Consider the following 72,089-nt stretch of genomic DNA (forward strand, 5'->3'; position numbering starts at 1 on the left):
ATTATTAATTTTTACTCTAGAGGAACTTTTCTTTTTCTCTTTTTATGGGGTGAGAGTGTTAGAACTGTTATCTTGATCATGAAAATTGAAAAGGACAAATAGTAGTTTTCTGTTTTCATATGTTTTAATCATTTGATGTGTGTTAAGATAAATCATATGCATAGTATGAATTGGTTTTTTGGTAAATAGGTATAGACGTATGCACAGCGAAAATACCTTAGCATTTTATTAAAAAATCATTTTTGTTTTGATCATCTCGTCTGGCCTTATGGAGTGATGCCTACTGACTCAAAAAGACGTGAAGAATGGAATCACATTTTGGTTTTTATAACTCAAATATCCCAGCAATTTTACAGTAATATCAATTTCCCTGGATTTCAATAAGATTTATATTTTTTTTTGTTAACATAAAAACAAATATTAATATATTTTCAATCCTATCTAACAAAAGGTCAGATACGTCCCAAAAAGAATGCCTGACAATTTATTTATAGAGATTACAATTTATAATATTTTCTGTAAAAAAATAAATAAAATCAAATAAACAATAAAAGTTATCTCTCTTTTATATAAAAAAGAAATATTTATAATTATATATATGATATGAACTGTATGTAAAATAGTTATATATGCTAATACTTTTGATACTTATGTGATGTCCTTGGTGATTCCTCATGACTATTCAAGAACGAAATAAAGCATTTTTATTTAAATATTCTTTTGTTATATCTCTTCTTTTAATATTCGATTTATTTTCTTATTTTTCTTATAATATTCGATTTATTTTCTTATGGTGGTTTTTAGTTCCACTTGATTTGCTTAAAACGTGCTGTAGACATTGGTCCAAAACGAGATTGAAGGAGGTGGGGTACCTATAAAGGTACTCTAAAGTCCAAATTAAAATGTCAATTAGCAAAATGATTATTGTGAACAGTGTGCACATCTAGTACCAATCTTAGTGGTTTATTTATTGGGGTAACTCACAAAAAGGTAGTCATGCGTGGCCATAAGGTAATCTCCTTTTAATTTACTTGTCTGGTGTGAACAAGTATATATCAGGGATAATGGATATCAGATGGTGATTGACCATTTCAATACTCCCCGTTAGGCCTTGCTAGTGCTATTAGTTCTCTGCTGCTTAATCCGGTATAGTTAATTTGATATTAATATGTTTGGTTGGGATGCAATTTGTTTATGGAATAAGGATGGAAAAGAGTTTGAATAAAGCGGAACTTAATATCATGTTTTATTTTGAACTGTATGTATTCATAATAATATTTTTATTGGATATAATATTTTTTAATTGGCAAAGCAAGCATATAATAGATAATTAAGATGGTACAAGATATATCTTAACACAGACGAAATTGGAACATATTACACAACACTTTCATACAAAAGTATAGAATCCATAGACCAATTAAAAAATATAAAGAAAAAACAATAGTTAGCCACAACGCAGATCTAAATTTTAGAAGGTCCGAAACGTATTTAGTATTTTCAAGTATCACCTTTTAAAATAATATTGTTTCTATACAACCAACCATGGAGCACATAGATTAATTGATACAGAGTTATTCTAGTTTAACTAGAGATATCAAATTTAAGTTAAGTATGAAATTATATTAAATATTTAAAAAAGTAAATTTATTCCGTAATAGAAAAAATATATATATAATCAAGTGAAAATATATATGATCTAGAAAAAAAAAACAAAAAACAACCATATAGATCAAATGGAGGCAAATCACACAACTCGTGAACCCTTTTTTGTTTTTACTTTTTTCCCTTTAAGACCATAACAATGATGCACAAAATAGTGTTTGCTATCATTGGACATTGTCGCTAGAAACCACAACCACTTTCCATATGAAAGGAAATTAGGAACATGAAAAACAGATGACTTATATTTGCATCATCAAGTCGACAAAACCGGCATGAAACATCTATGCCATCGAGCCCAATATTTCTCTTCTTCCTCAAGTTATTTTTTGTTTGAATCCTGTGCAATAATACCTCTATGCAAAAGCTAATACATTAAACGAAATGTAGATGTTCTAGAAGCACTTGAAAAAGGATGTATTTATAGGATCCCCTTGTTCACTTAACGAGGCATATGGAGCTTTTTCTCTATAAAAAACACATGTATTATCTCCATTCCATATCTAGCAATTAGTAAACTCACTCTTTAGGTTGTATGGTATTCAACTCCTAAACAAGAAGTTTTCCAGCAATTGTTTGTCCCATTCAAACCTATTTCTCGGGTATTTTACATATATGGGTCAATTTTTTAAAAATATTACAGCGATAAATTTTAAAAATATTACAGATATGAGTAAGTATTTTAAAATACAACTTCAAATAATGAAAGTCGTGTTTTAAAACACGACTTTTGAAAGAATTATTTTAAAAAAACACAGGTATTATATATATATATATATATATATATATATATATATATATATATATATATATATTATAGAAATTCTATTATAACATCCATGCCTATGATAGAGTTCCCTGTTTACCTTTTTAAGCATCAAACTGGCAACCTAAAAAAATCCTTTCTCAATTGTCTCAAATCACTCTCCTTTAAATTTATCTTTGTTTATATGTTTGAATTTCTTAACGGCTTATTTCTTTCAATTTATTCTTTTTCATCTTTATTTATAAATTAAATTTTAATAATTTTTAAAAGAAATTGTCAAATAGTTAAAAATAACATTTTATCACTAAATAATTTATTTCTTTTAAATTTAACATACAATCTACATGGTGGATGATATTTATTTTTAACTTTTTTAATTATAATATAATTTATATATTAAAAAAATTATTATAAATTTTAATTATATAAAAAACATTTATTCTATATATTATACCACCTAATATACTAGTTTAATTATTAACAAAATTTAAGTGATCAAACAGTGGAAGCACATGATGCAAAGACACCAATGCAAAATTGCAATTAAACATATAGTTACTAAAAGGAATCAGCCTGGGAGAAAGTAGCTGGAAGGAGATGATATTTATGTTGAACTATGTATGATTGAAATAAAGAAACAAAAAGCAGGTGGCAGACAGGAAATTTGCTTGTGTTGCTAAATTGAGGCTTGAGGAAATTTGGATCTGAACTTAAAATTCTGGCTTTGTATTGTTAACTCATCTCATAATGTGGCTTTGTGTTTCATTTTTATTTGTTACAAAACTGTACTCCTAGTATGGTTGTAAATGATTTTTATGTTTTTAGGTTGTACTGTCAAACGTTGCGTAGTCTGTTGAGGATAGAAGTAGGCAGGTAGTTGCTGGACTGAAGTTACACTCATCCATTCATCAGCAGTGTCACCACAAGCAAAGGTTTAGTTAGTAGCCTATTTAGAGGTATGTATGTGATTCTGAAACTTATGTCCTCATTTATTACGTTGTTGCTTGATATGTAGCCTAGAGATTCCTAAATATTAGCAGTTAGTTACTAGTTAGAGAGTATGGAAAGACGGGTATAGCTTAAAATTAAATAAGTATCTATAGCGTAAATTTGTTAATTTGTTAATCACCACAATCTTCATTTTCTTTTCTTTTTGTTAATTTCTTAAAATTAAATAAATATCTATAGCGTAAATTTTTTTAAAATTAATAAATAAGTATTATGATAAGAAAAAAATAATGGAACAAAACAATACAATTGTTAAATTAAAAATAATTATTATCTTTTGATGAAGTCATCAAATTAGAATAAACTGTTTTTGTATTTGGGACTCAGTGATAACATGTTAATATGTTAAGACTTTTTTCACAAAATATTATGACAGAACTAATTAGAAGCATTTCCTTAATTTTAGAACTTTTTTCAATCGAAACTGGAGTTTCATCTTGGTAACCAAAGAAAAAACTCCAATTGTAATTGAAGAACAATACTAAAAGCACCTAAAGAACTATACTAAGTTTTGTCAAAAATATTGTTCAAATTATAGACATTATTTCCTTTCCCATTGTTCAATAGACTACTCTAGACTACATATGAGAGCTATAAGATTAGTTTAGTGGTTGAAGAGAGAAAGAGAGAGGGAGAGGTCACTCACACTCCCTTTTTGGCAGTGTTTTAATACAACAATAGTATCTGTTATGTTTTTCAATTTTGAACATTTTGTTAATTTCCTTCATTTAACAATGAATACTTTATTTGTATGCCATTTTCACATTTATGTCGTTATTTATTATATTGTTGGTTCACATGAAACTATTGTGTAGTACTACATTCTACTTCATTGAGCGAGCCATAGTTCCCCGTTTGAGGTTCAATACAACGATTAATACGGATAGTTTGGATTAATTGTTGTATTGAATCTTGAATTGTCCGTTTGGACAGTTTGGGAAGACAAACTTTTTTTACTTCATTTTCACTTAAAATTTAACTACGTTGTGTTATTTTTAACTAGATTTCGGACACTGCATCTTGCTTTGTTCTCCAGGTGCATACATGATTGGGGTGAATCGTTGTCACCGCTTCCATGTCGTGTACTTGGAGACCAAAGCGAAATGCTGCCGAAATTTAGTTAAAAATAACACAACATAGTTAACTTTTAAGTGAAAATGAAGTAAAAAAATGTTTTCCTGAATGGGGTAGGGTCACACCTTTGGTTTAATAAAAGAGAGGTTCACATGCATATCGAATAATGTATGTCGCCTGACAGTACAACAAAGATGGATCGGCATTGGATGAAAACAGCACGCATTACTGAAGAGTACGAAAATGGGGTTGAAGGTTTCTTAAAATTTGCTAAAGATAATGCATCCGACAATGGTGGACTATACTTTTGTCCTTGTGTTAAATGTTTGAATGGGCGACGACAATGTTTGGATGACATTAGAACACACCTTATCTGTGATGGTATCTGTCCTACTTATACAAAATGGATATGGCATGGTGAGTTACCAGAAATGTCATCAACCCCTCCAACTGCTCCAACTGATGAACAAGTCGGTGATCAAATAGAAGACATGCTACGTGATCTTGGACAAGAGGGTTTTAGGCAAGCAAATGCACCGTATTATGACACCTTACATAATGATTCAAAGATTCCATTGTTTATTGGATGCACTAAGTACACACGGTTATCAGGGGTGTTAGCTCTGGTCAATTTGAAAGCAAGATTTGGGTGGAGTGACAAAAGTTTCAATGAATTACTGTTGTTATTGAAGAATATGCTTCCAGGAGATAACACGTTACCAAAGACTCATTACGAGGCAAAGAAGATATTATGTCCTGTTGGAATGGAATACCAAAAAATACATGCTTGCCGTAATGATTGCATTTTGTATAGACATGAGTTTGCTGAATTGCGCAACTGCCCTACATGTGGGGTGTCACGCTACAAAGTGGGTTCTGGCGCTTCCAGTGAAGCTGGATCCACATACATTGATCGGCCAGCAAAAGTGTGTTGGTATCTTCCAGTAATACCAAGGTTTAAGCGATTGTTTGCTAATGCAGAAGATGCAAAAAACCTAACATGGCATGTTGATGGTAGGACCAAAGATGGATTGCTCCGTCATCCTGCTGATTCTCCTCAGTGGAAGAAAGTTGATCAGTTGTATCCAGTGTTTGCCGAAGATCCCAGAAACCTAAGGGTTGGTCTCGCATCGGATGGAATGAATCCATTTCGAAGCTTAAGTTGCAATCATAGTTCGTGGCCTGTTTTGTTGATCATTTACAACCTGCCTCCTTGGTTGTGCATCAAGCGGAAGTACATAATGATGTCTATGATGATAGCCGGTCCAAGACAACCAGGAAATGACATTGATGTGTATCTTGCTCCCTTGATTGAAGACCTAACAAAATTGTGGGTAGAAGGGGTTGATGTGTATGATGGGAATGCTCATGAGTCCTTCAGGTTGCGAGCTATGATTTTCTGCACCATTAATGACTTTCCAGCATATGGGAATTTGAGTGGATATAGTGTGAAAGGCCACCTTGCTTGTCCCATTTGTGAGAAAGACACAACTTACCTCCAATTAAAGCATGGCAAAAAAACTGTATATACAAGACACCGTAGATTTTTACAACCTTTTCACCCATACAGGCGACTGAAGAAAGCGTTTGATGGGACATCTGAGAATGACAGTGCATCAATTCCTTTGTCAGGTGTTGAAGTTTTTGATCGTGTGAAGAACATTTGCAATATATATGGGAAGACACAAAAGAAAGATGGCGCTCCCAAAAACATTTGGAAGAAAAGGTCCATCTTCTTTGATCTTCCATACTGGTGCAACTTAGATGTGAGACATTGTTTAGATGTGATGCATGTTGAAAAAAATGTCTGTGACAGTTTGGTTGGCACACTGCTTAACATTAAAGGGAAGACAAAAGATGGTTTGAAATGTCGTCAAGATTTAGTGGAAATGGGAGTACGACACCAGTTGCATCCTGTGTCAAAAGGTCTTCGAACGTATTTGCCGCCCGCATGTCATACGATGTCAACATATGAGAAAAAAAGTTTTTGTCATTGTCTGAAAAATGTCAAAGTCCCACAAGGATACTCTTCAAATATCAAGAGCCTTGTATCAGTGGATGAAATGAAATTGGTGGGGTTGAAGTCCCATGATTGTCACGTTTTGATGCAACAATTATTGCCTGTTGCCATTCGTGGAATATTGCCTGACAAAGTTAGGGTTGCAATAACTCGATTGTGTTTTTTCTTTAATGCAATCTGTAGCAAAGTGATTGACCCTAAACAGTTGGATGATTTGGAAAATGAGGCTGCCATTATCATTTGTCAATTGGAGATGTACTTTCCCCCAACTTTTTTTGACATAATGATTCACTTACTTGTTCATCTTGTTCGAGAAATACGTTTGTGTGGGCCTGTATATTTGCGGTGGATGTATCCGGTTGAGCGGTACATGAAGGTGTTGAAAAGTTACACGAAGAATCAATATAGGCCAGAAGCAAGCATTGTTGAAAGGTACGTGGCAGAAGAAGCTATTGAGTTTTGCTCTACTTACATCGAAGATGCATCACCTGTTGGTATTCCTGAAAGTCGTCATGAAGCTACACGACAAGGTAGGGGAACGCGAGGATTCAATGTTGTAACCATGGATCGCCAGAAACTATCACAAGCGCATTTGTATGTACTTAACAACACAGCTGAGGTAATACCATACATAGATGCTCACAAAGAATATGTGGCAGCTTCTCACCCAAACATGAATATGATGAGGGTGTTGCAGGAACACAATAGAAGTTTCATTAATTGGTTTAGAAATACAATATTTGCTAGCGACAGTGCTTCTAAGACATTATCATTACTAGCTGTTGGGCCGAATCTTAATGTCCTCACTTGGAAGGGTTATGACATCAACAATTATTCCTTCTACACAAAGTCACAAGATGATAAAAGTACCGTGCAAAATAGTGGGGTCATGATTGATGCTCATTCAGACCACTTTAGTCGTGCATCGGATAACAATCCTATTCGAGCTTCCATGGCTTATTATGGAGTCATAACCGATATCTGGGAGCTAGACTATGGTGAATTTAGAGTGCCTGTTTTCAAGTGCCAATGGGTTAATGGAAATAATAAAAAAGTCTTATCATTTTGCTATTATAATTCAGAACCAGATCATTTTTGTGCTTCTTACCACTCAATTATGTTCTCTTTCTTCATGATAAGTCTAACTTTGGATGGATGCCAATGTCTTACCATAATGCTTTAACTTCAAACACTACCCCATGGTGTAAGTTTCAAATTATTTCCTTCACTGATGTGTGCCATTCTCCTAAATGTGTAGGCTGCTATAAGTTATGCGATTGGAGTCCTTTTCAGGTTTGTTATTGCATTGTATTATATTGATACTGTCATATTGAATTATTTGTTAAATGAGCTTAAGGGCCAGTAGTAAGACAGTTAGAGCCTAAATTGATATTGTTCATCATTGTTTTTTTTGGGTATACGTCACTATTATTACTGAGAAGTGGTTAAATGTCAAGTAGATCAAGCATGCAATATATAATTTTGGTTTAGATATTTATTTGGTGTTATAGATATGATCTAGAAGATAAAATACAGCACAGCCATTAACTGTTGTAGCTTAATATGACATTGACACTGATCGATTTCTGTATGTATCCAATGTCATTTGAAAACTGTATTTGCTAGCTTCCATTACCTCTTGTTTAGGTTAAACTAAACCCAGAATCTAAATTGAAAATGCTCACTGTAATTGGCTTGTATCTGGGAATATGGGTGGGGTGGGGTGTGGAATAAACTTCTCCATAAGCACTTCTTGGGAAAAAACGAGGTCAATGAATACAACTTTTTTGGCTTTAGTAATTTCGAGCAACAAATAGCATTGATGTGACCTTGATTTGACTATTTCAGTGTTAGAACTTTTTTGAAAACTACAAATGTTTATTATGTTCTGCAAATTCTATATTATCTTTCTATTAGAAAAGTCTTTGTTATTTAGAGATCTTGCATGCTAATCTTTATTATTAAATATTAATTTCTATTTACTAAGTTTTGAGCCTAGATATATGTTTATTTAGAGATCTGAAGCTATATACTATTGCCTGCATTTACTTATGTTTATTATTGGCATAACCTGTTGGTCTAAATTTTAGTTTCTAGTGATGCATTACTGTTTTATGCAGGTCTTTTCTGACTTGGAGCGTTCAATGTGTAGAATGGTCCATCGACAGGTTTGATTCTGATAAATTGCTTTTAATGTTTTCTACTGTTGGTTTGAGAGATTATATTTACATTTTATTTTAGTAACTTGAGTATCGTATTCCGATTATGGCAGAACTTGATCAAGTTCAAGTGTATGATGAATTCCTTTTTGTTTAGCATTGGGATCATGGAACAAGTTTCCTTGATTTCATTTAAAATATTTTGAAGATTTAAATCAGTTCATTTGATTCTGTAATATTAAGATTTGTAACTTAATTACAATTTTGATTGTACATACCTTTCTCTGTTCCCATGGAGCTTATTTTTTAATAAATAGACCTTTTGGATTTGTATTTAGTTTTTGTCTTACTACGGATGCTTCTTTTCTTAACTTGGGGGATTCGTTTTTTAATTTTTTTGTAGGTTGCCACAATTGCTTGGTTGGAAGCTGATTCTGTAAATTTTGTATTCAGATTTTTTAAATTCTTGCAAAACTATATACTATCATTTAATTATGTAAATTCTTTTATTATGTGATTAAACAATTTTATAATTCTTTAAAATGATGTAAATTCTTTCATTAATTATGTAAATTCTTTTATTATGTAAATTCTTTTGCTTCAAATCAATGTATAGAATAATTGAAACACTACCTAAAAAACTAGACCTGCACCCAAAAAATTAAAAAAAAATATATATATTCTAAGACGGTTGTCGGAAACCGTCTTAGTATGTTTCACTTTCTAAGACGTTTGTATGAATAACCGCCTTAGAAACTTTTACAAACAAAAACATACTAAGACTGTTTCACCTGAACCGTCTTAGTATGTTTGACATTCTAAGACGGTTTTCGTAACAATCGTCTTAGAAAGTCTCACAAACAAATGACATACTAAGACGGTTTTCGTAACAATCGTCTTAGAAAGTCTCACTTTCTAAGGCGGTTTTTACGAAAACCGTCTTAAAAACCTTCAAAAAAAGGACATACTAAGATGGTTGCAGGAGAAAACCGTCTTAGTATGGCTAACTTTCTAAGACGGTTTTTGAAATAACCGTCTTAGTAAGTCTCACTTTCTAAGACGGTTGTAGACAAACCGTCCTAGTAAGTCTTACTTTTTAAGACGGTTTTTGTAATAACCGTCGTAGAAAGATTGGTTTATTATAACGGTTAGTAGATGATAACCGCCTTGAATTAACAATAAATTTTAAGACGGTTATTCTTAAAACCGTCTTAACAACCCCAATCTTTAAAGACGGTTTGAAAACCGTCGTTGTAGAGGTGGGCACATTTTACGACGCTGCGTGCTATGACGGTTCAAAACCGTCGTAAAATGACTTGCAGAACCGACTTAAAAAGCTTTATTTGTAGTAGTGATGGTGATTTCATGTGTCATTCAAACTCAAGTCATGCTTTTAGAAGGTTTTACAAGTAGCATGAAAGAGCTCATTGAGTTGGCCAGCATCAGAAGGAAGGGTGTTTGCAACTTTTGAAAAGTAAAAAATAAATAAATAAAAAAATACAAAAGGAAGTCTCCAGAACAATTGAAAGGTTTTTAAAATTCAACTAAATTAAAAGTTTTTTCTTTTTTTGGAAAATTGAAGTTTTTTCTTAACACAATAAATTGGAAGTTTTGAATTTCACTAAATGAAAAGAATAAGTAAAAAGAAGTAGAAATGGATCATTTCTTATGTTACGAAAAAATGGTTATATAATATTTATTAATTATAATTGTATTTGGTGAATTTTGAAATCATTAAAAGTAAAAGAAAATAATTATTACTTTTTAAAATATATTTATATTACTTTATTTTGCATTTAAAATAGGTTTAGAATGCCAAAGTTGTAATATTTCTTTAAAATGTAGATATTTTTAAAATTTAATAAATCCATCCACATTAGATAATGATATATTAAATACGAATAATAGGTTATTAATTATTTTTAGACTAAATTGTATTAATTTTTTTAATCTATTTAATGCAAAAATTCAACATATTTTAATTAATTTTTTCAAATATTTAATGTGATCAAAGGTTATTTTTGTAAATCATTTATACTCGAAGTCAAAATATCTCATTTAAATTTTAAAGATTATGCAAAAATATTAAAATAACAAAAAAAATGTAAGCAAATCATCCAAAGTTTTAAATAACATTTTGTCAATCTTAATCTAATTCAAATTCAAATCTAAATATGAATTACTCATTTATGTATCGAATCGAACTGATCAAAATCGTTTATGTGTGGGTTGGGTCATGGGTTCAAATTTATAGATTCGTTGATCCATTGAATCGATCCATGAATCCATAATTAAAATATAAATTATACATACATACATATATATATATATATATATATATATATATATATATATATATATATATATATATATATATTAAAAACTAAAAAAATAATTTGACAATCAAGAAAGGTGTGGTAATGCATTATTTCCTTTAGTGTTTTTAAAAAAATATTAACAATTTAATAATTTGGGGGATAAATCCACTTGGTCACATCAAGAAGCTAATAACGCGTTGTGATAAATATTTTTTTTATATAATTAAAATTTATGATAAATAACTTATATTGTGATATAAGATTAATTTTAATAATTGATAAATTTTTTTTTTAAAATATTGAAATTAAACTTTAAAAATGGAAAGGATAGAAAGAATAAGAAAAATCCATAAAAATGTTAGTTGAAGATTTTTTTAAATGAAAATACTTTCGTTAAAAAATAACTCATAAAATTAGTCTAATTATTATCCTATTTTTTTCTTTATATATAACAAGAACTAATTTTAAAAGATTGTCAACTAAATGGAATAGAGAAGAATCAAGTAAATTGACATTACTCATGATTGTCGACTAAATGGAATAGAGAAGAATCAAGTAAATTGACATTACTCAGGATTGTTGACTAATCCTGCCTTTATTGTAACTGATTATTAACCATGAAGCCCTCTCTCGTGTGATTTTTTTAAATGTTTTTGTGATATATGCTTTAATTGTGAAACCGTGCTCCATTTAGAGACTCGGGATTAACCCGTAGGATTGGTGAAAAGTGTATGCATAGTAAAGTTAATTTTTTACAAACTTATATACTCTTAGAAAGATAGGAAACATTTTACACGATCCCCACAAAAGTATATACTCTGCTCAGTTATATCATTTGCTAATAATTTTCAGAAAGTAGGTACTAGGTAGTTGAGTCTTTTGTCTTTTGATTACTCTATTGAAAATTTACTACAATTTTGTAAACTATTACATGTTTAATTTTTTGAAATAACAAAGTACATAATCAATATTTCAAGTGTAGGTCAAGAGTTATTAATTTAAGCTGCTTCTCCTAATACCACCATAGGTCCATGTTGTTGTAATTTTAATATTTATTTCATAAGAATTTTTGTTTTTAAAGATATAATTAAATGGACAAGGAAAGATATGACATTTAAATTCAAGAATTTGAAATTCAAATCTCATACAATTAAGCAATCAATTACATTTCCTATTAATGCCAATAAAAGTGGGAATCAAGACGGGGACAATGGCAATAATAGGCTCATAATTGGTGATAAAAAACAAAAAAGGTTAGCTAATGGTATTTGAACGTGATTTTAAAAGGTGATGGGATTGTTTTGTTCTCCTCTCTTTGCTTCTATTAAACTTTCTCCCTTTTTACTCCTAGGTCAATTAGTTTTCTTTATGAGTTTTGTAAACTTAGCTCAGCTAAGACGTTCCTGTTATATCCTGGGAGGTTTGCGTGAGACACCACGGATAAACCTTTTAGGTCAATGACTATCACGCCTCAGGAAGTTCAACCGCGTTCTTGATTTTCGACTTCAGCAACAACAATCTAAAAGGTTTATATCATGGTTGAAGCAGCAAAACCTGTCAACAATGTCGACACTTCCAACCCCATGTCATCGATTGCAACCTTTACCAAGCCACTACCTGACATCTCAAAAATTGAGGTCTTTATTGGCCAAAACTTTTGTCGCTGGCAGGAATGCGTTCATACCATTTGGACATGCATGGAGTTGTCTTCGCTCTTTCCACTCCTAAACCTGATGTCGTTGATGATGCCAGTCAACTTCAACAATGGGTTCAAGCCAATAAGGTATGTCGTGACACTTTGTTAAGTGCCTTGTCTAATGATCTTTTTTATGTCTACTACTCCTACAAGGAATCGAAAGAGATATGGGACTCTCTCAAACTTAAATACACTGACGAGGATGTGGTCAAACAGAGATTCATCGTCGCCAACTACTATCGTTGGACCACGAACAAAGAAAAAGACAACAAGTACAAATCAATGAATACCACAAGCTGCTGGAAGATCTAAAGACTGAAAACATCTCTCTGCCTGATGAGTTCATTTCTGAACTCTTGATTGAGAAGTTGTTGGAGTCCTAGACAAATTATAAACAACAGTTAAAGCACAGGCACAAATGCATGTCACTGCCACACCTTATCACCCACATTATCATTGAAGAAAAAATAGGAAGGAAAGTGTTACAGTAAGGACCAAAGCAATGTCTGCCAAGGCAAACACAGTACAAGATAAACCATTTCAGAAGAGGTATGCCAATAAAACTGATCACAATAACAAGAATAAGTACAAATATAATAACCCATGTGTTGCTCCTTCTAATCCCATCCCATGTGCTTTTACTTTTAATCCTTTTTTCAAGAAAAAGAGAGCTTGCTTTGTTTGTGGGAAGCCAGGACATTTTGCTCCTCAATGTAGGTATAGAGTTATCAGAAATGGCAATCCTCCTAAATGATGCAATCCTACCCCCCAAGGGCATTGGATAGAAGACTCCAAGAAAATTGGGCCAAAGATGCAAGAGAAGGCCCTAGGGTTCTCATGAGTCTTAGGGTAGATTTTGGGCCCATGGGCTAAGTATGAGCTTACTTATCTTTGTACATATTAGATTAGGGTTTCATTATTTTTTGGGCCTTGTATTTAGGGCTCTATACTGTAGGGATGATACCCTAGTAATATATGATTTTTTAACCCTTGTATTTTATGGCACCTAGACTAGTTTTTGTATTAGGGGTGGTTTTGTAATTTCACATGCATTAAGTGCACTATTTGATGTGTGTGTGTGTTGGGAGAGAAATTTAATTGAATTGGGAGAAGTCAAATCCAATTAAATTTTGGACCTTCTTAAGGGGGAGGTGAGCATTTCCTTGCTACACCCCATTGTCATATCATATAGTTACACTTTGTGCATGTCCTTCATGTTTTACATGCATCATGATACCTAAGCACACTCAGTGCAGAATCTTAGACTTGATCTTGGATTAGTGGGCTGAACCATAGCTAAAATTCACTAATCATAATTAGTGAAATTTTGGCTCCACAAATTCAAAATTCAAATTCAAGTGAAATTTGAATAGAAATTCAAATTTCTCTCTAATTTGTTGTGTCACTTAGGCTACAAATAGAGGCCTTGTGTGTGCATTTTTTAAAATTTGATCATTTGATAATTACACTTCAAAGTTCAGACCTCATTTGAGGCATAAAATTCCGTGTTCTTTCCCTCCTTCTCCCTCCACTCATCTTCTCCTACCTTCAAGCTCTTATCAATGACTTCCTATGGTGGTGAGCTTGTTCTTGACTCATCTTCTTCTTGAAGTAGTTTCTCCAATCACCTTTCATCAATGGAGTCCTTTGCTTCTTGAAGATCAGTGACAGCGGAATGGAGAAGAAGAAAGATGATTGGAGACGCCACTTCAAGGAGAAGATGAGTCAAGAACAGGCTCACTATTATAGGAAGCCGTGGATAAGAGCTTGAATGTAGAAGATGAGTGGAGGGAGAAGGAGAGAAAGAACACGAAATTTTATGTTTCAAATGAGATCTGAACTTTGAAGTGTAATTCTCAAATGATCAAAGTTTAAAAAATGCATACATAAGACCTCTATTTATGGCCTAAGTGACACATAAAATTGGAAGGAAATTTGAATTTCTATTCAAATTTCACTTGAATTTGAATTTTGAATTTGTGGAGCCAAAATTTCACTAATTATGATTAGTGAATTTTAGCTATGGTTCAGCCCACTAATCCAAGATCAAGTCTAATATTCTTCATTAAATGTGCTTAGGTGTTATGAGACATGGCACGAATCAAACACTCTAATTTCAAGGAATTCTCACATTTGACTTCTCCAAAGCAATTTTCTCAACAAAAAAAAACTAATTATAACTTATGCTAAATTTTTTTATTAGTTAATATTAACTTATAATAAGAGAATTTAATTTATTCTATCTTCTTATTTTTTTTTATTTTTACAAATGCTTATTTCATAAGTTTATTAAAATCAAACAATGACTAAGGAGATATAGCTCAATTGATTAAACAAAGTGCATGAAACTATGAATGTGATAAATCCTTCGTACCATGTTCAATTCCTCCTAATCAAAAACCGAACCATAGCCTTACACCCATAAGTGGTGAGACTGTTTCTAAGATTTGAACTTGTGACCATTAATTTGACAAACCTTATCATTGCACTAAGACTCACCCCCAAAATATTCAGAATTAATATAGCTAATATAATTAGAACTGGCATTCTGGCTAGATAGACAACTCTGTTTTAACCCATCAATAATTCAATATAGACTCGCCAGGAAAGAACTTAAAAACTACAAATTAAGGATTTTTCTGTTCCTCAGAGTCCTTAGACTTCCACACCAGCCAGGCAGAACTCTCCATTAAGGATTAGTTTTAGGCATCAAGGCCATAGTTAAACTTGAACCGAAAAAATAGAGCAACAAATAGATGAAATGTTTGTTTAGATGAGATAATTTTAGATAAATAGTAGTATATGGTTTTTTCTTTTGCAAATTTTTGGGAAAGCTTTTGAAAAAAAAAAAGGGAATTATAATTAAAAAAACGACTATTTCCCAAAAGAATAAATAATATAAGCAAGATAGTGTAAATATCATTTAATCACATAATCACATATCAATGTGTGATAAGTGTTGACTTATATAATAATAATAATATACTAATATATTAACTCATCAAGAATAATTTCTTATTGATTAAGCTCTTCCCAAAATTAAGGAGTAGCCAAACAATAAATCATATGTTCATGGTGGCAAACTGCACTGGAAAACATAATAATAAACAAACTTTTCTTTTGCTATTTCATCTTTTCTAGAAAATTATCGCTACAAAGCACACTAATTCTCATAACTGGATTTTCCCCTAACACTTATCAACATATATTAGTTTAGACTAATACAATATTGCAGTTCCGAAATGCTAGCAATGCCTACCTTACCTAGCTTCAGCTTTTTTGGTAGGTCACCTTTCAATAACTGCCTAGCCCTAGTACACACAGATAATCATTATACAAAAAAACAACCCTTCCAGGGCTTCCACTGGACTCAAATATTTTCTGATACTGATTCCAAGCAAAGCTACTAAAACTTATGAACATCAAACCTTTGCTGCAATATGTACCCTATAGTTAGTTAATTGTAGATTGATATGGAGCATACTCTCCTACTAGAGCAAATGCAAAGCAGTAGCAACAGCAATGACCAGTGCAGTGATGCAATCCTGGACATGTCCCCATCAAATCAAGAACACGATAACATGTCAGAAAAAGGCAGAATTATGTCTTCGAAGTTGATATTTCCGTTCAGGCAATGGATCAGGCAGTAATCGTTCTTCAAATTCCTATCAATGGGGGGAAGACCAAAATATGAAATCAGGAATTTGAATTGTAACACAAATATCAAACTTCGCATATAATCTCATGGTTCAAGTCAAATTATCTTGCAACAATTGACAGGGAATGGTAGATTTCTATTACACTTGATATCAACATTTGTAGCACAAATATCAAGTTCCTATTTAAGGGGGAAAGTCCAAACTATGAAACCAAGAATTTAAATATAATTCTAGCACATATATCAAACTTCAACATATAATCTCATGGTTCAAGTGAAATTATCTTGCAACAATTGACAGAGAATGGTAGATTTCTATTACACTTGAAATAACTGCCATTAAAGTTTTTCAATTTGAAATAATAAACTAATGCAGCAATCATCATCCTGGTTAGCATAAAATCAACGACAGAAGTACATAGTAAAACGAGTTTGATTGCAGCTGCTACATTTCTTTGAAAAACAAAGGGTCATTGTGACAGCCTATAAGCTATAAGTTAATGGAAATTCACACGAGTGCCAACCAAATGTAAATATGGTGTGACTTAATATAAAACCATTGGCCATGGTACAACGAAGATTGTGTGTGTGAAAAGTAGCGTGAAATATTGAAATTTGAGTAACTTTTTTCTACGAAATAATGAAATATTAAGTAGCAAATTAAACAAAGGAGGAAAACAGCATGTTGTCCATAACTAACAATACTGAAATGTCGATTTGATTTGAAAACTGGATCCAATAATTTCCACTTACAGAAAAGCATCAGCAGCTTGGCTTCTCAACTCCTATAATTTCAAATTACGCCATGCAGTAGCACTACCTACCAATGCTTTTTTCTAACTATAGGATTAGTCAGTAGACTAGCAGAGGATAATACTGTAGCAAGTTAGAATTATATATGTAGCTTTTACATTATTTTATGTTGAAAAGTTGTATTGCTTTTTGTGCTTTTGTTTCTCTACTGTACTCATCTGTCCATAGGGACAGCTTGCACTAAACTCTTCATATATGTATACCTAAAGATGGGTGTTCAGTTTCACACCAATGTTGTTAATGGCAGATGGCGGTTCATGGCGGAAAGCCAAAAATCTGTCATAAAAATATGGCAGATGGCGTAGCGGAAAATGACGGACAAAAAAAAAAAAAATATATATATATATATATATATTAACAAAACAATAGATAAAAATATATATATATATATATATATATATATATGAGGGCGAGCCCTGGTGCAGCGGTAAAGTTGTGCCTTGGTGACCTGTTGGTCATGGGTTCGAATCCGGAAACAGCCTCTTTGCATATGCAAGGGTAAGGCTGCGTACAACATCCCTCCCCCATACCTTCGCATAGCGAAGAGCCTCTGGGCAATGGGGTACGAAGTTTTTATATATATATTAACAAAACAATAGATAAAAAATAAATATAAATAAAAAATTAAAAAAACAATGGATTGAATTCAAATAAACTAAAAAAGTTTCATGAGTTCACATAATAACCAAGTACCAACACCAAATAAACTCCAAAAACGGGTGTCAAAATTCACACTCAAGTATTATCCATAAAATATCTTGTCTCAAGTTGGTATCAGAGCAGGTTGACCCCTCTCTGTCTGTACTCTGCTGCTGTTCGTCCTCTCCAGCCACCGTTGTCTCTAGCCACAGTCACCGCTTCCGTCTGCCACCACCTGCCGCTGTCATACTTTCGCTGGCCACTGGATCTGGTTCACCTCACAAAACACAACCAAGCCCACAAGGTTTCAAAATCCAAAACCTCATCACGTGCCACATTTTCTTGAGTCCCTGTCGGTCGCATGCTACCCATCCGCCGGTCTCTAGCCTCCAAAAATTCACCGCAACACCACGGCTATGGTCGTCAGCTCATTCCAGTTCTGTTTCAGTCCTCAGATCGTCATTTTGTTGTTGTTTGGATAGTGGGCTTGGTTTCCCGTGCTTGTACAACAGCTGTTTGGTTAGCTGAGTTTCTGGAGCTCAGTTTTCTGTCCTCTTCTCTTCTATGCATCACTTCAGGTTATTCTAAAAGGATGTATCACGTGTATGTGGGTAACTTGGATTCACGAGTTACCGAGAGAGATCTCAAAGACAAATTCAGTGTTTTTGAAGTTATTCGGAGTGTTTGGGTTGCTTGCAGTCCACCGGGTTATGTCTTCATTGACTTTGATGACCGCGGAGATGCACATAATGCTATCCGTGAATTGGATGGAAAGAATGGTTGGAGGGTTGAGCTTTCTCACAACTCTAGAGGAGGAGCTGGTGATTCTGATTTGAATTTGTCTCTGTTTTCTTCAAATATGACTGTCACAAGCACTAGTCTGTCTAAATTTAAAAAAATCTATGCCAAGTTTTTCTGATGAAGAATATTTGAGGTTGAAGTCCAGCAGCCAAGCTCAATTATGTACAATACTGAGTGCTTCAACAGCTTGTACTTCTCAATCATTGGACAGTCAAGGTCCATGGATAATCAATTCAACTGCTTCAGATCATATTTCTAGTAATGCCTCTTAATTTTCCTCTTTGTCTTCTCCAAAGTCTCCTCATCTTATAACCTTAGCCAATGGTACTAAGGTAGCTTCTAAAGGTGTTGGTCAAATCTCACTGTCTCCTTCCCTAAACTTGGAATCTGTTCTTTTTGTTCCTAATTGTCCCTTCATTGATCTCTTTAAGTCAGTTAACCAAGTCCTTGAATTGTTCTGTAACGTTCTATGATGATTCATTTGTCATACAGGAACATGATACCGATCGAACAATTGGAGTAGGACATGAATCAAGAGGACTCTACTCTCTAGAAACCAATTCTTCTGTGTCCTGTTTAGCAGCCCCATCTTCAAGACTCATTCATCCCAATTTGTCAAAATTAAAGAAAATGGTTCCTAATCTCGGTAAATTACAAAGATTAGAATGTAAATCATGTCAATTAAGCAAACATGTCAGGTCTTCTTTTCCAAAGCAAACTGAACCACAATGTACTGCGCTCTTTTTCCACCATTCATTCAGACATTTGGGGTCCAAGTCGTGTCACCTCTTTTGGTTTTAGATATTTTGTCACCTTTATCGATGACATTCTAGATGTACTTGGGTGTATTTGATGAAGGATAGATCTGAACATTTGTCTATTTTTACATCCTTCTTCAATGAAATCAAGAACCAAATTGGTAAAATTATTAAAGTTCTTCAAAGTGATAATGCCAAAGATTATTTCTCTTCTGCCCTCTCTTCCTTTTTATCCTCACAGGGCATCTTGCATCAATCTAGTTGTCCCCATACACTACAGCAAAATGGAATAGCAGAAAGGAAAAACAGACATTTTGGTTGAGACTGCTTGCACCTTACAATGCAAATCTTCTTGTTCACTATCGAGGTTATGCAGTTCTCACTGCTAGCTATCTCATAAATAAAATGCCCTCTTCAACACTTGATAATAAGATTCCTCTTTCCATTATCTCTCCAAATGAGAACCCTTATATCATGTGTCTCCTTGAGTTTTTGGTTGTACTTGTTTTGTACATGATGTCTCTCCGGGGTTGGATAAACTTTCTGCAAGGGCAATTAAATGTGTCTTTCTTAACTATGATGACACTTTCTGTCCTGTGGCCAAAATCACTACTATCCAGCTCTCCTTTGCCATGGCTGCCATTCATCATTGGCATCTCCACCAGTTAGATATTAAAAATGTCTTCCTTCATGGTGAACTAGACAAGGAGATTTACATGAAGCAATCTCCTGGGTTTGTTGCTCAAGGGAAATCTGGTTTAGTTTGCAAACTTCATCAGTCTCTTTACGGACTCAAACAGTCTCCTTGAGCTTGGTTTGGAAAATTCAATCATGTTCAGAGTTTTTGGGTTGAAACGAAGTGAAGCAAATCATTCAGTTTTTTATTCTCTTACCTCTCCTGGGAATGATGTTGATAAAATCTCTCAACTGATAGAGTACTTATCCAGACTCTAGTAACTTACAGACTAAAGACCTTGGGTATCTTAAATAATTTCTTGGTATTGAGGTAGCTTAATCAAATGAAGGAATTGCTGTCTCACAAAGAAAGTATGATCTTAATATTTTGGAGGAAACCAGCATGTCTAATTGTAGACCCATTGATAGTCTAGGATGCACCAAAATGGGGACAGGGACATATATGGGTATGAGGAGAGGAAACGGCAAATCTAGAAATCTCAAGATACAGGCACGGCTAGGAAACGGCAATTATTTTTAATATTTCTTATTATTTAAAAAAAAACTAAAAAATTAAAAAAACATGAGAAATAAGTAGCAACACTAGCATATTATAAACTTAAAGATAATCCAATGGTCTACCAAAATAAAGCATTAAGGTGTAAAGTGCGAAATTAACATTAAAAAGTACTACATTCTCAGTGATCAACTCATTCTCCGATCACACTTCTTAATTAATTAATTAATAGAGCTTGAATAATATGCTAAGGAAATAATCAATTTAAAACAGACTATACTGTAAAGAAAAATTATCATTATTCATTTAGGGTAAGGAACCCAAGTTACCCATTACCCAACACACATAAAAAACAGGGGAAGGAACCCAATGCAAATGGAACCAGGGGTTTGAACTTCGAACCCAACGCACATAGAAACAAAAGGAAAAAGAAAAAAAGAAACCTGGTGCGTCTATGCATGTTGCGACGAATTGGTGCAGTGGTACGACCATGCGAGTTGTGCAATGGCATGGTTCGCCTGGTGGTTCGCCTTGTGGTTCGTCGGTGGTTCGCCTCGTGGTAGCCCAACGAGGAGAGAGAGTGAAAGAGAGAAGAGAGGGAGTGAAAGAGAGGAAGCCCTAATTTTTGAAAGAGAGTGAACTGTGAAGAGAGCCTGTTGATTCTTCTTTAGTCTTTTTGTCTCTTTTTATGTTTTTCCTTTTTAAAAAAAAAAAAGATTTGGACTGTGGGGACGTGTGTGTACCGCCATCCCCAATACGTCCCCACAAAATGAAGCCGCCGTCCCCGTCTTTGTCAATCGTACCCAATAAGTCAACGATGTCCCCTAGCCGTACCCGTCCCGTCCCCATCCCTGTGCAGTATCGGAAATGGGGAACGCCACCTAACAGACGTTCCCGTGCTTCATAGTTGACAATCCTATGGACCCAAATCAAAAGTTCATGGCAGACAAAGGTGAATCATACATAGATCCAGAAAGATATAAAAGACTAGTTGGAAAGCTCATTTATCTCACAATTACAAGACCTCATATCTCCTTTGCAATTAGTGTGGTTAGTCAATTCATGTAGGCTCCTCATGTTGATCACTAGAAGGCTGTAATTTGCATTCTCGGGTACATTAAAAAGGCTCCAAGACAAGGATTATTATGAGGACAAAGGAAATACCCAAATTTCTAGGTATTGTGATGCTGATTTGGCTGAATACCCCATAGACAGAAAGTCCACTACTGGATATTGAGTATTCATTGGAGGCAATATTATCTCTTGGAAGAGCAAGAAACAAAACACTGTTGCTTGTTCTAGTGCAGAAGCAGAATATAGGGCCATGGCCACAACCACTTGTGAGTTAGTTTGGTCCAGTTGAAGTTTTATGAAGTTAAACAAATGAAGTTGTATTGTGCCTGCGAGATTATATATGATATTGTATTTATAATAAGTTTTTTGTAATTTCTATTAAACAGTAATTGATTGATTTTGTAACCAATTACTTATTCCTTTTCATTCTATAAATAAAATGAAGTGTGGTCTATTCTGACACATAACATTCAGTCAAACACTGTAATGTGGTATCATAGAGCTAGATTAAATTTTTCCTTTTACTTTTTTTTTCTTTCACAGCATACGCGTGACTAGTAACACGAATTGATGCAGGTCTCCATTCACCACCACCGAGACCCCCTTACCCCGATGCGACCACACCCCCAGAGTTGCCTCCCTCCGGTGACCAGAACGCCGCCTAACCCACCATCGTCCGCTGCTTCTTCACTGGCACGTAGACCTCACGTGCCAGCACAAATCCAGCGCATGAGCCACCTTCCGACGTACCCACTCGCTGGTGACCCAAGGCCAAGGTTGTGCAGATCGTCTCCTACTCCAAACACCTTTCCACCATTGTCGCCTGCACCTAAATTTCCCATTGCACTATGTGAAGGTATTCAGTCCACTCGTAATGCTAATCCTAATGTATACCTTTACTCTTAACTGTGATCGTTTATCTCCTTCCTCTTTCTCTTTCATCTCTTCTTTGGATTCTATGTCTATTCCTAAGTCTACAAGTGAAGCCATGGCTGATCACAATTGGCAACAAACAATGTTGGCAGAAATGGCTGCTTTGGATGCCAACAACACATGGGAGCTTGTCCCTATACCCCCCAACTCATGGACCTAATGTTAAACTTCTCTCAGGTCAGGGGGAGCCTCTGCAAGACCCGAGAAGATATTGATGACTTGTAGGCAGACTTAAATTATCTCACTGTCACCAAACCAAACATCACATTCGTTGTCAGTGTGGTGAGCCAATTCTTGAATGCACCTTGTGATAGTCATTGGAATGTCATCACTTGTATTCTTCGATACATCAAGAATGCACCAGGTCGTGGAATGTTGTATGAAGACAAAGGCATACCAAGATCATTTCTTATTTTGACACTAATTGGACAGGGTGACCATCAGACGGGAGATCCACTTCAGGGTATTGTGTTCTTACTGGAGGGAATATGATTTCATGGAGAAGCAAGAAGCGAGACACAATTGCTAGATCTAGTGTTGAAGCTGAATACCGTGAAATGGCAATAGCTGCTTGCCGCATTACATGGCTTAGACAACTTCTCCAACAACTCAAATTTGGAGACACTCAAGCCACTACATTAATTTGCGACAATCAAGTTGCTCTCCACATAGCATCAAATCCAATTTTTCATGAACAAACCAAACACAGAGATAGACTGTCACTTTGTAAGGGAAAAGGTACTATCAAGAGAAATTACCATTGATTTTGTTAATTCTAAGGATCAACTAGAAGACATGTTCACTAAACCTCTCAAAGGTTCTTGGGTTGATCACATTTGTAATAAGCTCAGATCATATGACATATATGCTCCAGCTCAAGGGGGAGTGTGAGATTATATCAGATATTGTATTTATTAGGAATTATTGTAATTTTTATTAATCAGTAATTGATTGATTTTGTAATCAATTACTGATTCCTTTTCATTCTGTGATAAGATGAAGTGTGGTCTATTCTGACACACGACATTCAGTCAAACATTGTAATAGTGGCAACCCGGCAGCTCTTCACATTGCTTCCAATGCAGTGTTTCATGAAAGACACAAACATATAGAGATTGATTGCCACTTTGTTAGGGAGAAACAGATATCCAAGGAGTCAGTACTGAATTTGTCAGCTCAAATGATCAACTTGCAGATATTTTGACCAAATCTTTGAGAGGACATCAGATCCAGTTTATATGTCCCAAGCTTGGAGCATACAATCTATACGCTCCAGCTTAAGGGGGAATGTTAGAATTATATATGTAGCTTTTATATTATTTTATGTTGAAAAAGCTGTATTGGTTTTTGTGCTATAGTTTCTCTACGGTACTCATCTGTCCATAGGGACAGCTTGTACTAAACTCTTCATATATGTATACCAAAAGCTGGGTGTTCAGTTTTGACACTCAAGTATTATCCATAAAATATATTGTCTCAAGTCTATCAAAAACCAAAATCGGTAAAGAGGCCATTTAGGATTGGTCAATTAAATGGTAGACCCATTTTCAAGTGTTAGCCTTTCTATTGGTTAAGTTGTATACTTAATTAGACCAAGTGAACTAAACTTGAGGTACAAAAATTAAACAAGAAACCCGGCTATTCAAACTGACATTTGCTCACACTGCAGTATATATGAGAGCCTATGCAACAAACATACAGCATACATAATTGAAAAAGATTTTCATAGAGCACATGTGTTGGTATAAAATACAGATGTAGTATTCAACAATTACGCCTTAACTCATTAGGTGGGATTAGATACATAGATCAGTTGAGGCCATTGGGCTCTATTGAAACGAAAATTTTCATTAAAATCATTTATATCAAAGTATTTAGTAATGGTTTCCCAATCATTAATAGAACATGTAGCCTCAAGTCTCAGATAAATATTACCATACACTACAGGTAAAGAGTAAAGACAAACATGCTCAGATTCTAGAGTAATTAGTCCCACTCGGAATGCTAAAACTAGATTTAAGCTTAAGGTGCTAACATAAAACAAAGCACAAGAGTTTTTATTAACATATATTAAACAATTGATCAAGTGATTCATAATTATACCAAAAGCATTTTGGAAACAAGCAGAAAGCCAGTATGTACATAAGTACAGGATAACATTGTCCATTTATTAACCTAGTACACAATGATTCATATTTTTGCAATTAAATATATTTAAGAATTAAGAGACTTATTAAGGTAAGTACGGCTTACTAATAGTCATATATTGCTGTGAAGAATTTCATGTTTCTGTCTTTCTCTGTGGTAAGAAGTTAACAACTCACTTAGCTTGGTATTAAAGTACCATTTGACCCTCAACCTCATGTGATTCCAAATTTCAATTTATTGAAACGAACGAGACATTATTACTGAGAAATAACTGACAGAAGATCATTTGTCCATATCTCATATGTCATTCTACTCAATTAATATTAAAATATTGGAATTTTGACAAATATGGGGAAATCTGCAACCTCCCATTTCCCCAAAGATGATAAAATCCAGTACACGTGTTAGGATATAAGGAGAAGGGAAAGTTAGTAAACATAGTTAGACTATTGATAAGTTAGTTAGTTAGTTACTCATTCTGATTCTTGGCTCCTAACAACATGACAATTCAATTAGTCTCTTAGTTGCAAAAACACATTCAATCCCCAGAACACATCCTAAACTTTTCAATCAAGAAAGAGAAATCAATGACATACAAACCACAAATAAAGCACAATAAATTTTCTAATAAAAGGTAGGTCATACAAATACCAATAAGACAAACATAAGGAATGTTGAACATAGTGGTGAAAACAAAACATGAATCAGGTCTAATACCTTCTCTTTCTTGAGCTTTACATTTTCTTCTTCTAGACGGGAAACCTTGCCAACCAGTTCATTATGGTAAGCCTGCACCATGAAACATAGATACATGAAAAATGCAGCTAAAAAACAACATTCCCAACAGGTAAAAGAAACAACCAAAGAATGCAATCAATTCAGCTAACCAAAATAGTTCCATGTAGTACATGAAGGATAAACCTGTTTTCGGGCTCGGGACCGAGCAGCAGATTCCCTATTCTTGATTTTCCTCCTCAACCTCCTTTCCAAAGTTTTCTCGTACGCATCAGAAGCATCCCTTTTCCGGCCCAGTCTCGTGTCTGATAAACTCCCGATTGAGGGGGAGGATGATAACAGGCCTGTTTTCTGTTGGAAACCTTGCGTGGCAAGGGAATCCATTGCATCCAACCCCACAGCTGGACTGATAGAAGCTTCAGCAAAAAGCCCTGCTTGCACCAAGAAATCCTCCAAGGTGGTCTCACCAAGAGTCATTTCTCCCTCCTGACTCCTCACATCCTCTCCATACTTTTTCTTCTGACCTTGCTGAATTTCCCTCCACACATCATCCACCGTCTTCCCACTCAATGCACGAGCCAGCGTCAAGCTGGCCTGCCGTTGCAGCGAGGAAGACGATGACGACATGTTCTCACTCTCCACGCCTACCACCACCGAAGACTTGCTTGCTTCAGCAGTCCACACATTTTGAAGAAGCTCATCAAGGTTCATGCTCCCCAATGGCTTTCCCATGTCTCCTAATTGACAATTGACCTCATCAAGAGTGAGACTATACCATGAACCTTGCCTAGACAATGATGAAGGCTGTAAATGAGACTGTTGCCCGTTACCTAGAGATCCCACTGTCTGAATCCCCATTCTTCAAACCAAAACCTGTAAATAAGTTGTAACCACAAAGCAGCAATCAAATTAAATAAAAAAAAAGTAAAATAAAATTATTGACCATTGCACTTGGAGAATCCCTATAACTCAATCACACCCCAAAATCAAAAAACCATCACCCCAAATTCTTCCCCTAAATAAATTTCCAAACTTTTTAAAATTTTCATTACTCCACCCTTTCTGGGGTCCTCAGAAATACGCTATCACAACAAGAGATTGGGGTTTTCAACACAAAGCACCCATCAAAATTCAAACTTTATATGATTCGCAAATGATGATCAACCCAACTTCATCAAAACCATAACACAAGATCACAGTGCAAAAGGGCAGCACCAAAAAGAGAATTTTACCTGAAAATAAGAAGAGAGAGACCCTATGAATTCGGGGTTGGCAAGTGCAGAGAGAAACACATAATTTGGTGGGGTGAATCACAGTGAAAATAGGAACAATTTGAGAAGAAAACGGAAACGAAGAAAAGGGGTAGTTGGTGTAAACTTGAGTTGTGTTGTGATGTGGGAATGATTCGGAATTTTGTGGAAAATGATGGCAAGTGGCACACGTTGATAGGTTCATATAGGACTTCTTATTGGGGAACCATCCTCGTCTTTTTGTTTTGCCACTTCAACTCTATGTTAGAACTTAGAAAGATAGAATCATTTTGTTTGTATCAAGTAAAATATATTTGAATAAATAATAAAAAAATATTAAATTTGAATATTTTTTCCTTCATATAATTTAATATTTTTTTCCAAAAAATAATTGTTTTAATTATTAAAAAATATATTTATTTTATTTTTTCCTTAAAACACTTGAAATAACACTATTTTTATCATTCAAAATATTTTTCTTTCTGTTTTGTTTAAAGTGTTATTTAAAGTTAAAATGGATTTTCAAATTAATTTCTATCTTTTTTTGTCATCTTGACCGATTTTGGATTACATTAATTAATTTTTGGACCGGTGATTTTTTAAAATGACCCAATAGGTGATCATAATTAATTTATTAAATTTTGGTTAAAATATAATTTTTATTTCCTATTTTTTAAAATTCATAATTTTAATTCTCATGTTTTTTAATTAAGATATATTATTTCTCAGTTTAAAAAAATATGTGATTCTAGTCATCTTGATCAATTTAAGACTTGATTATGTATTATATTATTTTTTTAAATAAATTAAGTTTGTCAGCACTTAAATAATTAAAAAAATTGTCATATAGATAATAAATAGACATATATCCGTTAATGTTTACAAAGTACATACATCAATGTTTAAAATGGATCACAGAGATTAAAGTTGCGGGTTTTTAAAAGTGGGATACAGAATATCTCAATTAAAAAATAAAAGACTAAAATCATGAATTTGTTAAAAGTGAAGAGGAAATGTTTTAAAAAATGTCTCAATTACAAAAAAAAATCACAAATTAAAAAAAATAAAGGGAAAAATTACATTTTAACCTTAGATTTTCTTATTAATTTAACAATTCAATCTATTTCTTATTTTTTTAATAGAATTATTTTCTACTAGAAATAATAATGTTCATGTAAAATTATTATGAATAGTAATTCAATAAAATTACTTTAATTGCATATGCATATTTAATACTCAACTTTGAGATATTTTTTTTATTAAACTTTGACATCATTGATTTAACTAAAATATTCATGTATCAATTGATTTACATGATTTCCTAGGAGTTTGTTTGGATGATGACTTTTAACTGGATAATTCATTTTAATCATGAAATTGAAATATTTTAAGGTAAAATTACACGTTTTGATAAATCATTTAAAGAGAAATTGAATTCATTCATTTTAATAAGGAATTTTATTCAACAGAGAACGAAAGAATTGAAATTCTTTGAAAAAATGAGAGAATTTCAATTTCTTAGCAACTCCTCTATACAGGCTGGTCTCCTTCATCACTCTCCACCTACACCTTACTTGCTTTCACTCATTCCTCTCCACCCACATGCTCTCCCTTGCGACCCTAATCGACTCCGACGACTTTGAATCAAACACGACGTCGATATCCGGAATCAAATCCGTCAAGGCATCATGCAAATCCAGAATCTTGAACAACTTCTCTGGCGACCTACGGCTTATGCTAATCGCCTCGGCGATGTTGAAGAGCTGAATCACGGGACCTTTCACCATCTCCGTGAAGCAAGCATCGTCGATGGAAGTTCTGACAACGTCGAAGATTTGCTCACAAAGCTTCTTCTCGCTCGCGAACAGAGTTCTAACGCAGACCTTGGCGGCTTTTATCCAGCGTCTAATTTTGTTCCCAAGCTGCTCCCACTCAAGGCGTTGAACGTCTCTAATGCTGAGCTTTTTGATGTGGAGATTGCGGAAGCTCGCATCCACGGAGGATTTTCGAACGATGCCGTAGACTTGGATGCACTCGCGGAGGTAGCCGAAGGAGAGCATGCACTCGGTGATGTAGCGGAGGTCGTAGACGGCGTTAGAGGGGATCAGATCGATCTTGCGAATGCTGCTGGTGGAACGGTAACTGCTGCTGTTAATGGAGTTTACGGAGGTAATATAAGAATTAAAAAATATAAGGAATTTAAATTGGTTTATCTAAACAAGAAATTTGAAATTCAAGGAATTTAAATTGGTTCATCCAAACAAAGAATTTTAATTGATGCATTTTAATTTCCCTGAATTTTAAACTCCCTTGGAATTTTAAAATACTCCATCCAAACAGACACTTAATAAAAAGTGATTTACATGATTTTTTCACCTTTACCATCACAAACACATTTATACCATTTTTTCCTTAATTACTGAAAACAAATACTAATTTTCTTTTTAATTTGAGTTTGTAGTTTGACTCGAAAGTGTTTTATAAAATTTATCATTTTCAGACTTCAATATAAGTACTAGTTAATCAAGGTACGATGATAAAAAAATATAAAAAATAGTTAATCAAGGTACGAAAAAGTACTTCACTTTCTTTATTACAAAAAGTACCTTGGTTTAAAAGTGTTTAAGATAAAGGAGACTAATATAATAAATCTTATCCAAGAATTTGAGAGATGTATTTAATTAAGATTTTAAAAGATTTTTTTAAAAAAAGTTTTAAGATATTTAATCAAGATTTTTATATAATATAAATAAGTTTTGTGGTATTTAATTAAGATTATTAGGATTTTGTAAGGAATTCAATAAAATCTATTGGTATTTAATTAATATTTTTTATAGCATAAAAAAGTCTTCTAGTATTTAAAAGTATACAAATTTCTATAGATTCTTTCTTAGATAGATTTTAATGGACTTCATGGAGCTTTTTAACAGAAAATACACATCAAACAATCCTACCTAAACTCTTAAGATTTTATGAGACTTTTTTTTTCTTTTCTCCACTCAATTGACATGTTTTTATTTCCTCATCGTATATAATAGGCCATAACTACTCCAAGACAATCACGCTTAACTGTGGAGTTCTTAAGTGATAGGTTACCAAAAAATAGATGTATCTTGTTGATGTAGATAGTATCAATTAATTCCTTTAAGTCATATTCAATTGTACAATCTCTTATATCTGCATGACCTCTAGATCCCTCTCGTTTCAATGTGCTTCATAGGGTGCTACAAACTTCACCCTCAAGGTTTTGTAACTGTAATGACCCGCCTCGTCGCTACGATATTACCATCCTAAATCGCGATAAATTCAATTTTTAAATAAAAATTCCCTTAATTTTTGCTTATGAAGATAAAGATAATTTTTGTCTTGACATAGATTCACCAAACCATACACATTTACTTAAGAGAATATATGTATATATATATATATAGGAATAGTAACTCAGTACACTTCATACACATAAGGGAAATTAAAATCTGAAATTTTCATCTTTAGTTCAACAAAAGGAATAATGAACCAACTATGGAGGAGTTGATTAACAAAACACAACTCTCTCCCAAAATAATCCCAACGTCATCACGTCGGCTTGGCGGTTTCTCAACAGAATCTCATTCCTGCACCCTACTGTTGTCACTCTGCTCCCACGAACAAGGTTCGCGATCATCATAGGTATCAGTCACACGATACAAAATTGTAAGGGTGAGTTCATTATAAAAAGAACCAATGCTAAATCCAAATAATCACAATTAGCAAGAAAACATAGGCATACACCATGAGCTTACACAACATTCATTATTCAACACCCACATTTAACAATTATTCATCATCCATCCATGGATCCAATCTAGACTACTCAGAATGATGCATGCACTTGACCTCAACTCTCAGATGCAATACGGTACGTACCATATCCAATACCAAGGAAATAGCCTAAGCGTGTCCACATGACACCTCACTTAGGAAACCATGCAGTATTTGTCGAGGCCACCCAGTCGTGCACTGTAACTCCCCCCCACCCTCGGTGATCAGCCTGGGCCACAAGGGAGTTCCCTACCAGGTGACACACCCCCTAGTACAAAGTACATACTGCCATAATTTATATTATTTCCCGTGTCATATGAGGCATGAACCATGGGTTTCGTCAAGTACCTGACCATGGATGAATTAAAGTGCCTAAGCATCCCCTAAAAAATTCTTAAATCCTTTAACCACTATATTTTCCCCCACAAGGGACATCCGGCAAGGTCAGTGCACCCTCCCATGAACATACACAACATACGACGTATGAACGTGGGCGTCGTCAAGTATATGACCATGGATGAATTAAAGCAGCTAAGCATCCCCTCAGAAATGCTTAAGTTCTTTAACCACTCTAGTTTCCCACACAAGGGACATCCAACAAGGTCACTGCACCCCCCCACGAACATACATAACATCCAACGTATGAAACATGGGCGTCGTCAAGTACATGACCATGAATGAATTAAAGCGCCTAAGCATCCCCTCAGAGATGCTTAAATTCTTTAACCACTCTAGTTTCCCATACAAGGGACATCCGACAAGGTCACTACACCCCCCATGAACATACACAACATGCACACCTCAATGCAATTCCAACATCATCAACATTCCATTTCAATATCATTCTCAACATAAACATCATCTCATCTCAATGACGTCATCAACAACAACATCAACCTCATTTTATATTCACATAATCATCAATAATAACATCAATTCATGTTAACATGATCTTCATTGACAACTTCATCTCAAATCAATATCATCATAAATATCAACATCACCACATATCAATTAAAGTCATCAATAGAAACATCAATAGTAAGTCGCATTCCGCATATACATATTTCTTTCATGCCTGAGATTCACACTCATCAGGTCTTCAAACAACACAAGTCAAATAAAGACAATAATTTCATTCATCAACAATAAATATATCACATCCCATTCGTCAAAGACATAGTTTTTCGTGAAAACCAGCATGCACATCAATAACAATTATATCACATCCCATTAGTTAAAAATGTTGTTTTCTATAAAGGAAAATCAGCATGCAATAGGAACAGACATATATTCTCGTAGCTAGGTTCCCTGACCCTAACTATGGTTTCAAAACGGTAAATTTTATAATAAACTCCCCTCACCTATTGTGAGCTCCCCATTGGTTCTTCTTTGCGTCACTTAGAGGCCTCTCTTTCGTTCACGCTTGTTGGTCCAACACAAAGTCTCTATTACACCAAAACAAAGGAAATTACTATGGATTTCAGAAATAAGGTTAACAACAATATTCTAAGTCAAATGCTCATGTCAATACATGAAAAGGCTAAGTGATGGAAGCTTACTTGTGGCGCTTCTATGGAGGCTGGATCTTTGAGCTTCAATGAGGTCCTTTAATGGTGATTTTCCACCATGGAGATGCAGCGGAAGACAAAGGAGAAGATGTGAGAGGAGGCGCCATCCACTAGGGAATAAGCCATGGAAGAAAGAGCTTCACCACCAAGATGAGCCTTGGATAAGAAGCTTGGAGAGGATGCTTCAATGGAGGAAAAGAAAGAGGGAGAGAAAGAGAGAGGGGGGAGCACGAAAATGAAGGAAGAAAAAGGAAGAGAAGTTGAACTTTGAGTTGTGTCTCACAAGACTCTCATTCATCAAAGTTACAACAAGTGTTACACATGTTTCTATTTATAGACTAGGTAGCTTCCTTGAGAAGCTTTCTTGAGAAAACTTCCTTGAGAAGCTTCTTTGAGAAAACTTCCTTGAGAAGCTTCTTTGAGAAATGTAAAGACCCGCCTCGTCGCTACGGTATCCACACTCTAATATTCGATAATTTCAATTTTTATAAAAAGAACTCCCTTAATTTTTTTGATTATGAAAATAGAAGTGATTTTGTCACAACATAAATTCATCCAACAACACACTATTACTTAAGTGAATATGCATAATTACATAGAAACAATAATTCAGTACATGTCATACACATAACGAAAATTAAATATGTTCATATATATATATATATATAATTAAAATTCCAGTTTTACATCTTTAACTCAACAAAATAAAACTTAAAAGCCAACTACGGAGGAGTTGATTACAAAACACAACTCTCTCCCAAAATAACGCCAACGTCATCACGTCGGCTCGGCGGCTCCTCACCAGAATCTTACTCCCTACATCCTGCCACTGTCATTCTGCTCCCACGAACAAGGTTCGTGATCATCACAGGTATCAACCACACGATACAAAATTGCAAGGGTGAGTTTATTATAAAAGAACCAATACCAATTCCAAATAACCACAATTAGCAAGGAACATACGCAAACATGATAAGCATACACAACAATCATTATTCAACACTCATATCCAACAAATATTCATCATTCACATCCAACAATTACTCATCATCCATCCATGGACCCAATCAAGACTGCACAGAATGATGCATGCACCTAACTCAACACTCAGATGCAATGTGGTACGTACCAACAACAACCAAATATCAGGAAATAGCCTAAGCGTGTCCACATGACACTCTCACTTAGGGAATTGTGCTGAGTTTGTCGAGACCACCCGGTTGTGCATGTAACAGCCCCCCTCCCATAGGTGATCAGCCTGGGAGCCCAAAGGTGTTCCCTACCAGGTGACAGCCCCCTAGTACAAAGTACACTTGGCCACAGTTACTCTATTTCCTGTGTCGTATGAGCTGTGATCACGGCCAAAAGTAAGTGCCAAAGACCATGGACCAATTAAAGCACCTAAGCATCCCCTCAGGAATGCTTAGATTCTCTAACCACGCTAGTTACCCACGTCTGGGCCATCCGACAAGGTCAGTGCACTCTACCCCCCCATGACATACACTTCATACGACGTATGATCGTGGCCAAAAGCTAGTGCCAAAGACCCTGGAAGGTCAGTGCACAGTGCCCCCCACGATCATACACAACATCCAACGTATGAACGTGGCCAAAAGCTAGTGCCAAAGACCCTGAAAGGTCAGTGCACAGTGCCCCCCACGAACATACACAACATGCACATGCCAATGCATTTCCAACATCAATCAACAAATCGTATTTCCATGTCATTCACAACATAAATATCATCTCATCTCAATGACGTTATCAACAACAACAACAACCTCATTTCATATTCACATATTCATCAATAATAACAATTCATGTTGACATGGTCTTTATTAACAACATCATCTCAAATCAATATCATCATAATTATCATTATCATCACATATCAATCAAAATCCTCAATAGCAACATCAACAACAATTCAAACAAACACAACAATATCATTTCCACACGCACGGTCTTCAAACAACACATTTCAAACAACCAAAACAATATCATTCATCACAATACATATATATATCGCATCCCATTAGTTAAAACATAATTTTCTTTGAAGAAAAATCAGCATGCAACAGGGACAGGCAGATATCCTCATAGCTAGGTTCCCTGACCCTAACTATGGTGTTAAAACGGTAAATTTTATAATAAACTCCTCTCACCTATCGTGTGCTACCCCGCGGATTCCTCGTCATGTCACTTGAAGATTCCTTTTTGTCCTTGCTCGTCAATTCCACACAAGCCTCTACCGTGCCAAAACGAAGGAGACTTAGTATGGATTTCAAAAAAACAAAGCTAGTAACAGTGCTCTGGGTCAAACACCCACATCACTACATGAAAGAGCTGAGAGCATTTCGGGTTTTACAAAGGAATATCATTTGGAAATTCCGACCACGCCAATGTGACCGGGGTTCAGTGTAGGTTACGAAAATAATATTCATTTCATGAAAGGATAACGTTTACAAAGTCTCTTTCTCTAAGGTTTTTCAAAGGAAGCATAAGACATGCAATGGCGGTTCCAAAGTCAGAAAAGATGCAAAGACAAGATGAAACTAACAAGAAACAAGCATAGAACCATGGTTACCTCGAAAGAAAATGAAAGGTCAGATTAGGGTTTTTTTTCTCTACCGGAACCGCAAGCCAAGTTGAAAGATTCCGCTTCGGTTGAAGGGTTCCTCTCGGTGTGGGTTTTCAATGGAGAACAATGATAGTTTGTGGTGGCTAATGGTGGATGTGGGTGATGGAGACAGTTCTTGGAACTTTAGAAATGACTTTGGAAGAAAGAAAGAAGAAGAAATGATGTTTTTCCTAAGCTACACGAAAGCAAAGGCTGAAATGCTTAAATAAGAGATGCTCTCGGGAACGGAAGCTTCTAGCACACTCCAGACATCTTCTCACAGATCCCAACGGTCAGATCATGGACAAGTGTCTTGTGAAGTTGCAAACCAAATTTCGAGAAGATCCAATGGTTAAAGAAGTCTGGGTAGCATTTTTACCGAGGCAGCTCCATGTAGTTTTCTCTAGAAGCTTCATTAAGAGGCTTCCTCTAGAAGCTTCATTAAGAGGCTTCTAGCACACTCGAGACATCTTCTCAAAGATCCCAACGGTAAGATCATGGACAAGTGTCTTGTGAAGTTTAAGACCAAATTTCGAGAAGATTCAACGGTTAATGAAGGCTGGGCATCGTTTTTACCGAGGCAGCTGCATGTAGCTTTCTCTAGAAGCTTCATTAAGAGGCTTCCTCTAGAAGCTTCCTCGTGGCTTCTTTGAGAAGCTTTCTCAACAGGCTTCTTTGAGAAGCTAGATCCTTATCTATCCACACCCCTCTATTAACTAAATTAACTTCCTTAAAAATAATTACGGATGAATATAACGCAACAAATAATCAAACATCAAACATAATTACTAATAATATATAGATATATATATCAGGGTGTTACAACTCTCCCACCCTTTTAGAAATTTCGTCCTCGAAATTTACCTTACTCAAACAAGGATGGGTGAGCTTCTCGCATCTGACTTTCTAATTCCCACGTGGCATCTTCTCCTGATGCACCTCCCCAGATCACCTTGACCAACGGAATCTCTTTCCCTCTTAGGTGTTTTGTTCGCCTATCCTCGATCCTCAAAGGCAATGTTTCATATGTCAAATTCTCCTTCACTTGTACATCATCCAATTCAATCACATGGGATGGATCAAGGATATACTTATGGAGTTGAGACACATGAAAGACATTGTGAGGATTAGAAAGAGACGGGGGTAGTGCAATTTGGTATGCCATAGGGCAGACTTTCTTAAGAATTTGGAAAGGACTAATAAAGCGAGGTGTGAGTTTTCGGGATTTCAATGCTCGACCAACCCCAGTCCACGGAGTGACTCTCAAGAATACATGATCACCAACCTCAAATTCCAGATCTTTCCTCCTTTTATCATGATAACTTTTCTGCCTACTCTGAGCAGTTCTCATCCTTTCCTGAATTAACTTAACTTTCTCAGTGGTTTGCTGTACCACTTCTGGTCCTAAGGTGAGGCCTTCTCCGGGCTCTAACCAACATAGGGGTGTCCTACACCTTTTACCATACAAAGCTTCATAGGGAGTCATGCCAATGGTAGAGTGAAAACTGTTATTATAAGTGAACTCTATCAATGGAAGAAAACTTTCTCAGCTTCCCTTCTGCTCTAAGACACATGCTCTTAAAAGGTCCTCCAATGACTGAATGGTCCGTTTAGTTTGGCCATCAGTCTGAGGATGGTAGGCTGAACTCAGTCTAAGCTTGGTTCCCAATGCTCTGTTCAAGCTCTCCCAAAATCTAGAGGTAAATCTAGGATCTCTATCAGATACTATGCTAGATGGCACACCATGTAACCTGACAACCTCACTTATATACAAGGTGGTCAACTTCTCCAAGGAAAATCTGATATTAATGGAAATGAAGTGAGCAAACTTAGTCAATCTGTCAACAATAACCCAGATAGAATCTAAAACTCTAGGGGTTCTAGGTAGTCCTACCACAAAATCCATGGAAATACTGTCCCACTTCCACTGGGGTATCTCTAAGGGTTGTAACTTCCCTGAAGGTCTCTGATATTCTATCTTAGCCTTCTGACAGACTAGGCATGCATACACAAACTCACTAACCTCTCTCTTCATGTTGGGTGATGTGCCATCATTTTCTCCTATTTCTTAACCCTTTTTGCCCAATTTTAAATACTGATTAGTCTTAATTGTCAAATTTATTAGGCAGTTTTATTATTTGGGCCCATTCAGCTAATTTGATGTTTTTAATCTAATTTCAGGAATTAATGAAGCATTGGGCTTGAATCTAGAATTGGGCTTGGACTTGAAGAGGGCAGACTAATTTATTCTATAAAATTAGATCTTATCTTATCTAGATATTATTTAGATTTGATCTCATCTAGATATTATTTCATCTAGATCTTATCTTATCTTATCTTATCTAGATTTGATTTGATTTTACTTATGGGCTTGGATTTAAAACATATTTGTAAGCTTTGGGGCTGAAAAAAAACTATATAACAGCACCAAGGTTCTAGTTTAGGGGGCCCCCTCTCTCCCTCACGGGAGACCCCCTCTCTCCCTCGCGGGAGACTCTCTCTCTCTTCTATTTTTCGTTTTTAGTTTTAGTCTCTCTTCTCTTTCTCTTTTATTTTCGTTTTTTTTCAATTCCAGTTCAGACTTTTAGTTTTATCAATAAAATTTCATTCTCTACTTGATTAATGGAAGGCTAAGTCCGCAGCGTTGTTTTCCCTTGAGGATCAAGCACAGTTCTCTTTGAGGTTCTATTATTACTGTTAAATTCTGTTTAGTTTTTCCTCTTCACTAATTACTTTGAATTTGTTGCTTTTAATTCATGCATGCTTAGTGCTTGATTAATTGTCTCTGCGCTTAATTTACGTTCATGCTTAATGATCGTTTATGAGTAATTGGTGTATGTGATGCTTAATCACATAATGAATGCCTTATGTTGAATTTCGCTTAGTAATTTAATTTAGGGTTGGATTAAGTGGTTAAACTGATAAAGGATAAACTCTCGTAACCTAGGATAAGAGACTTGCTTGTGAATCAAGGGGAAGCAACGTGTTTTAATTCTGATATTTTCTAATTCACATATATTCGCTGTTTAATTTACAAAAGCAAACAACCCCCCCCCCCCCATCGTTACTGTTACTGTTACTGCAAGTATATTATGAACATTTGGCTTGTCACTGCTCGTTGGGAAACGACCTAGGATCACTTCCTAGTTACTACATTTTAATGTTTATTTGATTCGGGTACGGCCCCGATCAAATTTGGCGCCGTTGCTGGGGAGCAGTGTCCAAAGGTTCATAATAGCTAGCTATTGTTGTGTGTTTAATCCTTTCGTGTTTTATGTTTAATTGTTAGTATTGTGTTAGTATGTGTGTTAGTGTTGATTAGTTCACTGGTATTGATAACAGACAAATCCAGAATCCATATATCTAGGCTAATTAGACTTGTCAGGTTTTAGCGATTTTAATATATAGATTTTAGTCCTTATTTTCATTGTCGGTCTTCCTTAGAAGTAGTTATTCCTTATTTTTTTACTGTTGGGTTTTAGGAGTAAGTATTTAGATTTAGTAGATTTAGATCTTATTTATTTGAATTTCTTAGAAGTAGTTATCTTTATCGCAATTTAAATATTTTATCATATCTTATCTTTAAATTTTTTTTTATCTTATCTTATCTATTATCTTTATCTTCTATTTTGATCTTTCAATCTTTTATCTTCGAATTTTATCTTTAAATATCTTATCTTTTCTTTGATCTTCGAATTTTATCTTTAAATATCTTATCTTTTCTTTACCTTATCTTCTATCTTCTATTTTAAATTCTTATCTCTTGCTTTTAAATTGGGTTTGCATTAATCTAAATACAAACAAAGTCCCTGTTTCAGTCTTGGGTGTTTTGCTGTGAAGATTGTGCAGCCAAGCAGGAAAGATTGGAGTACCAGGCTTGATGATGCTCTCTGGGCACATCGGACTGCCTACAAAGCACCCATAGGAATGTCTCCTTATCGGGTTGTCTTTGGAAAGGCATGTCATCTTCCAGTGGAAATTGAGCACAAAGCATACTGGGCAGTGAAGACTTGCAACTTCTCTATGGATCAAGCTGGCGAGGAAAGGAAGTTGCAACTGAGTGAGTTAGATGAAATCCGCCTAGACGCCTACGAGAATGCCAAGTTCTACAAAGAAAAGACCAAGAAGTTCCATGATAGCATGATAGTTAAAAAAGACTTTGTGGTTGGGCAAAAAGTGTTATTGTATAATTCTAGGCTTGGACTCATGAGTGGTAAGTTGAGGTCTAAGTGGATTGGTCCTTTTGTTGTTACTAATGTTTTTCCTTATGGTACAGTTGAGATCAAAAGCGACTCCACAAACAAGAGCTTCAAGGTCAACGGACATCGACTTAAGCCATTCCTCACGAACCCTTCTTTAGTGGACGTAGTGGTGGAAGAGACTTCCTTACTCCACCCTACTCTCCCTCCACCATGACTTAGGGAGTTTTTCTTTTCCTATCTCCTTCTTTGCTTTTATTACACTTGTCCGATTCTCTTTGATGATTTAATTGTTTTTAATCTTTTAATTGTGCTACATTGAGGACAATGTGTTGTTTAAGTATGGGGGGGGGGGGAGTGTTCTTTGGTTTTGCTAGTTTTGTTGGTTTTGTTAATTTGTTAGTTGTGTTAATTTGTTAATGTTGTTAGTTTCGTCGGATTTTCAGTTTAATATTTTGGGTCAATTTTGTGTGCACGTACGACTTTGCATGTTTTTCTTTGAATTATAGGATATGTTCAAGAAATGGGTAATTGTTTTGAAAATAAAAGTTCTTGACATTTTGTGACTTGAAATCCTTGATTCTTCTCTACATGTCATGATAGTTTTGAAAGCTCAATTTGAAAGTGATGATTTTACCTTTGTGAGAATTTGAGCCATCCATCATTATAATCATTTGGTGTGTTTTGCCCCATTGATTGCTTGCACAATAGCCTTGGCTTGATTCTTGTTGATGCGTCCTAATTCACATGCATATTTGGAAATGATTAAGGCAATTTTGTTCTTATAAGCTTCTAGCCAAATGGACTTACCTTGAATTAATTCCTTTGATAGCCCTTTTGAGCCTTGTTTCCCTTTCCTTGTTTTGAAGCTCACTACAAGCCTTAAGTGAAAAACCATGATATTACCATATCCTTAAGGAATTTTGGAGCTTTGGAATTGTTTTGGGAATAAGTGTGGGGGGTTTTTGTTTCATTGGACAACTTGTTTTGTTGACTATGCTTCATGATGTATTTTGGGCCATACTTGATGTACATTGTATATTGGTTAAATGTTGGACATGCTGAATGAAATGTTGTTTCTCAAAGGCAAACACAAACTAGGCATGCATACACAAACTCACTAACCTCTCTCTTCATGTTGGGCCACCAAAACATCGTCTTTAAATCATGATACATCTTGGTAGCACCAGGATGGATGCTCAAATTACTCCTATGTCCTTCCTCTAAGATCATCTTCCTAAGTTCATGCACATTGGGAACACAAATCCTATCTTGAAGTCTCAAAACTCCATCTGGTCCAATATTGAAACTACTGTCCCTTCCTGACTCTATAGCCTCTAACTGAGTCCTTAGAAAAGGATCAATCTTCTGACCTTCCCTGATATCACCTAGTAACTCACTAGTGATCCTCAAAGTTCCTAATTTTACACTATTAAGAGTAACCTCACATGCAAGACTAAGATCTCTAAATTGTTCCAGGAGATCCATCTCTCTAACCATCAAGGAAGACATATGTAGAGGTTTCCTACTCAAGGCATCAGCCACTACATTGGCTTTACCGGGATGGTAGCTAAGCTCAAAATCATAATCCTTAAGAAACTCTAACCATCTCCTTTGTCTCATGTTCAACTCCTTCTGACTAAACAAGTATTTAAGGCTCTTATGATCACTAAATACCTCGAACTTAGAGCCAAACAGATAATATCTCCAAATCTTAAGGGCAAAAACTACAACAACCAACTCTAGGTCATGGGTGGGATAATTCCTCTCATGAGTCTTAAGCTGTCTAGAAGCATAGGCCACCACTTGGCCATTTTGCATCAACACTCCGCCTAAACCCATCTTTGATGCATCACAATGCACCTCAAATGGTTCTCTCGGGTTAGGCAAAACTAGCACTGGAGCAGTTGTCAATCTTTCCTTAAGGGTTTGGAAACTATGCTCACATTGGGTATCCCACACAAAAGCTTGACCCTTACGAGCCAGTTTAGTTAAAGGCAGAGCCAACTTGGAAAAACCTTCTATGAATCTCCAGTAATATCCTGCTAAGCCCAGAAAACTCTTAATCTCAAAAACAGACTTAGGACTCTCCCACTTAAGAATAGCTTCTATCTTAGAGGGATCCACAGCTATACCCCCTTGAGATATCACATGCCCTAGGAAACTGACTTTCTCTAACCAGAACTCACACTTGGACAACTTAGCATAGAGTTGTCGGTCCTTAAGGGTATGCAACACAATCCTCAAATGTTCTTCATGCTCCTCTCTAGTCTTTGAGTATACCAAAATATCATCTATAAATACTACCACAAAATTATCAAGGTAAGGGTGAAAAACTCTATTCATGTAGTCCATAAACACTCCTAGAGCATTAGTCACACCAAAGGGCATGACCAGATACTCATAGTAACCGTAACGGGTCCTAAAAGCAGTCTTTGGTATATCCTCAGACTTCACTCGGATCTGATGATAACCCGACCTAAGGTCTATCTTACTAAACACACAAGCTCCTACCAACTGGTCCATAAGGTCATCTATTCTAGGAAAATGGTACTTATTCTTGATCGTTACCTTATTCAACTGGCGGTAATCCACACACAACCTCATGGTTCCATCTTTCTTCTTCACTAGCAACACTGGGGCTCCCCACGGAGATACACTAGGCCTAATAAACTGCTTATCCAACAACTCCTCTAACTGTTTCTTAAGCTCAGCTAACTCTATAGGAGACATCCTATAAGGAGCTATGGATATGGGTCCAGCACCAGGTACTAAGTCTATGGAAAACTCTATCTCTCTCTCAGGTGGCAGACCGGATATATCCTCAAGAAACACTTCCGGAAATTCTCACCCCCATGACAAAATACATGAAAATACAAAAAAAAGTCCCTACTACAAAGACTACTCAAAATGCCTCGCAATACAAGGCTAAAACCCTATACTAGTAGAATGGCCAAAATACAAGGCCTAAACGAAGGAAAAAAAACCTATTCTAATATTTACAAAGATAAGCGGGCTCATACTTAGCCCATGGGCTCAAAATCTACCTAAGGCTCATGAGAACCCTAGGGCCTTCCCTTGGATCTCTGGCCCAATCTACTTGGAGTCTTCTATCCAATGCCCTTGCGGGGTAGGATTGCATCATTCCCTCCACCTTGGAAAGGATTTAACCTTAAATCTCGAGGTTCTTCATACTTTGGGCTCCTTCCCTCAACACCTGTAAAAAGAACAAAAACATATACATTAGTGGTGTTTGGTATGTTGAAGTAAGGTAAGGTCTGAAAACCCATTTCTTGGGCATCTTCCCATGAAGGAACATGGTTTCTCACCAACCTAATGAGTGGTGCTACAAGTATAGAAAAATATGGGACAAACCTTTTGTAAAAGTTTGTTAAGTCATGGAAGCCCCAAATTTTTCTTATACTTGGTGGAGTGGACCACTCAGAAATGACCTTTATTCTCTTAGGGTTCATGGGAACCCCTTGATCACTATTTGAAAAATTAAGAAAAGTAACACAATAAAACATACCTTTTTCTATATTTTCATATTGATTATTCCTACCAAAAAGTATGACAAACCTAAGGTGTCCCATATGAGTACCTAAGTTTGTATTGAAACTAAAAATAAGAACAAACCTACCTAATGGGTCCCTATGTACACACACCATAAAGATGTTAGGTGTACGAGTGATTTTACAAAAAAAGGTTGCACCACTCAAAACATTCATCATACCAACTATTTTAGGGACTTGGTGCCTAATAATACCTATTTTGGGCACCAACAAAGCACAAGGATTTAAGCTCTTGCGAACCAAACCCTCATCCAACAACTTTTTTACTTGAGGAATAAACTCAAGCCCAAGAGGTGTGGCAATGCTAGCAAGTGTGTTTTTACAAAAGAGAAAATGTGGAGGTTGTCTAAGAGGGAAAGTTTCTTTAATGTCTGTCTTTATTGTAAAATGAGTTTCCTTCTTAGCTAAACTCTTGGAGGAGACACTTACCTCCTTACACTTCTCTTTAACCACTAATGGTTGTCCTTCTTCTTGGGGGTAGATTTCTTCACTAGATTCTTCCCCTTTTGCTTCTTCACTTTCACTAGAGGAAGGTGAAGTAGTAGCCTCATTGTGGGGGTACCTTGGGGCATTCGATCGAACAGTATGTGACCCTCAAGCACAAAGTCCAAAGCTTGATCGACGAGGGGTGGCTAACATTCCAAGAAGACGGCCCGAATCTAAAGACAAATATGCTTGCCAATTATGGGGGACCGGTAGTAAACGCAATAGAGGAGTGCGAACTGTAGAGGTCGAAGAAAATGAAGGACGCGGTAACCTCCAGGAGGTTCATATTAGAGGCACTGCAAGAGGCGGGCATGGTTTCCCTTGATGGGAACATGGGGGATTCCTGTTTAATGCATCCGAGTGCATTGCATGACATGGAAACATGTTTAACGGTAGAGGAGCTGTTACAGCGAATGATGGACCAAGGCTGGTTTGAAATTTGTGTTGTAAGCAAGGAAGATCAACATGTGTGCATGCAATCGGCAGACAAAAGCCCAAGCAAACCCAAACCTTTGGTGATACACTTCACCAGAGATGCGACCTCCCAAAAAACCCGAGGCTCTCAACCTATCCCAGGAAGCAAGTCTGTCCCATTCCCTTACGGAAGCAACAATGTGGTCCCATGGAGGTACGCCCCTCAAAAGCCAAACAAAAAGAAGGACGAGGCCATCGGGGGTGAAATATCCTTTGCCAAAGTTACCAACATCATCGGCATAAGCGGTGTGACCCGTAATGGGCATGTCTTCATGGCACCTGACCCATTGGTGCAATCCAAGGAAGCCAAGGGAAAAGCGAAGGTGGGCGCAGAAGAGATCGACAAAGTAAGCCCCACTCTGGATGAGGATGTCCCAGCTAGGAATTCGCTAAGAAAGAAGGAGACTTCGGCGGAAAGAAGGTATCCATTGAAGAAGCGAATGAATTCCTTCGAATCATTTAACAAAGTGAATTCAAAGTGATTGAACAACTCAACAAGACCCCAGCTAGGGTCTCCTTATTGGAACTACTCATGAGTTTCGAGCCTCATCGGGCGCTGCTGGTTAAGGTATTAAATGAAGCCCATATGGCCCAAGATATCTCTGTGGAGGGCTTCGAGGGCATTGTCAGCAACATCACTACCAATAATTACCTCACCTTTGCCGATGAGGAGATACCTTTCGAGGGGCAGGGACATAATAGGGCCTTGCATGTGTCTGTCAAGTGTATGGACCACATCATGGCTAAGGTACTCATCGACAATAGCTCATCGCTTAACATCATGCCCAAGAGTACATTGGACAAGCTGCCTTTCAACGTGACACATCTAAGGCCGAGCTCCATGATAGTACGAGCTTTAGACGGCAGCCGCCGAAACATAATAGGGGAGATTGACCTCCAAATTCAGGTTGGACCTCACCTTTGTTAGATCACTTTCCAAGTGATGGATATCAACCTGACCTATAGCTACCTTTTAGGTCGGCCTTGGATTCACGTAGTCGGGGTGGTCCCTTCGATGCTCCACCAAAGGTTGAAGTTTGTGGTGGAAGGGCAGTTAATCACCGTCTCAGGGGAAGAAGACATTCTGGTAAGTTGTCCTTCCTTTATGCCGTATGTGGAAGCCGCGGAGGAGATTCCTTGGAGACGGCCTTTCAATCATTCGAGGTAGTGAGCAATGCCTCTATCGAGTCTCTCCCAGTGCAACCATCTTCATTTAGCGTCGTGCTGATGGTGGCCCGAGTAATGTTCGGGCATGTGTATGAGCCTGAAATGGGCTTAGGTCGGAATGGTGATGGCGTGGTCAGCTTGGTGGAATTCATGGAGAACCGCGGAAGGTTCCGGCTAGGGGCCCACACGCGCCGATGTGAGAAGAAACACCCTAGATAGGAAGGACAGAAGCATGGGCTAGCAGCAAGGGCCGCAAGTGAAAGAGACTCCTTCATGTCACATCAGTGAAAGCTTTGTTAGCACGGGCTGGAGGTTTGAAGGGCGAGTCGCCATGATCCACGACGAAGCCCCCCAAGATCATTTGAACTGGGTACAGCCGTGCCTTTCTGAGTTCGAATTAGGGAACTGTAAAGTTGTCGAGTGACCTGGAGTTTCCATGGCGAACATAATGTGCTTTGTTAGTCTTAACCGTATAGTTGGGCCTAGGATTTAGGGTTTTGTTCTTGTTAGGGCGTTTGTCTTTTGCTATCAGATATATAAAATACGATATTTTCTTCATTTGTTCTTGCACCTTCATCCATTCTCATTCATCTGTATGTTTATTTCTGTGAAGGTACTAATACCGAGGACCTTGACGTCGATTTTGAGCGAATAGCAAACCAAGCTGAGGATGAAGAAGATAAAGATGCGGGGTTTCCCCTAGAGCTAGAAAGGATGGTCACACAGGAAAACCGAGAAATGAAGCCACACGAAGAAGAGACGGAAATCGTGAACTTGGGTGTTGGCGAGGAAAAGAAAGAGGTAAAGGTTGGCACACCGATCTGAGATGAGTTGGTGGTTTTGCTATGAAACTACCAAGACATCTTCACTTGGTCGTACCAAGTTATGCCCGGTTTGAACCTTGACATTGTACAATATCAGTTACCACTGAATACTGGCTATTCCCCAGTAAAACAAAAGCTAAGAAGGATGAAGCCCGAGATGTCCTTAAAGATCAAAGAAGAGGTGAAAAAATAGTTCGACGCTGGCTTTTTGGCCGTGGCTCGATACCCCGAATGGGTAGCCAACATCGTGCTAGTCCCTAAGAAAGATGGGAAAGTACGAATATGCGTGGATTATCGGGACCTAAATCGAGCCAGTCCAAAGGATAACTTTCCTTTACCGCACATCGATGTCCTTGTGGATAACACATCCAATTTCAATTTTTTTCCTTCATGGACGGGTTCTCGGGTTACAATCAAATAAAGATGGCACCGGAAGACATGGAGAAGACTACGTTTGTCACCCTGTGGGGAACATTTTGCTATAAGGTGATGTCCTTTGGGCTCACAAAGAGATTGAAGTCTACATGGATGACATGATTGCCAAGTCTAGGACCGAGGAGGAACATCTCATCAACTTATGGAAGTTGTTCGAGAGACTGCGGAAGTATCAATTAAGATTGAATCCCGCTAAGTGCACCTTCGGGGTCAAGTTGGGAAAATTGTTCGGCTTCATCGTGAGCCAGAAAGGGATATAGGTGGATCCCGACAAGGTGAAGGCCATCCTTTTAATGCTCGAAAGAGGGAACGGGAAGAGGGAACGGGTCGTCTACTACATGACAGTGTTGGATGAGTCGATGGGGTGTATGCTGGGGCAGCATGACGATTCCGGAAAGAGGGAACGGGTCGTCTAGTACCTGAGCAAAAAGTTCATCGCCTGTGAGATGAATTACTCTCTGCTTGAAAAGATGTGTTGTGCCTTGGTGTGGGCATCCTATCATCTAAGGTAGTATATGCTAAGCCACACCACTTGGTTGGTATCTAAGATGGACCCAATCAAGTACATTTTCGAGAAACCCGATCTCATCGGACGAATCGCTCGGTGGCAGGTTCTGCTATCTGAGTTCGACATTGTTTATGTCACTCAAAAGGCAATAAAGGAAAGCGCCTTGGCAGACTATCTAGCTCAGCAACCCCTAATGACTACCAGCCCATGCATCCGGAATTCTCGGATGAGGACATCATGGCCTTGTTCGGGGAAGAGGTGGAGGATGAAGATAGGGATAAGTGGATCGTGTGGTTCGATGGCGCATCCAACGCCCTAGGCCATGGAGTTGGGGTAGTTTTGGTCACTCCCGACATTCAATGCATACCCTTCGCGACAAGGTTGTGCTTCGATTGCACAAATAGCATGGCTGAATACGAGGCATGTGCCCTTGGGATCCAAGCAGCAATTGACTTCAACGTCAAATTGCTCAAAGTATACGAAGACTCAGCCTTGGTGATCAATCAATTGAAAGGAGAAAGGGAGACCAGGGATCACAAATTGATACCTTATCAAGCCTACATCAAGAAATTGATGGAGTTCTTCGATAATATCTCCTTCCACCATATTCCCAAAGAGGAGAATCAAATGGCCAATGCGCTTGCTACTCTAGCATCCATGTTTCAGTTAACCCCGCATGGAGACTTATCGTACATCCAGTTCAGATGTCGCGGCAAGCCTGCACATTGCTGCTTGATAGAAGAGGAGCAAGACGGTAAACCGTGGTACTTCAACATTAAGCGATACATCGAGGACAAGGAGTACCCACGAGAGGCTTCCGACAATGACAAGAGGATGATGCAAAGATTATCAGCTGGCTTCTTTTTAAGCGAAGGTATTTTGTACAAGCAAAATCATGATATGGTCTTGCTCCGATGTGTGGACGCCAGGGAGGCCAAACATATGCTCGTGGAGGTGCATGGGGGGTCCTTTGGGACTCATGCCAATGGACATGCCATGGCCCGGAAGATTCTAAGGGTAGGATGATGCAACTTGCCCTCCGACGGGGGCGCGATGTGGGGCTCGATGGTGTGTCTTCCATGGTAGGAAACTGCGTGGAGTCGCCACCAATGTTTATTTGAGGAAAACGTTAGAAAAAACCAAAATGGAAGAGGTTGAAGGTCTGCGTATTTTGAAAATGAGGGTTTGGGAGTTGTTTATGCATGGGGAAGGTATAAGCACCCCACGAGCCCGTCACAAGGGATGTCAACCTCTAATCAAGTGTGCAAATCATGACTTCAAAACTGTGTATTTTCCCTTTTTATGTTGTCTTTTTCCCTTTTTATGTTTTTTAACTTTTGTTCCCTTTTTATGTTTTTTACTTTTTTGGGGTCGACAAGGGTGTTTTCCTCGCTCTTACGTATTCCTCAATTGTGATGAGGAAATCAGACCTACGCATTTCTTTAAGAACTGAACGTTGGTTAATTTGTTTTTTTTTTTATCTTTTTTGAAAGATTGGTTTTAGTTGCGAACAAAAGTCGTTTAAGGTGTTGGACCTTGAAACAATCTTTTGATTTTTGAAAAGAGAGAATTGTTATGGCATTGGACCTTTGAACAATATCTTGATTTTGAAAGGAGAGAAACATTAAGGCGTTGGGCCTTTGAACGATCTCTCATTTTTTTTGACGAAATAAAGAAGTTTATGAGTTGGTTTTATTTGGTTTTGGCTCATTAATCTTCAATCCCCCTTTTTAAGATAACTTGCAGCGTTAATGACCGGTTAAAACTTATTTTACATTGATGAAAAGAGTTTACGACACAAACGATCGGTCGAAACTTATTTAAATAATGGTTAAGTGATATTAAAACAATAAAGGGGATGAAGATGCACAAACAATAAAGGGGACCCCTAAGGGTCCATAAATCAAATTCAAATCCTTAAAAGCAAGCACTAACCGAATGAAGAACAAAGAACAAACGATGAACGAACGAAGAATGACAAAGAATGTTCACGGAATTGATCATGGAAGCGTTACGGAAGCGCTTCGGCCTTGATTTTCTTCTTCTTTCTCCTTCTTTTCACTAATTTTAAGTGAAATATGCTTGCCAAGGGTGCTGAACCTTTTCTCCTCAGCCTCCCACGCCTATTTATAGAAAAATAGGGGGAGGACATTGCCGCCCAGCTCGCCTAAGCGAGCTGGTGACTTACTCCAAAAACAACTGAGCTCACCCAGGCGAGCTGTTGCTTCTCCCCTAAGTCTTCTAATGGGCCCAGGTGGGCCCAGGGGCTGGGGAATGTCCAAAAATGGACCATTTTTCCCCTATCTTGAGTTTCTTGCCCATTTCCTTCTGAAACGTCGTGAAACCCTATGGATTGCACCGTGATTGCTGTTAAGCAGCTCAACTCGGTTGGAAAAAAAACCCCATGTTGACAAAAATTGCCCCCATTCTGAGTATCTTGGTTATTTCTTTCCATACCATCGTGAAACCCTATGGATTGTGCAACAATTAGTGTTAAGCAGCTCAACTTGATCAGCGAAAGTCTGCATGTTGACAAACAATTGTCCCCGGACAAAATTAGGGTATGACAGTTGTCCCTCTTTACTTATCTTTTATTGGAGATAAAAGGGAAGTAAAGATAAGACACTAATTTCGTTCGAGCTAACTTTCCACCCAACCGATCATTAGCAGAAGTCCAAGTAGTAAAACCCGCGAAAGCATGAAGACATTGAAGTTCTTCCTTTTCTCGTTTTATTCTTTTTTATTTTTATTTTATATATATATCTATCTATATATATATATATTTATTTAAAAAGCATAGAAACAGAGGACGTTGAGTCCTATGAAGCATAGAGACAAAAGATATTGAAGTTTTTGAATGAAGACATTGTCATCTTCGAAAGCGTAAATGATGGCATTGTTGCCTTTTGAAGGCATGCAATGACTTAAGACATTGTCGTCTTAGAAATGCAAATGATGTTCATTTTCGCCTTTGAAGGCATGCACTGACTGAAGACATTGTCGTCTTCAAAATGCAAATAATGGTCATTGTCTCCTTTGAAGGCCTGCAATGACTAAAGACATCGTCGCCTTCGAAACGTAAATAAAGACATTGTTGCCTTTTGAAGGCATGTAATGACTGAAGACATTGTCGTCTTTGAAATGTAGATGAGGACATTATCGCCTATTGAAGGCATGCAACGACTAAACACATTGTCATCTTTGAAATGTAAATGAGGACATTGTCGCCTTTTGAAGGCATGCAATGATTGAAGACATTGTTGTCTTTGAAATGTAAATGAGGACACTGTCGCCTTTTGAAGGCATGCAATGACTGAAGACATTGTCGTCTTTGAAATGTAAATGAGGACATTGTCTCCTTTTGAAGGCATGCAATGATTGAAGACATTGTTGTCTTTGAAATGTAAATGAGGGTCATCATCGCCTTTTGAAAGCATGCAATGACTAAAGACATTGTCATCTTTGAAAAGTAGAAGAAGACATTGTCGCCTTTTGAAGGCATGCAATGATTGAAGACATTGTCGTCTTCGAAATATAGATGAGGACATGGTCGTCTTTTGAAGGCATACAATGACTGAAGACATTGTTGTCTTCGAAGTGCAAATGAGGACATTGTCGCCTTTTGAAGGAATTCAATGATTGAAGACATTGTTGTCTTCAAAATGTAAATGAAGGCATATGACCATAATTTTCTCCATGTGCCATCAGACTTGCTTGTCTCTGGATAGCAAAGGTTGCGGATGACCATAATTTGTCTCTACATGCCATCGGACTTGCTTGTCTCTAGATAGCAAAGGTGTGCGAATGACCATAATTGTCTCTGCGTGCCATCGAACTTGCTTGTCTCTAGATAGCAAAGGTGTGCGAATGACCATATTTTGTCCCTGCATGCCATCAGACTCGATTTTCTCTAGATGGCGAAAGGGAAACCTAAGTAGTTTCTGTTGACAGACATTGAGCCTTCGATAAAATGAGCAGATGACCATATTGGTCTCTGCGTGTCATCGGACTTGATCGTCTTTGGATGATGCAAGGGAGACCTAAGTAGTCTCTGTCGATAGACATTCAGCCTTTGACAAAATGAGCAGATAACCATATTAGTCTCTGTGTGTCATCGGACTTGATTGTCTCTGGTTGACAAAAGGGAGACTAAAGTAGTCTCTATCGACAGACATTGAGCCTTCGACAAAACGAGCACATGACTATATTGGTCTCTGCGTGTCATCGAACTTGATTGTCTCTGGATGATGAAAGGGAGACTAAAGTAGTCTCTGTTGATAGACATTGAGTCTTTGACAAAACAAGCAGATGACCATATTGGTCTGTGCGTGTCATCGGACTTGATTGTCTCTGGATGACGAATGAAAGACTAAAGTAGTCTCAGTCCATAGACATTGAGTCTTTGACAAAGGGTGCAGACGACCATATTTGTATCTGCGTACCATCGGACTCACTTGTCTCTTGATGGCAAAGGGAGACTATAATATTCTTTGAAAAGTAAATGACAGAGGACTTTTGAGTCCTAATGAAAAAAAGAGGACTTCGAGTCCTATAAAAAGTGAGGACTTTGAGTCCTATGAATGTGAGGACTTTGAGTCCTATAAAGGCAAGGACTTTGAGTCCTATGAAGGTGAGGACTTTGAGTCTTATGAAAGAATAAAGGTGAGGACTTTGAGTCCTATGATAGAATAAAGTGAGGACTTTGAGTCCTATGAAAGAATAAAGGTGAGGACTTTGAGTCCTATGAGGGCAAGGACTTTGAGTTCTCTAAAGGCGAAGACTTTGAGTCCTCTGAAGACGAGGACTTTGTGAATGTATGAATACATGATTTTGATGATGCCAAAGAATAATCAAACAAGGTTGCGTTCAAGATTACTTCAACAAACATTCAAAGGTTAAGTATTGCTTCAAGATTAATACAAGGTTGCTTCAACAAACAAGCATTGCTTCAAGATTAATTCAAGATCAAGCTTTGCCTCAAAACAAAGTGTTTCCAAGACATCCAAGGCTGTGGTAATCGATTACCAGGCAGTGTAATCGATTACCAAAAGACAATTTTGAAAAATAGCTTTTAGAAGGGTTTTGAAATTTGAATTTAAAAGCTGTAATCGATTACCATTGATGTGTAATCTATTACCGGCAACGAAACTCTTGAAATTCAATTTGAAAAGTCGTGACCCTTCAAAATATAACTATATAATCCATTACCAGAATCCTGTGATCGATTACTAGTCAAGAATTTCAGAAAAACCTTTTTGAAAAGACACATCTCTTCAAACCATTTTGAAAAGGCACGAAGGGAAATTCGAAAAGGCACAAAGGGCCTATTGATCGAGGTCGTACCCGAATCAAATAAACATTAAAAATGCAGTATCTAGGAAGTGATCCTAGGTCGTCTCCCAATGAGCAATGGTCAACCAAACGCTCATAAAAGATAGTAGGAAAATAGTAACGAATTGGGGGGGGGGGTTGTTTGCTTTTGTAAATTAAACAGCGAATAAATTTGAATTAGAAAATATCATAATTAAAACATGTTGCTTCCCCTTGATTCACAAGCAAGTCTCTTATCCTAAGTTACGAGAATTTATCCTTTATCAGTTCAACAACTTAATCCAACCCTAAATTAAATTACTAAGCAAAATTTAACATAAGGCATTCATTATGTGATTAAGCAACACATACACCAATTAATCATGAACGATCATTAAGCATGAACGTAAATTAAGCGCAGAGACAATTAATCAAGCACTAAGCATGCATGAATTAATAGCAACAAATATAGAGTAATTAGTGAAGAGGCAAAATTGATCAGAATTTAATAGTAATAATATGACCTCAAAGAGAGCTGTGCTTGATCCTCAAGAGAAAACAACGCTGGAGACTTAGCCTTCCATTAATCAATAGAAAATGAAATTGATGTGAACCTGAGTAGGAGCGGATCGTTTGATACAGGCTACGGAGATTTGGATGATGCCACTTCCAGTGATGGAATATAAGTCAGGGTTGACGCCACAAGAATTACCTTGATAAGTCTGAGATTGGTTCAACAAGGAACTCAGAGAGAAACTCTCACCAAATTTTATCAAATGCCAAAAGTTTTTTTTATTCAAAACAAAAACCAATACTTATAGTGTATCTAAACAAAAAGATAAAAATAGACATGGGCCTTCTAAACAGTTTGGGCCAAAATTATAATAAATAAAAATTATAACTAAAAAACATATTTAACTTGGGCCTTCAAATTAATTTGGGCCTTCAGCAACAATTAATAGTCTTGATAGTGTGTCTGCCTCTGGGCCTTCATCCTTCTCCACTTGGGCCTTTATCCTTCTCCACTCGGGGGCTTTATCCTTCTCCATTTGGACCTTCGCCCTTCTCCACTTGGGCCTTTAGCCTGTATTTGGCCAGTTTCAGGATTCTCCTCAGAAATTGTAGTAGAAACGAAGAAAACTAGAATTATTCTCCAAAACGAAAAAGAAACTAAAACGAATTGAGAGTAGCACTCTAAAACTAAAATGAAAAAAAAAGAGAGAGGAGAGGAGAGAGAGAAGAGAGCCTAAACTAGAACCTTGGTGCTGTTATATAGTTTTCGGCCCCAAAGCTTACAAATATGTTTTAAATCCTAGCCCATAAATAAAATAAAATCTAGATAAGATAAGATAAGATCTAAATGAAATAATATCTAGATGAGATCAAATCTAAATAATATCTAGATAAGATAAAATTTTGTAGAATAAAATAGTCTGCTCTCTTCAAGTCCAAGCCCAATTCTGGATTCAAGCCCAAGCCCAATTGCTTATAATTCTCCTGAAATTAAATTAAAAACACAAAATTAATCCAGTAGGCCAAAATGATAAAAATGCATAATTAATTTGACAATTAAGGCTAATCAGTAATTAAAATGGTGACAAAAAGGGTTAAGAAATATGAGAAAATGATGACACATCAAATCCCCTCACACTTAGCCTTTTGCACTCCTGGGCAAAATAAAAAAAAAACAAAGCAAGGGACAAATTCAGAGACATTAAAGAGAAATAAACAGACACAAAAACAATTACATATTTCTCAATGAATCTCAAGGAATGAAAAAAAATGGGTAACATCTAACATGAAGAGATCCAAAGAGTCAAGACATTCTTGAAAATCATCCAAGCAACCCAATCATGGCAAAATAGTTAATCAGCTCAAGAATGAAAAGTGATAAAGCCTCACAAGATATACACTCTATCTCTCAAGTGTCTAGGCTACTATTTACCCTCAAAGCACCCATGAAAACCAACACCACATAAACTTGGCAAGATTCTAAAATTGACAATCAACCCATAAACACAAGCACATGAGGATCAAAAGGTCTTTTAAGGTTGTAATGGGGCCAAGGACAAGGTAGGGAAAAATATGTAATAAGTAGCTAAATTCCAAAGGAATAGAGGAGCAATGGGGAATAAGTGCATATTAAGAAAAAATTAACAAAACCTAAAGATAAAATTTAAACGCAAAGAGTAGAGCAAAGAGTCTCATCATTCTTTTTCCATTTAAGATCTTATTCACTCAACTTTATTGCTTTCCTTTTTCTTTTTTTCGAATTGATTCAACTAAATTTTATTTTTTACACTGTAGCATTTGAGAAATAGCATATCATTCAGCATGTACAACATTTAACCAGTATACAATGTACATCAAGTATGGCCCAAAATACATCAAGAAGCATAGCCAATGAAATATGTTATCCAACAAAACCCCCCACACTTATTCCCAAAACAATTCCAAAGCTCCAAAATTCCTTAAGGTTAAGGTGACATCATGGTTTTTCACTTAAGGCTTGTAATGAGCTTCAAAACAAAGAAAGGGAAACATAGGCTCAAAGGGCTATCAAAGGGATTAATTCAAGGTAAGTCCATTTGGCTAGAGGCTTATAAGAACAAAATTGCCTAAATCATTTCCAAATATGCATGTGAATTAGGAAGCATCAACAAGAATCAAGCCAAGGCTATTGTGCAAGCAATCAATGGGGCAAAACACACCAAATGATTATGATGATGGCTCAAATTCTCACAAAGGTAAACTTATCACTTCCAAATTGAGCTTTCAAAACTATCATGACATGTAGAGGAAAAACAAGGACTTCAAATCACAAAATGTCAAGCGACTTTTATTTTCAAAACAATTACCCATTACTTGAACATATCCTATAATTCAAAGAAAATTATGCAAAGTTGTACATGCTAACAGAATTGACCTAAAATATTAAACTAGAAACCCAACAAAACTAACAAAATTAACAAATTTAACACAACTAACAAAATTAACAAAACTAACAAAACTAGCAAAACCAAAGAACACTCCCCCCATACTTAAACAACACATTATCCTCAATGTAGCACAAGTAAAAGATTAAAAGCAATTAAACCATCAAATAGAATTGGACAAATGTAATAAAAGTAAAGAAGGAGATAGGAAAAGAAAAACTCCCTAAGTCATGGTGGAGGAAGAGTAGGGTGGAGTAAATAAGTCTCTTCCACCACTATGTCCACTAAAGAAGGGTTTGTGAGGAATGGCTTAAGTCGGTGTCCATTGACCTTGAAGCTCTTGTTTATGGAGTCGCTTTTGATCTCAGCTGTACCATAAGGAAAAACATTAGTAACAACAAAAGGACCAATCCACTTAGACCTCAACTTACCACTCATGAGTCCAAGCCTAGAATTATACAATAACACTTTTTGCCCAACCATGAAGTCCTTCTTAATTATCATGCTATCATGGAACTTCTTGGTCTTTTCTATGTAGAACTTGGTATTCTCATACGCTTCTAGGAGGATCTCATCTAACTCACTTAGTTGCAACTTTCTTTCCTCACCAGCTTGATCCATAGAGATGTTGCAGGTCTTCACTGCCCAGTATGCTTTGTGCTCAATCTCCACTGGAAGATGACATGCCTTTCCAAAGACAACCCGATAAGGAGACATTCCTATGGGTGCTTTGTAGGCATTCCGATGTGCCCAAAGAGCATCATCAAGCCTGGTACTCCAATCTTTCCTGCTTGGCTGCACAATCTTCTCTAAAATTCTCTTGATCTCCCTGTTAGAAATTTCTGCCTGTCCATTGGTTTGGGGGTGGTATGGTGTGGATACCCTGTGTACAACCCCGCACTTTTTAAGAAAGGCATGTATTGATTTGTTGCAAAAATGGGTTCCTTGATCACTAACGATTGCTTTAGGTACTCCAAACCTGCAAAACAAATTAGATCTGACAAAATCTGCAACAACCTTAGCATCATTAGTTCTAGTGGGCTTGACTTCCACCCATTTTGAAACATAATCAATTGCAAGGAGAATGTAAACATAACCAAAAGAGATAGGAAAAAGGCCCATGAAATCTATGCCCCAAACATCAAGCACCTCACAGAATAGCATAGGTTGCTGAGGCATTTGTTGTCGCCATGTAAGTGCACTTCCTGCTCTCTAACATTGCTCACGAGTGCTATAGATCTTCCACGCATCTTTAAAGATGGTGGGCCAATAAAAGCCACTGTCAAGCACTTTGCGAGCTGTCCTTTGAACACCCAGATGACCTCCCGGTGCGGAAGAATGACAGAACCGCAGGACTGAGTCAGTCTCATGATCTGGAATGCATCGTCTAATGACTTGATCATTGCACAATTTCCACAAGTAGGGGTCATCCCAAATAAAATTCTTAGCATCACTTTTAATTTTATCTTTTTGATCTTTAGATGCTAAGGGAGGAAAAACAGAAGCAACTAAATAATTGACAATGTTAGCAAACCAGGGAGTAGAAAGAGAATCAGAAATACTATACAGTATATACAAATGATCATCCAGAAAATCATCTTGAATGGGTGAATCCTCATCAGACACATGTTCGATATGACTCAAATGATCAACAACTAAATTTTAGGCTCCGCTCCTATCACGGATCTCCAAGTCAAACTCTTGGAGCCAGAGCATCCATCGGATCAATCTAGGCTTTGAATCAGCCTTCTTCAACAAGTACTTTAGAGCTGCATGGTCAGTATAAACAATAATGCGAGTACCACGCAAATAAGAATGGAATTTTTCAAGAGCAAAAACTATGGCTAGTAGCTCTTTCTCAGTAGTAGTATAATTCGCTTGGGCAACATCTAAAGTCCTAGAGGCATAATATATCACCCTAGGCAATTTATCAATTTTATGAGCAAGGACAGCCCCCAATGCATAATTTGATGCATCACAGATAAGCTCAAAAGGGGTTGTCTAGTCGGGTGCCTGGATGATGGGGGTGGTAGTTAGTGCTCTTTTGAGGCAATCAAAAGCCTCTTTGCATTTATCATTAAAGTCAAACTCCACCTCCTTTTGCAACAAGTTGGATAGTGGAAGGGCTACCTTGCTAAAATCTCTTATAAAGCGCTTTTAGAATCTTGCATGACCAAGAAAAGATCGCACCTCTCACACGCAAGAGGGGTAAGGCAATTGTGAAATAATAGAAATTTTTGCAGGATCTACTTCAATACCCTTATTGGAAATGATGTGGCCTAAAACTATACCTTGCTCAACCATAAAATGACATTTTTCAAAATTTAGAACAAGGTTAGTTTCAATGCATCTATTCAAAACCTTTTCCAGACTATCCAAACAAACATCAAAAGAGGATCCATATACAGTGAAATCATCCATAAACACCTCTATGCAATTTTCTAAAAAATCACTGAAAATACTGATCATGCACCGCTGGAAGGTACCAGGGGCATTGCACAGGCCGAAAGGCATCCTTCTATAGGCAAAAGTGCCGAAGGGGCAGGTGAATGTGGTCTTTTCCTGATCCTCAGGAGCAATAGTGATTTGCATATAACCAGAAAAACCATCAAGGAAAAAGTAGTGAGATTTACCTACCAGGCGTTCAAGCATCTGGTCAATGAATGGCAGGGGAAAATGGTCTTTTTTGGTAACCTGGTTCAGCCTCCTATAGTCGATGCAGACTCTCCAACTGTTCTGCACCCGAGTAGGAATCAGCTCCTCCTTCCCATTTTTTATGATGGTGAGGCCGGTTTTCTTCGGGACTACCTGGACGGGACTCACCCATTGGCTGTCGGAGATAGGATAAATGATTCCAGCTTGCAAAAGCTTGGTTACCTCCTTCTTTACTACATCCAGAATCACCGGGTTGAGTCTTCTTTGTGGCTGTCTTACTAGTTTAGCCCCATCCTCTAAATTTATCCGATGCATACATGTCGATGAGCTAATACCAGGAATGCATGCCAGGGTCCACCCTATAGCCTTCTTATGCTTCTTGAGAACTGATAACAACTTCTCCTCTTGCTCATCACCAAGGGAGGCAAATATAATTACTGGAAAACTTTTGCTATCATCCAAGTAAGCATATTTTAAATTTGATGGTAGAGGCTTCAATTCTGGTATGGGTGGCTGGATAGTGGTAGAAAGAGATGGTTTCTCAGCCTGTACCTCATAAAGAAAGTCAGAGGTATGTGTACTTCCTGAAACATGGCTAGTTCTATCTAACTCTAGAAAATCAATCTCAAGAGGTAAAACATCACCAGACATGTAATCAATATCAATTTCAGATTCACTCTGAGCATCAAATTCAGACATATGATCAAGTACAAATTTAGATTCAATGCATGAAGAGTGACAGGCATGCAGATTAGAATGAAGATCAGTCATGTATTCATCAGCAATATGGTCAATTATTTCAGCACGAGATACAGAAAGATCTTCAGATGGGTGTTTCATAGCATCAAGAATATTAAAATGAATTGTTATATCACCAAACTCCATAGATAGTGTGCCCGCATAAAAATCTATCTTAGTTCTAGCAGTTTTCATAAAAGGTCTGCCTAGAATGATGGGAAGTGATCCTTGAGAAAATCCTTCCTCCATATTCAAAATATAAAAATCAACAGGGAAAATCAATTCACCAACTCTAACTAAGACATCCTCTATGAAACTAGCAGGATAGGCAACACTTCTATTAGCTAAATGAATCACCACATCAGTTGACTGCAAAAGACCAAGAGATAGAGAATTAAAAATAGACAAAGGCATAACACTAACAAAAGCTCCTAAATCTAGCATGGCATTGTCAAGCTTATTGTTCCCTATAATACAAGGTATGCTGAATGTACCTGGATCTTTACATTTTTCAAGGATTTGGGGAACAGATTTACCAATCAATGCGGAGACATTTCTGCCCATACTAATTCTTTCACTTCCTTTAAGCTTCCGCTTATGAGTGCACAACTCTTTCAAGAATTTAGCATATGTTGGAATTTGCTTTATTGCATCCAACAGAGGTATGTTTACCTCTACTTTTCTAAATGTTTCCAAGATCTCCTTCTCTGCCTCTTCCATTTTTTTGTTGGAAATTGCTCTTGGAGGGAATGGAAGAGGGATATGCTGCTTCTGTAAATCAGAATTACCAGTGGAAGATTCACCTGCATAGAAATTTTTAGGTAACTTACTCTTTAAATTTTTGTCATCATCTTTTTCTGGAGTAGACTAAGGTTGGGCAGGTTCATTTGCGGATGAAGAAGATGCTACTGGTTGAGGTCCTTGACACTGCTTTCCTGACCTCAATGTAATGGCACTCACATTTTTGGAATTCTGGACAGATTGAAAAGGTAATCGGTCATAATTCTGGGACTGTTGTTGATTTAACTGTGTAGCCAATTGTCCCATCTGATTAGTTAAGCTCTGAATGGAGGCTCTGGTCTCTTGTTGAAAATGCATGTTTTGCATAGTCATTTGCCTCACAAGTTCTTCAAGGGAAGGTTGCGGAGGAGCCTCAACTGTTTTTTGTTTCTGGGGTTGTTGCTGTTGTTGTTGTTGCTGCTAGATTGGTGAAGGAACGTATGGTCTGCTTGGGCCAACAACATTCTAAAAATAAGGCTGTTGTTGTTGCTTCTATTGTGAAGGACTCAACCATCTAAGGTTGGGATGATTCCTCCACCCGGGATTGTACCTGTTGCTGGAGAGGTCATAATTGTTCTGTTGTGGCTGATTTGCTGCTGAGGTTGAAGAGGTCTATTGTAGATGTTTGACACATAAGCTTCAGGCTGTTCAATTGCTTCAGATTGTTGCACAGAAGGGCAAAGGTCTGTGTGGTGGTCGGCAGAGGAGCATAAACCACAGAGTCTGGCGACAGGTGAGATTTTTTATTCAAGCCCAGCTGGGTTACCAGGTTAACCAAGGCATCTAGTTTACCTTCAAGCTTCTTAGTCTCATCTGATGAAGATGAATTCGTGGCTACTTCATGCACTCCTCTAATGACAATAACATCATTTCGGGCACTAAATTGCTAGGAGTTGGAAGCCATCTTCTCAATTAAATTTTTGGCTTCAGCAGGGGTTATGTCTCCAAGGGCTCCACCACTGGCAGCATCTATCATACTTATCTCCATGTTACTGAGTCCTTCATAAAAATATTGGAGAAGAAGCTGCTCAGAAATCTGGTGGTGAGGGCAACTCGCACATAGTTTTTTAAATCTCTCCCAGTATTCATATAGGCTCTCTCCACTGAGTTGCCTAATGCCTGAAATATCCTTTCTGATGGTCGTGGTCCTAGAAGCAGGGAAAATGTTTTCTAAGAATACTCTCTTGAGGTCATCCCAGCTCGTGATGGACCTTAAAGTGAGGTAATATAGTCAGTCCTTTGCCACTCCCTCTAAAGAATGAGGAAAAGCCTTAAAAAATATGTGATCCTCCTAGACATCTGGGGGTTTCATGGTGGAGCAGACAATAAGAAATTCTTTCAGATGTTTGTGCAGGTCTTCACCTGTAAGGCCATGAAACTTTGGAAGCAAATGAATCAGTCCAGTTTTAAGAACATATGGGACATCCTCATCTGGGTATTGGATGCACAAGCTTTTGTAGGTGAAATCAGGTGCAACCATTTCCCTTAGAGTCCTCTCACGGGGTGGAGGTTCTGCCATGTTCTCAGAATGTTCAAAACTATAATGCTCAAAATCAGGATGTTCAAAATTACCAACCACAGAATGCTCAGACTCACCAATAACAGCATGCTCAGGATGCTCAAAAGGTACAAAATGATGCCTAACTAATCTATGAAATGTCCTATCTATCTCAAGATCAAAGGGTTGTAAGTCAGATGGGTTGCCTCTAGTCATACACTACATTCAGCATGCACAACTAGTTGCCTTCTTATGCAAGTAACAGTGTAGGTTTGAACTACAACTACCCTCAAATGATATCCAAATGACTTGAAATTTTGTGAGCAACACCCTAAAATCATGAAAAGATGGCACACAAATTTTCAGGCAAAAATGCAAAGTCTAACTATGGAAACTACCTAAGGAAAGTTTAGAAAAATAAAACAATAAAACTTGAAAAATAAAAAATAAAAAACTAATAAACAGGCGATTTTGGCTAGCTAGAGACCTCATTCAGCCATCACCAGGCTGCCACAGTATGAGAAATTTTTTTCTACCCCAAATACATATATAATAATAGTCATTCTGATACCCGGAGCAAAAGTTATGGCCGTTTGAAGTTTTGCTAAACACAAGTTCTCAAATTTTTTTGAATCTCTCAAATCTGGCCACACCAAGTATTCCTGGCATTTTTCACACAAAATATGAGTCAAAAGAACCTACCACACCAAAATTAAGCCAAAAATAAAAACCCTAACTATCAAAATAAAAATCGCCAATCAAATTGTCAGCAGCAGTCACTAATTCAGTCGCTAAGGGATTTGCACTACTACTCTGTTTCCAGGTCAGCAAAAGTGGTCTCTAAATCCGTCGCAAAGCACTATTCATAGCAAAACACAAAAACTGAAACAGGGGAAGCGCTGAACAGAAAAACTAAAACAAAACACCACACTAAACAAAATAACAAGACACTAACACAACACGAAAGCATAAAACAACTAAACATAAAACACAAATCACTAGCTATTATGAACCTTTGGACACTGCTCCCTGGCAACGGCGCCAAATTTGATTGAGGCCATACCCGAATCAAATAAACATTAAAAATGCAGTATCTAGGAAGTGATCCTAGGTCGTCTCCCAACGAGCAATGGTCAACCAAACGTTCATAACAGATAGTAGGAAAATAGTAACGAATTGGAGGGGGTTGTTTGCTTTTGTAAATTAAACAACAAATAAATTTGAATTAGAAAATATCAGAATTAAAACACATTGCTTCCCCTTGATTCTCAAGCAAGTCTCTTATCCTAAGTTACGAGAATTTATCCTTTACCAGTCCAACCACTTAATCCAACCCTAAATTGAATTACTAAGCGAAATTTAACATGAGACATTCATTATGTGATTAAGCAACACATACACCAATTAATCATGAATGATCATTAAGCATGAACGTAAATTAAGCGTAGAGACAATTAATCAAGCACTAAGCATGCATGAATTAATAGCAACAAATACAAAGTAATTGGTGAAGAGGAATAACTGATCAGAATTTAATAGTAATAATATGACCTCAAAGAGAGTTGTGCTTGATCCTCAAGAGAAAACAACGCTAGAGACTTAGCCTTCCATTAATCAATAGAAAACGAAATTGTAGTAGAAACGAATAAAACTAGAATTATTCTCCAAAACGAAAAAGAAACTAAAACGAATTGAGAGTAGCACTCTAAAACTAAAATGAAAAAAAAAGGAGAGGAGAGAGAGAAGAGAGCCTAAAGTAGAACCTTGGTGCTGTTATATAGTTTTCAGCTCTAAAGCTTACAAATCTTTTTTAAATCCAAGCCCATAAATAAAATAAAATCTTGATAAGATAAGATAAGATAAGATCTAGATGAAATAATATGTAGATGAGATCAAATCTAAATAATATCTAGATAAGATAAAATCTAGATAAGATAAAATTTGGTAGAATAAAATAGTCTGCTCTCTTCAAGTCCAAGCCCAATTCTGGATTCAAGCCCAATTGTTTATAATTCTCCTTAAATTAAATTAAAAACACAAAACTAATCCAGTAGGCCCAAATGATAAAACTGCATAATTAATTTGACAATTAATGCTAATCAGTAATTAAAATGGTGACAAAAAGGGTTAAGAAATATGAGGAAATGATGACACATCACATATATATATGTATGTCTTACTTCAAAAAGCAAGGGAGAGATATTTGAAGAGAACTTCATTGCCAAATGCTCTCTTAACAACACTTGGGAAAACACTTGCAAATCTATTGAGAGTTCATCCAGAAACTTCAAATTGTATTATCATTTCTAAAAGAGAGAGATTCCTCTAAGTTCTTCAACTTGTATCATTCTTCTCTAAAAGAGAGAGAAACATTCTTCTGTACTTCAAAGCAAACTATTGTTAATCAAGAGACAATGAGTCTCTTGATTTGTAAAGTTTCCTGAACACAAAGGAAGGGTATCCTTGGGTGGTTCAGAAATAGTAAAGGGATTTACAAAGTTAGTGGAAATCTCAAGTGGGTTACTTGAGGACTAGACGTAGGCACAGGGTGTGGACGAACCAGTATAAAACTGAGTTTGCATTTCTTTCTCCCCTTATCTTAGTTATTTTACTGCAGTTTACTTTGTCTTGCGCATTTAAAAGAACATTGTTAAATTGGTCGCTTCTTCTTCTTCTTCTTCTTCTTCTGCATTTTGAGCCTATCATTTAGAAAAGGGTTAAAAGTTTGTTAGTGGGAAATTTTAAAACTTAATTCACCTCCTCTTAAGTTATTGAGGTCACTTGTCCAACAGACTTTGGGCCCTCGAAAGGCGAGGACTTTGAGTCCTCTAAAAGAAGCCAATAGGTACTAGTACCAAAGGGCTCAACTTTATGAGAAAGCAAGAGATTGACTCTTTGATAGGGCCTCTCATTCCAAACTAAAAAGATTGGACATTAGATTTAGGAAATCTATGTACTTAATATAAACATGATTTTTAGGGATGCAGATGCATGCAACCTTTGTCTTGAAATGCAGTAAATGCAGGCTTTGTATGCAACAATGCAATTCAATGGAAAGTCGTACATGTTCATGACATTCTTTCCTATTTTTGTGATTTTGATTTGATTTTTTTTGTGGAAAACACATATTGACTATTTTTTTGAAAGATGTGATGACTCATGCAACCTCATCCTATCCTTTTTTTACAAATCTCTTGGGGGAGTTCCTTTAGAGTGTATGTTCCATTTGACTTAGTTACTTGACAAATCTTGGAGTGGCGGTGGTGGAGCCGTTTGACATTTAATTAATCACTTGAAATATTGATCCTAGGGTTTCCCCCCTCTCTTTTTTGTTTAAAACATCGATTACTTTGCACAACAAGAGAAATATAAGGCCTTGGGACCAATCGCATGCACCATTGAAGGATGGCAATGGATCATTGCACTTTGGTATATGACCAAGTGAAACTTTCTTGATTTAAGGTCATAGAGTGATGCCATGAGTCTGTTGATCCCGTTGGGAGTTTGATGACATGGGCTGATCACGAAAGAATTTATACGACGAAGCTACCCCTTGGATTTGAAAAGAATCCCAAAGAGCTTGCATGAGAGACTAACGTCAGATGTACCCTACTATCACTATTGGCTTCGGGCATTTTCTGTGAGCTCCTGGTTGAATGAGATTTCTTCTCAAATGTGCAAGTGTGAACCTCAAGGGTTTCTCTTTTTTTTTTTTTTTCTGTTTTATATATTTTTTTAACAATCACAAGCATGCGCGAGTTTCATTCTAGAATCCCAACTTAAAAGCAAATTAGTCATTCCTTGATCCATATGAGCTTTATTGCGCTCGTAATGTGATCAGGGGTAAGAGGGCTTATAAAAGAAAGGATTGGACAAGCTCAAAGAGTGTTTGAGGGTTATATTGAGTAAGAATCTCAAGAGCGTCTTGCTTGTAGCTTTTGTTCACTTCAACTTTTGAGTTGGGCTCTAACTCCTTTTGTCTTGTACATTAATCTAACTCCTTTTGTGCCTTTCTTACAGAATTTGGAGATCATTGCCTTTCTTTTTTTCACTCGCCTTTGGCGGATTTTATTTTCTTTTTCTTTTCACTATTGCCCAGCTTCATACATGTGTTGTTTTGCATTGCTCTTCTCGCTGGTTTAGCGGTGGTTCCCACTCAGGGTTCCTTTTCTTTTTTGTTGTTGTTTTTTGAAAACAACATGCTTTGGCTCGGAGGGGGTAGCAAAGGATAGACTAGTGTTTGGGATATTGAAACATGGCCAAGTGTCATTTCAAATCTTGACTAGATCCTTTTTGTAGTTTTCATTTTGGGACAAAAACTTAATAACACACCCCCAATTGTTATTATTATTTTATTCTTCTTTTAACCCTAATTTTAGCTTAGGCTGCCTTTTTAGGTTTTCAACCTGCCGGGTGAGAAATTTTGATCTGCCCCTAGGTTCGCTTGCGGCTCATGTACGGTGCCTTTTGTTAGTCGGTGAATACGACTAACTTTTGTGTATAAAACTTATGTAAATTGTATCAAACTCCTCCAATTTATGGTTATTTTGTAGTGTTATAAGTTCTTTTTGTTAAACATAGATAATAAATACTTAGTAATTCTATTTTGTGTGTTTAATAATCCTTTTCTCTATATTTTAGGTTAATTAGGCAAGTTTTGAAGTGTTGTTTTTCACCTTCTCGCCAAGCCAATCTGCTGGCTTAGCGAGCATCCGCTAAGCACAACACTCATGGGCTAAGCGCAAGGAAGACTCTGGAAGAAGATGAGCTGTACAAGTTCGCTAAGCGCTCCGCTTCAGTCCATCCGCTGAGTGAGAAGAGCGCGCTAAGCAAAAATTCACTAATGTTTGCTAAGCGTTCCATACTTGCGCTAAGCGCACGAGCACGAACAAGGCCACTTATTTAAGCCTAAAATCATAATTTAGAGAGAGAGTTTGGACTGGGATTCAGAGCTTTGCATGTCTAGAGATTCTAGAGAGAGAAAGGTTCAAGTTCCAAATAGTTTTGAGAGATTTTGCTATGTGAAGATCTGCAGAGACTAGAGCTTGAAGCAAGAGCCAGTTTGAAAGCTTAAGATGAGTTTGTGAGTGATTGTGAGATCCTAGAGGTGAAGGAGACATCCTCACTACTTGTATTTTTGCAGTCTTTCATCTTGTTATTCTCTTTGTTGTAAAGAAGACTTCCTGGTTATGGAAAGCTAAATCCTCTGTTGGATCTTCCTTGTAGGAACCTGATGTAAATATATTTCTATCTATTTAATGATGTTTTGTGTGTTCTCTGTGCTATTTGCTTTTCATTCCAGTATGCTTTTACCTTGATCAAGTAGATGCATGCTTTGTTAAGGTCATTCAACAGTGGAAACTGGTATGATTCTAAAGTCCTTGATAGTACATGGCTAAGTTATCGTACTATCACGAGGAATTGGGGTGCCATAATTTAGTTGTGTATGCGTGTCTTAGTGCGGTCTTGGTTGAGTTTAGTCCTGTCGCAACCTACCCTTCGGCGGGAGGGCGACGCGAGACTCACGGGTGCATCTTCCAAGAAAGGAAAATGCAAGGAGTCGCCACCAACGTTTATTTGAGGAAAACGTCGAAAAAAACCGGAAAGGACGTGGTCTACGAAATTTAAGTGAAAGGTTCGGGAGTTGTATTTACGCACGAGGAAGGTATTAGCACCCCACGCGTCCGTCACAAGGGATGACAGCCTTTAGTCAAGTGTGCAAACATGACTTCAATTTGTTTTATGTTCCCTTTTACGTCTTTATACCTTTTTGTGCCTTTTATATTTTTATCTTTTTGTGGTCGACAAGGGTGTTTCCCTTGCTCCTACGTATTCCTCAATTGTGATAAGGAAATCAGACCTACGTAGTTCTTTGAGAACTAAACGTTGGTTAAATTGTTTTTATCTTTTTTGCAAGATATATTTTGATTGAATAAAAGGTCATTTAAGGCGCTGGACCATTAAACGATGTTTTGATTCTTTTTGAAATGAGAGAAAACATTAAGGCATTGGACCATTAATGATCTCTTGTTTTTTTTTGAAAGAGGTTACGTGTTGATTTTAGGCTTTTTTTAAAAATCCACGTTTAACCAATAAAAGCGGAAAAGACCATTTCAAGGCATTGGACCTTAAAAAATGGTTTAGATGATGACAAAATCTTGGTTTATGAATTGATTTTAGCCTTAGTTTCACTTTGGTTATTAGTCAATTCGATTAAGAAAGAAAATCCCAAAGAAAAACGTCCGATTGATTTTTTTTATTATTTTATTAAAAGATATATTTTTTTATTATTATATTATTATTTTGCCTCTTTTTGGTTTTAAATGTGGTTACAGCATGAAAGATCGGTCGGATTTTATTCTAACATAAATTAAAAGATGTTACAATTCAAATGATCGGTGAAAATTTATTTTATTTTTTGATTTGGCGAGAAAGTGATTTAAATAAATGACTAAAGCACGTCAAAAGGGGGTACGAAAAGTAAATGAAATAAAAATAAAAGCACGCGAAACAAGTGGGGACCACTAAGGGCACATAGAATGAATTGAAAGGTTCAATTTCGGGAACTTACCGGTTGAAGACCGAACAACAACGAAGAGCGAACGAAGAGCGATGAAGAACTATGGAAAACCTTAGCGAAATCACCCACGGACACGTCTCAGAAGCGTTATGGAAGCGCCTCGACTTAGATTTTCTTCATGGAAACAATTTTTCTCACTAATTTTAAGTGATTCTCAGATACCAGGAGAGTTGAACATTTTTGTTTTGCCCTCCTCCCCCAATTTATAGGGGAAAAGAGGGAGGTGGTTGCTGCCCAACTCGCCCAGGCGAGCTGGGTTGCTTCCACCAGAAGACATCGCCTTCTGTTGGAAGATCCTGGAAGGCCCAAGTGGGCCTGATTGCTATTTGTACACCCCTGTTTACTAAATACACCCCCTCCGCCCCTTTTTTGCTGATTCTTTTTCCATAACGTTACGGAACTTTACGAATGACATAACGATACTTGTTTTCTTTTCGTAATGTCACGAAACCTTACGGATTACGCAATCATCCCTTCTTTGGCTTCTGGAATGTTACAGAAATTTACGGATTGCACATTAACACTTCGTGTCAACTTCCGACATGTAGCGAAACTTCACGGATTGCCTAACGATGGGTGTCAATTACCTCGAAGTAGTCAAGCAAGGGTCGCATCCCAACAAACAGATGGTCCCCGGACGAAATTAGGGTATGACAAGTCCAATAAGAGGAATTTATGGATGATGCTTGATCATGATTAGGCTAAACTATCTGATGTGAATCTTACGGGGCGGATCGTTTGATACAGGCTACGAAGGTTTGGATGACGCCACTTCCAGTGAAGGAAGATAAGTCATGGTAGACGCCACTTCCAGTGAAGGAAGATAAGTCTGGGTAGACGCCACTTCCGGTTAAGGAAGATAAGTCTGGGTAGACGCCACTTCCAATGAAGGAAGATAAGTCTGGGTAGACGCCACAAGGATTACCTTGATAAGTCTGATAATTGGTTCAACAAGGAACCCAGAGAGAAACTCTCACCAAATTTTATTAAAATGCCAAAAGTTTTCTTTATTGAAAATAAAAACCAATACTTATAGTGTATCTGAACAAAAAGATAAAAATAGACATGGGCCTTCTAAATAGGTTGGGCCAAAACTACAATAAATAAAAAATTATAACTAAAAACATATTTAACTTGGGCCTTCAAATTAGTTTGGGCCTTCAGCAACAATTAATAGTCTTGATAGTGTCTCTGCCTCTGGGCCTTCATCCTTCTCCACTCGGGGGCTTTGTCCTTCTCCACTTGGGCCTTCTTCATTCTCCACTTGGGCCTTTAGCCTGTATTTGGCCAGTTTCATGATTCTCATCATTCCCTCCTTCTTGGAAAACATTTGTCCTCAAATGTTCAGGATCATCACCGGGTTCAAGTACCACTTCCTTCCTTTTCTTGTGGGCTTGCTTGACATAGCTTTCATTCTTCTTTGCAATTTGCACCTTCACTTGGTCATACAATCTTTTCACATACTCAACTTTGGCATGTGCATCCTTACGTTGAGTCTCTTGGGGATTGCTTTTGTAAGTTGGCCTGTTAGGTAATGAAGCTCCGGGGAGGAGATCAACTTGATGTTCTATGACTCTTGAAGGTGGTAGTCCATGAGGAATCTCCTTAGGAAAGACATTTTTAAATTCTTGCAATAATGGTTGAACACTAGGAGAAATAGAAATAGTAAACTCATTAGAATTATCAGTAGAAATTTTACTGTCTTTGCAATACTGTAGATTGAGTGGTTCATGAGCAGGTAACACTTTCCTCACTTCACTCGCCTCTGCAAAATAATTAAATTTTCTCTCATGTGTATCACTCTTTTCCTCGGGTGTATCACTCTTCTTTTTCATATTCCTTTGTGGTGCCTCACTATTTTCTTTCTCTTGTTCTCTCTTTTCTCCCATTCTGATTTGGTCATCACACACTTCTCTAGGGGATAGAGGTTTAAGAGTAAATGAGGAAGATTTGGCTATTCGTCTGTAGGTCTTTTCTTTGTTACGGTTCAACAAACGTTGCATTTGTGTAGTCCACGCGTCCAGAAATAAGCGTTGAGATTCATCCAATTGATGATATACACCACCATTGTCACCAGCTCTTGCCATGATTAAGGAACAAAGAATTTTGCAGTAAATTAAAAAAAATTCAGGACCTCACCACACTCTACTCACGTGTTTCTGTCTTTAATGGTAGTTCACTCGTGTTTGATGCTCTCAATATAGGCTTTTGTGTGATGTTTTCACTCTTGCCTTTTACCACTCACTCCCTCTTAAGTTCCTGGATGAATCAAATTAGACACACAAGGTATATAACAGGAAAGACAGTTTAATTATCACAGACTGTGTAGCAGATTTAATTTGGATAACAAATCAGATTTGACTTTGGTTTACAGATTAGACTTGATTTGGACTTAGATTTGATTTGGATAGCAGATTGGATTGGATTTGGATAACAGATTAGACTTGATTTGATTTGGATAACAAATTTTGATTTGATTTGGATAACAGATCAGATTTGGATAACAAATTAGATTTAATTTGGATAACAGATATGATAAAAAATAAGATAATAGATAGGATAGCAGATAAGATAACATATATGACAAGTAAACTTTAAATGCTCATAACTTTTGCTACGATTGTCTGTTTGAGGCCCACTATATATCAGAACGCTCAGAATTCAGAAGAGAATCCAGATAAGGGGATTTGGTACACGATTTTCTGCCAAAAAAAAGCCTCTAACTGCCTCAATTTCGTGTTCAAAGATCAAACACCCACTTTCTCTTTTTTCTCTTTCCTCTTTTCTTCTCTTTTTTTTTTTCAAAATTTCTGCAACTTTTTTTTTACTTGAAACAGAACTGAAACAATTTTTTTTTTACACAAAGTCTGAAAGACACTAGAAACAAGAACAACAACAAGAACACAAACGTGACAAGAACAAGAACGAAACAAAGACACAAACAAGAACGCAACAAGACGCAAACAAGAAAACAAATAACAGAACAAGGACAAAACACGAACCTAGACAAATTACAAAGAAAAATAATAGGATAAGATAGAACCTGTATCAAGAGCCGAAGCTCTGATACCAGATGATGTGAACCTGAGTAGGAGCGGATCGTTTGAGGGAATGATGAGAATCATGAAACTGGCCTAATACAGGCTAAAGGCCCAAGTGGAGAAGGACGAAGGCCCAAGTGGAGAAGGACAAAGCCCCCGAGTGGAGAAGGATGAAGGCCCAAGTGGAGAAGGATGAAGGCCCAGAGGCAGAGACACTATTAAGACTATTAATTGTTGCTGAAGGCCCAAACTAATTTGAAGGCTCAAGTTAAATAAATTTTTAGTTATAATTTATTTTTATTCTAATTTTGGCCCAAACTGTTTAGAAGGCCCATGTCTATTTTTATCTTTTTGTTCAGCTACACTATAAGTATTGGTTTTTGTTTTGAATAAAAGAAACTTTTGGCAAAAAAAAAAAAAAAAAAACACTTTTGGCATTTGATAAAATTTGGTGAGAGTTTCTCTCTGGGTTCCTTGTTGAACCAATTATCAGACTTATCAAGGTAATCCTTGTGGCGTCTACCCAGACTTATCTTCCTTCATTGGAAGTGGCGTCTACCCAGACTTATCTTCCTTAACCGGAAGTGGCGTCTACCCAGACTTATCTTCCTTCACTGGAAGTGGCGTCTACCATGACTTATCTTCCTTCACTGGAAGTGGCGTCATCCAAACCTTCGTAGCCTGTATCAAACGATCCGCCCCGTAAGATTCACATCATCTGGTATCAGAGCTTCGGCTCTTGATACAGGTTCTATCTTATCCTATTATTTTTTCTTTGTAATTTGTCCAGGTTCGTGTTTTGTCCTTGTTCTGTTATTTGTTTTCTTGTTTGCGTCTTGTTGCGTTCTTGTTTGTGTCTTTGTTTCGTTCTTGTTCTTGTCACGTTTGTGTTCTTGCTGTTGTTCTTGTTTCTAGTGTCTTTCAGACTTTGTGTCATAAAAAAAAAATTGTTTGGGTTCTGTTTCAAGTAAAAAAAAAAAGTTGCAGAAATTTTGAAAAAAAAAAGAGAAGAAAAGAAGAAAGAGAAAAAAGAGAAAGTAGGTGTTTGATCTTTGAACACGAAATTGAGGCAGTTAGAGGATTTTGTTTGGCAGAAAATCGTGTATCAAATCCCCTTATCTAGATTCTCCTCTGAATTCTGAGCGTTTTGATATATAGTGGGCCTCAAACGGATAACCGTAGCAAAAGTTATGAGCATTTGAAGTTTACTTGTCATATCTGTTATTTTATCTGCTATCCTATCTGTTATCTTATTTGTTATAATATCTGTAAACCAGATGATGTGAACCTGAGTACGGGGCGGCTCGTTTGATACAGGTTACAGAGATTTGGATGACGCCACTTCCCGTGAAGGAAGATAAGTCAGGGTAGACGCCACTTCCAATGAAGGAAGATAAGTCAGGGTAGACGCCACAAGGATTACCTTGATAAGTCTGATAATTGGTTCAACAAGGAACCCAGAGAGAAACTCTCACCCAATTTTATGAAAATGCCAAAAGTTTCTTATTCAAAACAAAAACCAATACTTATAGTGTATCTGAACTAAAAGATAAAAATAGACATGGGCCTTCTAAATAGTTTGGGCCAAAATTACAATAAAAATAAATTATAACTAAAAACTTATTTAACTTGGGCCTTCGTCCTTCTCCACTTGGGCCTTTAGCCTGTATTTGGCCAATTTCAGGATTCTCATCATTCCCTCCTTCTTGGAAAACATTTGTCCTCAAATGTCCAGGATCATCATCGGGTTCAAGTACCACTTCCTTCCTTTTCTTGTTGGCTTGCTCTGCATAGTTTTCATTCTTCTTTGCAATTTGCACCTTCACTTGGTCATACAATCTTTTCACATACTCAACTTTGGCATGTGCATCCTTACGTTGAGTCTCTTGGGGATTGCTTTTGTAAGTTGGCCTGTTAGGCAATGAAGCTCTGGGGAGGAGATCAACTTGATGTTCTATGCCTCTTGAAGGTGGCAGTCCATGAGGAATCTCCTTAGGAAAGACATTTTTAAATTCCTGCAATAATGGTTGAACACTAGGAGAAATTGAAATAGTAAACTCATTAGAATTTTCAGTAGAAATTTTACTGTCTTTGCAATACTGTAGATTGAGTGGTTCATGAGCAGGTAACACTTTCCTTACTTCACTCGCCTCTGCAAAATAATTAAATTTTCTCTCATGTGTATCACTC

The 72,089-nt window shown here is 36.9% G+C and overlaps 3 protein-coding genes and 1 non-coding gene across 6 annotated transcripts; 3 read left to right on the forward strand and 1 right to left on the reverse strand.

Moving 5' to 3' along the window:
• The first annotated feature begins 4,704 nt into the window (after positions 1-4,704).
• LOC114401857 lies at positions 4,705-8,264 on the forward strand. Its single transcript, XM_028364435.1, has 2 exons — positions 4,705-7,563; positions 8,178-8,264. The coding sequence occupies exons 1-2, from the start codon at positions 4,705-4,707 to the stop codon at positions 8,262-8,264; spliced, it is 2,946 nt and encodes a 981-aa protein (XP_028220236.1).
• A 7,537-nt stretch (positions 8,265-15,801) lies between these two features.
• Positions 15,802-26,926, reverse strand: LOC114401218 (ABSCISIC ACID-INSENSITIVE 5-like protein 2). Of its 3 annotated transcripts, none has more exons than XM_028363681.1 (4): positions 26,687-26,926; positions 25,641-26,327; positions 25,437-25,508; positions 15,802-16,368 (listed from the first exon to the last, which is right to left on the reverse strand). In XM_028363681.1, exons 2-4 carry the CDS (start codon positions 26,310-26,312, stop codon positions 16,288-16,290), a joined length of 825 nt encoding a protein of 274 aa, XP_028219482.1. In that variant the 5' UTR covers positions 26,313-26,327; positions 26,687-26,926; the 3' UTR covers positions 15,802-16,287. The 3 variants fall into 3 exon arrangements, 1 of the variants encoding a protein (XP_028219482.1); XR_003664240.1 differs by having other exon boundaries at positions 16,291-16,368; positions 25,607-26,327; positions 26,687-26,915; XR_003664241.1 differs by having other exon boundaries at positions 16,291-16,368; positions 25,628-26,327; positions 26,687-26,914.
• Positions 26,927-46,598: 19,672 nt separating this feature from the next.
• LOC114401858 lies at positions 46,599-47,387 on the forward strand. The gene has a single exon (XM_028364436.1). It carries the CDS (start codon positions 46,599-46,601, stop codon positions 47,385-47,387), a length of 789 nt encoding a protein of 262 aa, XP_028220237.1.
• A 12,427-nt stretch (positions 47,388-59,814) lies between these two features.
• Positions 59,815-59,921, forward strand: LOC114403976. Its single transcript, XR_003664742.1, has one exon. It is a non-coding gene; the product is annotated as a small nucleolar RNA R71 (small nucleolar RNA).
• Positions 59,922-72,089: the final 12,168 nt, after the last annotated feature.

The sequence above is a fragment of the Glycine soja genome, chromosome 20 (assembly GCF_004193775.1).
Source record: "Glycine soja cultivar W05 chromosome 20, ASM419377v2, whole genome shotgun sequence".
Taxonomy (NCBI): domain Eukaryota; kingdom Viridiplantae; phylum Streptophyta; class Magnoliopsida; order Fabales; family Fabaceae; genus Glycine; species Glycine soja.

Excerpts from the sequence above, each read along its gene's own strand:
- LOC114401218 (XM_028363681.1), bottom strand. The coding sequence starts at position 26,312 with ATGGGGATTCAGACAGTGGGATCTCTAGGTAACGGGCAACAGTCTCAT. Across the intron at positions 25,509-25,640 it reads GGTCCCGAGCCCGAAAACAG|GCTTACCATAATGAACTGGT; the intron begins GTTTATCCTTCA and ends TTCATGGTGCAG. Across the intron at positions 16,369-25,436 it reads TAAAGCTCAAGAAAGAGAAG|GAATTTGAAGAACGATTACT; the intron begins GTATTAGACCTG and ends CCCCATTGATAG.
- LOC114401858 (XM_028364436.1), top strand. The coding sequence starts at position 46,599 with ATGGCCTTGTTCGGGGAAGAGGTGGAGGATGAAGATAGGGATAAGTGG.
- LOC114401857 (XM_028364435.1), top strand. The coding sequence starts at position 4,705 with ATGGATCGGCATTGGATGAAAACAGCACGCATTACTGAAGAGTACGAA. Across the intron at positions 7,564-8,177 it reads CTGTTTTCAAGTGCCAATGG|GTTAAACTAAACCCAGAATC; the intron begins GTTAATGGAAAT and ends CCTCTTGTTTAG.